At 40.1% G+C, this 72,089-nt stretch overlaps 3 protein-coding genes across 3 annotated transcripts; 2 read left to right on the forward strand and 1 right to left on the reverse strand.

Moving 5' to 3' along the window:
- Positions 1-4,603: 4,603 nt before the first annotated feature.
- On the forward strand, positions 4,604-5,083 carry LOC142180027 (secreted RxLR effector protein 161-like). The gene has a single exon (XM_075250944.1). It carries the CDS (start codon positions 4,604-4,606, stop codon positions 5,081-5,083), a length of 480 nt encoding a protein of 159 aa, XP_075107045.1.
- A 23,631-nt stretch (positions 5,084-28,714) lies between these two features.
- Positions 28,715-30,645, forward strand: LOC142180028 (uncharacterized). The gene is made up of 4 exons (XM_075250945.1): positions 28,715-29,335; positions 29,396-29,563; positions 29,624-29,980; positions 30,058-30,645. Exons 1-4 carry the CDS (start codon positions 28,715-28,717, stop codon positions 30,643-30,645), a joined length of 1,734 nt encoding a protein of 577 aa, XP_075107046.1.
- Positions 30,646-66,438: 35,793 nt separating this feature from the next.
- LOC107793794 (em protein H5-like) lies at positions 66,439-67,160 on the reverse strand. Its single transcript, XM_016616234.2, has 2 exons — positions 66,940-67,160; positions 66,439-66,845 (listed from the first exon to the last, which is right to left on the reverse strand). The coding sequence occupies exons 1-2, from the start codon at positions 67,052-67,054 to the stop codon at positions 66,682-66,684; spliced, it is 279 nt and encodes a 92-aa protein (XP_016471720.1). The 5' UTR covers positions 67,055-67,160; the 3' UTR covers positions 66,439-66,681.
- Positions 67,161-72,089: the final 4,929 nt, after the last annotated feature.

Here is a 72,089-nt window from a genome sequence, read left to right on the forward strand (position 1 = left end):
TTATACATCCTATAGGCATGCCGTCTAAATGCATAGTAATAATATGGAAATCAAGTATTGTAATTACTAACATGTTTGAGATAGTGTGCGAGTATTAGACAAATTAGGTGAGGTGTGTGCGATTCTTATAGACATGATTTCTACTAGCGTGCAGAAGTAGATCAAGTTCAACAATGTAGCAAATAAAGCACGTAGACCCTATAGGCATGTTCTCTAATAGTGTGTAAGAATAAAGCACACCCATTCCCCAGTTCCACTAACGCCCTAATTATTTGTTTAAAATCATTACAGGCCTAAATGAAGAGTACATGCTCGAATATTACAAGTTGAATGAGTACACGCTCAATAAGCAGAGCAGGCCTAAAAAGGAATAACCCAGCAACTTCAAGGTCTTCAGTGATCTCATTCTTCACACAAAAAATAGTAAACCCAGGTATAGGTACACCTTAGGACATTAGAGTGTATCAGGTGCATGACTCGAACCCAAACCCATACCAAGTCTGAAAGGGGGTATCAACTTACCCAACAATGCCAGACTTAACCACATGAGTAACAAGCTGTTCATAAATTAATCAGCCCACTCGAAGTCCACACACTTAATTCTTAGGACTGCAACTAACAGTAGTTTAAACCAGAGCAGGTATATGAGATCACACAGAGTTATACACATAAGATGCTAGAAGTTCAGAAGACAAAATGGAACATCCCAAACCAACAGACAACCCCAAATAGAGTTTCAGGATATAATATGATCTAAGGTTAACTTAAACACAATCTTGACAAAGGAATCTTGCAGAATCACGGACGAAAAAAAGTAAGATTTGTAGCATGAGGGTCTAGTACAAATATGATCAAAGACAGGCTAATGAACATAGTCTGTAATAATCCAATCAACTGGGCATGAAGACTTTAACATTATCAATCATACACGAAGGTTTAAATAGCACCAGGACTCACAATGGGCAAGGATATGTCAAATATAGGTTAACAAGACTAGCCTGCACTAGGCTTAATCACATATGGGGGAAGAGGCTAGACATGAGATTTTCCCTAAGGTCTCAAACAGGATTGCATAAGTCAAAGCATACATTAGAACTTAAATGACATGAAAGCAGGCCCTAGCTAATCAGTACAACATCAAAACTTAGCAGGTTGGACAAGAATGACTTAACAAGGTCTGAAACACATGCATGGATCATCACAAAGGTATATGACAAGGCAAGGAACGAGCATTGGTTCATAAGTAGCAGGGAAAGCATGGCCGAGCTAATAACATGATCAGTAGTTAATTCTTAGAAAAGTATCAAGTCGCGCATGAATGACTCAAGACTTAGAACATGTTTGGGGCATGACTCGACTCATCACAAGAGTACAAAACAAGGCAAGAAACCAAACTCAGAATAGGCAACATTAATGAGCATTCGAGCACATACATTATCAAGTGGGCTCAAGAAGGAAGAATCAAGGCAACAAATATGCAAGTTGGGCTACTAGAAGGTATAGAGCCTCAAGAAGAGTTTCAAAGCATATAATGGCATGTTGGTTCATAAATATTCTCAGAGACATAGATATGCAGAGCAGGAATTTAAATAAGAAGAAACAAAAATGAAATTGCAAGAGTCGTAGCTACATTACTAGTTACAGACGAACAAGTAAAGAAGGGGGGTAATTTCAGCAACTCTTCAATGTCAATAGCAAAACGAGCAGTATAACCCAAGAATCTCAGTGCGTCAGAGTTCCCAAGGGTTTCAAATGAACCCCCGGTAGTGCTCACACTGATAAAGGTTCGAGAATTGAATTCTGGTTGCCTTGGCTTTCAGCTGGCCAAATGATTGAGCCTCAAAATAGTATAGGACAAGAAAGAATAAAGGAACAATAGTAGTTTTCTTTTGCGATCCCGCATCCCCTAGGGGAGTTGGGTGATGATTTTATATAGTAATGGAATTGAACAAACAAACAATAAAATATAATCAATCAAACACAAATAAGGAAAGAAAAGCATGCAGAACCGATTTAGAACCAAATTAGAAGAAAAATCAGGCAAACCCTAGTTCTGCCCAGAATCTCAGATTGGCCGAAGAATCTTGGTAAATCAGGCCCATATAATCTTGCCATGAGTGTATATAGACAAAAAATCATGTGAATCTTGAGGAGTGAGTTTGATTTCTCTTGATTCGGAAGATTGGTGCTTGCCAAAAATGGGGTAAGTACTATGTTATACCATAATCTTGTAAAGAACAACGAGATAATCCATAAAAGGTAAGTGAATCATGACAGGAATCCATGAATTAATCGAATTCGGAGAAGGTTGGTGAAGGCGGCTAGGGTTTCTGAAGGAGGAAGGAGGAGAGACGGGGGAAACGGGGGTGGCGGTCTGTAGGAGAATGAGGATTATGGTAGGGTAGTTGTGGGCAGTTGATCTTGAGAGATCAACGACCAAGATTAAAAATCAAGCGGGGCGGGTTGGTTTAACGGGTCGCGACCAGGTTGGATCAAAAGAGTCGTTTGGTTTGGGCTAAAGGGATTGAGCCAGGGATTTGGGTCTGTTTGGTCCGAAAATTAGCCCTTCATTGGGATATAAAAATTAAATATACAAAATTTATGAAACAATAATTTATAAAATACTATTTATGCAGTAAAATGCTGGAAAGTAATAGTTTAACATTATAAAAATATAAAAAATGTTATTCTAACATAAATAATATAATAAATATAATTATGTATAGAATGTAGGTTGTTCTTGCAAAAATTGTATAAATAGGTAAAAATGCAAATGTAATCATATTCAATGAAGTAAAAATGTTGTGAAACATATATGTGAGTGTTAATGATAAATTTGGATGATTAAGTCATCATAAAATAATTTAAGGGGTAATTAATGCATATTCAAGTAATTAAAATGCAAGAAAATTATTTTTAAAGCTTTAAAAATTATAACAATTATAGAAAATACTTGTATAACTCTTGTAAATTAAGTAATGATGCGAAATGATATTTTGAAAGTATATATACTATTAAAAATATATGAGGGCAAAGTTGGGTATCAATAATGCTGATCGACAGTGGTGTGCCAAAGAGTTTTTAGGTTGTAGCATTCAACACTACCTGCTATTTGATTAACAGGTGCATGATCAAGCCCTACTTGACAAGACTTCTTATGAACTGCTTAATGGGAGAAAACAAAAGGTAACTTACCTAAGAGCATTTGGATGCAAATATTTTGTTCTCAACCATGGTAAGGATGCATTGAAAAAATTTGATGCAAAAAGTAATGAGGGTATTTTCCTTGGTTACTCCTCTCAAAGAAAGGCATACAAAGTCTACAACAAAAGGACATAATGCGTAGAGGAAAGTGTGCATGTAATCATGATAAATCTCACCGCTAAAGTGTAAGGGGTCACATGATAAAGATGATCAAGATGAAGATTTTTCAAAGGTTCCTGGAGAAGTAATAGATATGGCAAATGGAAAAACTGATCTGATGAGTCAAGTGAAGTAGAGTGATGAAGAAGATGTAGTAGAACCTCCAGCTGAAACAGAGGAACCTGGTTCTCCTATCACCACAACTGAAGTTGAGCATAGGGTTGCTAATGTTGTATCAGATACTCCTGATGCAGGAAAAAAGAGTGGAATTCATACTTCTGTTGATGCTAATGATGGTTCAAATATGGAGGAACCGGATCCCTCACAGTCTAAAGTTCAAGTATATAAATGGAAGCACATGAGTTTACATCCTCTTCAAAATGTGATCTCACCCCTGGACTCTGGTATTCAAGCTAGATTTAAGGCAAGAAGTATGTTTGCCTTCTCAGTTTTCTTATCTCAAATTGAGCCTAAAAATATCAAGGAAGCATTAAAAGATGCTGACTGGATTGATTTCATGCAAGAAGAGCTCATCGGTTCAAGAAAAATAAAGTGTGGCACTTGGTTCCTCGGCCCTCATACAGAACAGTGATTGGAACCATGTGGGTGTTTAGAAACAACTTGATGAGTTTGGAAATACAACAAGAAATAAAGTTAGGCTGGTGGTGCAGAGTTAAAATCAAGAAGAAGTGATTGACTATGATGAAATATTTGCTCCTATTGCTCGAATGTAAGCCATTAGAATTCTCATAGCATTTGCATCTCATATGGAATTCAAATTGATCCAAATGGATGTTAAAAGTGCATTTGTGAAAGGATATTTGAAGGAGGAAATTTTTGTCAAGAAACCACCTGGCTTTGAATGTCATGAACATCTTGAACATGTCTTCAAGCTTGATAAAGCATTATATGGTTTGAAGCGCCCCCTCATGCATTGTATGAGAGATTGTCCAAGTTCCTTCTTGAGAATGGCTTCACTAGAGAAAAAATTGACAATACCCTATTCCTGAAGAAAAGAGGGAGAAATTTGTTGATTGTGCAAGTCTATGTTGATGATATCATATTTGGTGCAACAAATGATTTCCTTTGATAGGAGTTTGCAAAACTCATGGGAAGTGAATTTGAGATGAGTATGATGGGGGAGTTAAACTTCTTCCTTGGGCTGCAAGTAAAGCAAACCTCAAAAGGGACCATGATAAGTCAATAGAAGTGCATCAAGGAGCTGCCGAAATGATTTGAGATGGAAAATTCCAAGACCATTAATACTCCCATCGCTATTGCCATTGACCTGGACATGGATGAACCTGGTTCTCCTATCAATGAAACTATGTATAGGGGTATTATTGGATCTCTTCTGTATCTAAAAACTAGTAGACCTGACATTGTTTTTAGTGTTGGACTGTGTGCTAGATTTCAATCAAGCCCAAGAGAATCTCATTTGATGGCTGCCAAGAGAATCTTGAAGTATCTCAAGGGAACACAAGACCTGGTCCTCTTCTATCCCTCAGGAGATATTTTTGACCTAGTTGGATATGATGATACTGATTATGCTGGATATCTGGTGGATAGAAAGAATACATCTAGAATGGCATATTTTATGGGGTCATGCCTAATCTTATGGGGTACAAAGAAACAAAACCCTATGGCTCTTTCTACTATTGAAGATGAGTATGTGGCTGCTTCCTCTTGTTATGCTCAACTGCTATGGATCAAGCAATAACTAGAATATTTTGGTATGTTTACAGATTGTGTGCCATTGTTGTGTGATAACATAAGTTCTCTCAACATGACAAAGAACCCGATGCAGCATAAGAGGACAAAGCACATTGATGTGCGACATCACTTCTTGAGGGACAATGTTGAAAAATGGGCTTATTTGTATGAAGTTCTGCACAATGGAGGACCATGTAGCAAATATCTTTACCAAAGCACTGAGGAGAGAACACTTTGAAAGAAATCGTCTAGAGCTAGGGTTAATCAAGATCAACTGAGAACCTGGTCGCTCAATGATTGGCTAGGAAAGAATGGAAAGGTACAATGCTAAAAAATATTTTCTGGCATCATCTAATTCAACCCTATATTATTACAGGTAGTCACGCATGGCAGATTCAGGATAAACAAGTGACAAATGACATTGCACATATCTAGAAGTTATTGCTCACATTTTCAAAAATGTCAAGGAACCTGGTTCCTATGACTCAAGTTAGTAGTTTCTTTTACACTTATATGCATTTTGAACTTCTAGGGTGCCATGTCATTATTATTTTCCCGCCTCTTATGCTGCCCTTTAAGACCAAACATTACAACCCTTCCAAATCGACCCATCTCCCCTCTCAAACCTGTTTGTAACCAGTCTCTATTTTACTTTATATACTTGAAAGTCAGTCTCTTTCCTCACTTCAAACATCAAACATAACTTCTTCTCTCTATCAAACCCTCTTTTTCTTGTCTTCTTGCTTCCAAAATCGCCCATGTCTCAACAAGAAACTTCATCTCCTAAAATGACTTAAGCCAATCCTGCATCATCTCCATCTAAAGAGGCACCTCTATTTGGGTCTGATCCAGACACTTCACCATACAAAAGCCCAATTTCCAATAAACCAAACCCCACATTCAGTTCTCCCAAACTATCGGGATTTGGTCCCCAGCGAAGCCGTAAAAATCAAACTCCCAAACGTTTGTTTCTTCTTTATCTCCATCTACTCCTACCGAGAGAGTGGAATCCAACCAAAGAATATCCATTTCTCAATTTCTTCAAATCACAAAAGAAATAGTAGAAGGCGATGAAGGTGTTGAAGTCTCGAGTCAGCGTGTTGTGACAGAGGAAATGAGGTTGAACGTAGAGTTAGGTTCCTGTATTGCCGAGGGCTCACATGCATCTGAAATTTCTGAGGCTCAAGGTGTTGAAGGGATTATTTCGAGTATCTTGTCTGTGTCAATCCTCTATCCTCCTCTAATGATAAAGAGATTTTTGGTACGGAGGTTGAGAAAAATGTGAGTGATAGCAATAAATGGGGCTCTACTTCTATTGAAAAGGAGCCTGATGTTATAAAGAACGTGGTTGAGAGATTCATGATTGGTAGTGTTAGTAAAGAGACTCAGGAGGAACTACTGAGTCAGGGGGAAATACAGAGTGAGGGGGAACAAATGAGTGCAGAGGAACATGAGCCTGTCAGCACTATATGGGAACCTTCAAAGGGACCTCGTCCTTCTGACCACAGAGAGTTTTCTGCTCCTACTTGGAATGAAACACTAGGTTTCACAAGATCGCCATGGACAGTGCTGACTCACCCCTTATAATTCCCCTATTATTGTTACTTTGCAAATTGAGTATCCTGAAATAAGGCCTGTATCTGTGCAAAATTCTACTTAGAGTGAGGAGACTGACTCTGATAATCAAGTTGTGCTAAGCTCTTTGACTACTAGGGTGGGGGAAAAGCCAAAAATAATACTGTTCTCAAATGCCCTACCACTAGACAACAGAGAAAGGCTGAGCTTGATAATGCATTAAATGCGAGTAAGGGGAAAAAGAAGAAAAGGAAACTAGTGAAGAGCAGGTTGATTGATGAGGAGGATGTGCCTCCTGCAGATATAGTTGAGGTGGATGATGAGGAGTCTGTTAAGGAAGTCGCTCCCCTTGTCAGGAAAAACTCAAAGAAAACCATTGCTACTAAACGGAAGAAGCCAGTATCATACAAAGAACTTGTGAGTGACAAGGATGATGAAATAGAGCAGGAAGAAGGAGTGGAGAAAGAGAAAAGCATCTGAGGAAGAGGCATAGTACTAGTGAGGAACCTGGTTCCTCATAAAGGCCAAGGTAAGGGTTATCCGAGTTGGAAAGAAGGGCAAATATCAAGAAACAAAGGTTCTATGGGGTCGAGTCTTTGACCCTGAGATCATTGTACAACCTGAAATGAAACAGCTTGTGGAAAGATTTGGATTCCAGAAGTGGACCCATCTCTTTGAAATCAACCGTCCAAAAGTGTATGAAGATGAGTGAGAAGTTTCTATGCTGGACTGTTTGTGGCGGATGGGGACACACTCTGTCTAAAGGTGAATGGAAAAGACTTTGTTATGGATGAGGAAACACTTGGTGAGATCCTTGATGTACCCACCGTTGGGTTGAAAACTGTAGAGGGAACTGGTTCCCCTGATTTTAAGAAATTGATCATCAAGAAGCAAGCAGTTCTGTTGGGGGAAATTGTATACAAGAAAGCTCTTTAGCCAGGAAACCAGCTGCTGTTTGAGCAGGTGAACAAGGTGCTACTGCCTAGCGCTAAGAGAAGATCTATCACCTCCATTATGAACCTGGTTCTCCTAGAAGTACTGACATCCTTCTCATCTATTAGTCTGCCTGGAATTATGATTGAACACATGCTAAAGGTGGCAAACTTTAGGATGGTAATCATGGTCTTCCTTATGGGTTCCTCCTTACCAAGGTCTTTGAACACTTTGAGGTTCCATTGGGAAAAACGTCTGTGGCGACTAGAAAACAGATGTTCATTATGACCTTGGAAGAGTGTGAGTGTGTAGTGAAGAATGGAGGTGTGGGAAGCAACTCAACTATCTCTAAACTGATTGATGCTCAGGAGGCGACAAATGAAGAGATCAAGCGCCTTAAAGCTCAAAATGCCATTTTGCAGTCCAAGCTCACTCAGGCCAGCAAGGAACTTGGTTCCAACAGCTCTTAGGGAGAAGAGATTTCCTGTTTGATGGCTGAGAATGACGAGTTGAGGAAACAAGTTGAGAACCTAAAGGAGCAGCTGATCACTGATCAAAGAGCCGCTAATGCAAGTATGGATAGTCTTATCAAGGCGCTTGTTCCCTAATATTTCTTGTCCCCTATCTAGTATCTCCTATTTTTGCACCCGTTCCTAGTCCTCTACTAATCGTGTCCTTTTGTTGATGTTATCTTATGACTGTGGTACTTTAGTTGTTTTGATGTGTAATATTTGTGTGACTGGTACTGATATACCTATGTTTTTCTCTTATAATTAACGGGCATGACTATCTATTTTGTGTAATGTTAATCGTTTGTGTTATAGTTTAGCCATGTTGTGTGCACACAAGTGGCATGAGTTATTGTTGCTGGACTTCTTTTTGCGTATGCCTGTTTTATCTTCTTTTCAATGATGCCAAAAGGGGGAAGACAATCAAAGGGAGGTAACAAAAATAGGGTAACATAAAAACTGGCTCTCAGGGGGAAGGCGTCTGATTCGTAGGGGGAACATGAGGGAATCTGATTCTTAATAGGAATATCAATTCTGAGTTTTTCATCATCAAAAAGGGGAAAATTGATAAGTTATGCCAGTATGGTTTTGATGATTTGTCAAACTTTATGAAAGAACCAGATAGGAATCTGATACAATCAGTTCTCTTGTCCTTATTGTAACGTACTCAGTTGTCTGGTTTAATTCTCAAGGAAACCAGATAAAGGAACTGCAAAGGGAACAAATAGGATTAGGCCCTCAAGTTGTCGTACAAGTCAACTCTACAATTTTTAAAGCTGCTGTACTGTACTTGCAACAGTACAACAACATAGCTGCAGTTTGCTAGAGACCGGAAATGCCCTTGTATCTTCTCTCATGATCTCATATATATAAAAAACATGATACAAGGTTTTGACCTATCACTTGCAAACCCAAAAACATATATTCTCTCAAGTGGTGCAACTGCCTCTGTTTTCCTCGGGTGCATTGAAGAACAAAGCTGCTACTAACCAAGGACCAGATCCTAATATTGAATATGTCTTGAGTTTTTTAGTTTGTTGTGTCTTTGTCTTTTGTTATTTACTTGTATTCCTACACTGCTTTTTAGAAGCATTTAGTAGGACATCATGTATTCTACCTTAACAGCTCAAAAAATGCCAAGTGACAATATCAAATAAATAAGGATTACCATATAGAATGCCGGGCATCAGCGGAAAGATTATCTCGTGAATATTCGGACTACTAGCGATATAACGCACGATTCTGCCGAGGTAGTTCGGCCCGATCCAAAATAATGTGCACCCCGGCGAGGGTCGAGCGACTTGAACCATAGATGCATCTATTATACTGCCGAGGCGTTCGGCCCGCTCCACAAGAAAGGAAGGAAGTTACCAAATTATGAGACACGTGCTTATGATACAGTACATGAGCACAAAAGGAATATAATCTTTACCGTTTCTCAAATAACTCGCCCACAACTCAAAGTGTTAAGGCTCGGCCTAGTATACATATATTTATTTCTAAATTAAATTTAGTTATAACTTTAATTAATTAAGCTAGTAGAATAAGTTCAAATAATTCAATCATTACATGATAAAGTCCTAAGTCTACTCGGACACAAACATGCTTTAGCTACGTACGGACTCTCATCACCTCGTGCGTACGTAGCACCCACAACTAGTTGCATATAACAATAAATATCACCTAGGGGGTAGTTTCCCCCTCACAAGATTAGACAGGAGAATTACCTCGCTCCGAAGATCCATAACCGGCTCCAACGCCTCTCTAACACCTCAACTCAAAGCCAAACGTCTCGAAACTAGTCAAACAACGTGTAATTCAATCAAAATATACTGCAATGCTTAAATTTATCAATTTATAAAAATTCTCAACTCCGCTCGAAAAGTCAATAAAATCAACCCTCAGGTCTGCATGCCCGGATTCCGAAAGTTTTCGAAGACAAACTTTACCCATAACTCCACGAAGTCAAATATATAATTTATTCCAAATTTCATGTCCAATTTCGTGATAAAAATTCAAAAATACCAATTTCTAGGTTTTCTACCAAAATCCCAAATTCTTACTCATTTCCATGATCAAATCCACATATAAACCATGTATTTAACTCACTATGTGAATAAATCACTTACCCCATAATAGATGATGAAGATGGCACTCTAAAATTGCTGTAAAATCGACTCCCATGAACGAAACGAAGTGGAATTGAGCCAAACCCCCGATTTAAAAGAACCACACTACCCAACCCGACCATCGCACATGTGGAACAGTAACTGCTTCTGCGGCTCCGCTTCTGCGGAAGTTTCCTCGCAGGTGCGGTTTCCCCCAAGGCCAACGTTTTTCGCTTCTGCGGCCATCCGACCACAGGTGCGCATCCGCTTTTGTGGAAAACCTCTGCACCTGCGGACTCCCCAGCTCGAGCACCACTCTGCACCTGCACGCCCTTCACCGCACCTGCGGCTCCGCAGGTGCGCTACAACACCCGCACCTGCGATCATCCAACCCCATACCACTTCCGCTTCTGCGCTTCTCCGCCCGCATCTGAGAGCCCGCAAGTGCGGCAATTTCCTCGCACCTACGAATCCCATCCAGCCTCACTCCCTACAGCTTCTGCGACCCCTGGGTCCCTTCTGCGGTCTTGCACCTGCATTCATAACCTCGCAAGTGCGATCGCACCAGAAGCCTTCAGCTTCAACACTTCTTCCAAGTCCAAACTCGATCTGTTTCCAATCCGATTAGCACCCGAGGCCTCCCGGGATCCCGTCCAAATATACCAACACATCCCACAACACGATACGGACTTAGTCGAAACCTCGAATCACGTCAAATAATACCAAAATTATAAATCGATGACCAAAACCTTTCTTTTAACTCTCCAACCTTTAAACTTTGTCGAACGCGTCCGAATTACACTCAAACATCTCGGAATGATGCCAAACTTTATGTGCAAGTCACAATTCACGATACGAACCTATTTCAAGGCCCGGTACTCCTAACGGACATCGATAACACCAAAATTCATTTCAAATCAAACATAAGAATTTCTTAAACTTTTAAAATGCCAACCTTCCATAATAGGCACCGAAATACTCCCTGGTGGTCCGATACACAACTCGAACATACACCCAAGTCCAAAATCATCATACGAACCTATTGGAACCTAGTGTGTTTCTTGTGTGTTCTTCCATGGGCAAAGGATGTCCTATTTATAGTATACAAGATACACCCAAGACTCACTAGATACATCCTAGGAATTAACTGGTACATCTATCCAAGTAGCACATTATATAGAATGTATGGATGGATTAAATGAACAACCATATACATTCACTTTATTTATAACAAAAACGTAATTTTAACCAACTTTATTTACATCTCTCATGTATTTTACCTACTAGTAAGTTTGACGCACTTCACAAAAGGTACTTACAAGTAAATTAAAGAAAAAAAAAATTCTTAATGAATTTAGCTGTAAATTATCATGTATATACACACATTATTTTATTTTATTGATGAAATCACAAAAGATAATACTTTATTTATTAGAATTAGAGTTTAAACGGAGTTCATTTTTTATCATCAAATTTCTTTAAAAATAGAAAAAGAAAATGACTTTTAATATATAAGGGCATTAACTTGAGAGGAGTAGTCTCATCTTCGTAATTTCTAATAATGGGCTAAAAGGAAACAGTCTCATTATGATTAACATTTTGCTAATTGCAGTGGCTATGAATTGGTAATTTAGTAGGTAACTCATCGAAAATCAGTTCTAAAGGTAAATAATTAGTTGATTATGGGATTGATCATGAATTAAAATATGAGTACTCAAGATTTAGAGAGATTTTTGTCATTAGTTTCTAATAAGTTATGCGGGTATGATTTTGATGATTTGTCAAACTTCATAAAGGAACCAGATAGGAATATGATATAATCAGTTCCTTGTGCTTATTGTAACGTACACAGTTGTCTAGTTTAATTCTCAAGGAAACCAAATAAAGAAGCGACAAAGGGAACATATAGGATTAGGTCCTCAAGTCGTCATACAAGTCAACTCTACAACTGTTAAAGCTATTGCACTGTACATGCAATAGTACAACAGCACAACTGCAGTGTGCTAGAGACCGGAAATGCCCTTGTATCTTTTCTCATGATATCACATATATTAACAACATGATACAAGGTTTTGACCTAACACTTGCAAACCCAAAAATATATATTCTCTCAAGTGTGCAACTGCCTCTGTTTTCTTCGGGTGCATTGAAGAACAAAGCCGCTACAAACCAAGAACCAGATCCCAACATTAAATATGTCTTGAGTTCTTTATTTTGTTGTGTCTTTGTCTTTTATTATTTATTTGTATTCCTATGCGGCTTTTTAGAAGCATTTAGTAGGACATCATTTAATCATCATTTGTTTTGGTTGGTTAACTAGAGTTAGTCAAGAGTGTGGTTTTATAAAAGAGTTATTACAAAGAGCTTGCAATAGAGTTATTGTAAGAGGTGAGGGATTAAGAATTAATTCCTAGATTACAATAGGTTGTAATATGAAATTTGATTAGTTAGTGGAGTTGAAATCCTACTGGGATATGTCGTGATTTTTAATCTCGTGAGGAGGAAGTTTTTCACGTAAATATCGTGTGTTCTTTACTTTCTGTTCATTTACTGTGAAAACATATAGAGAACCTGATTCTCTATATTGTTTGGTGAATCTTTAGTTTCTATCAACTTTCGGAACCAAAAATAAAAGAGAAAGAAAAAAAGTCCAACAACACTAAGTGTGTATATTACATACACTCAAGTCTTCCACATAAGCCTACTGAAGATAGAACTCCACAGTAAGCAAAAAGGTGTTCAATTATCCACAGTAAAAAAAATGCCTATCGTGATAGATGCATTAGTACACATTCTCAAATCAGTCCAAAGGCTTTTTAGCTAAGGGATAAAAAAAACTCAATTAATGTAGTATAACATCTTTCTGAATCATCCGTGGCCTCACGGAACAAAAAAAATGAAATAATGGAAAGCTATTTCTGTTAACCATGCATTTACAAACATTATATTCTAATAATTATCATGGTTAAATGTTAAAGTGGGAGATTGTTGGGATATATACTATTAATTATAGATTTAGATATAGTATTTATTATGGAATAATTGTTTGTTCAATTTTAAAGCTTTAAATAGATCATATATTAATTTGTGTCATTCACTTATATAGTAGATAATTTAGTATATAGAGTTTGGCTGCCCACACGCCAAAGGCTACTCACAATTATTCGGAGTTCACTAACAAGAAATTTTCTTAAATTTACCACCATTCACACCGTGATTTCGCTAGTTACAGCTCGTCACTGGCCCATTAGATAAATTGATATATCCATGCTTTCTTGCACGGTTATCTGGAAGATGATCTACATGGAGAAACCCACTGGCTTTGTGCACTCTGCCTATCCAGACTACTATTTAAGCCGAAAAACAATTTTTAATGTCAAAGATATTAATTTTATATGACACATCACAAGCAGCTGATTCGATCCGAAAGATATACATTTTTGTTAATACAACGTGATAGAGAAGGTGAAAAATAAATTCAATGATAGATAATATAATAAAAATAAAACAGAGAAAAAATAATTCTTATTGGATGATCCTTGATAGGATGATGAGCCGAACAGAGCTTGAAGAGCCGAACTATGGTAACTTGGGAGAAAGTTATATGAATTACAATGTATAGAACAATAGAGAAGAAAATTAGATGATTACAATGGTGGTAAAATGTCTATATTAATAGAACTAGATCTAGGTAACCGTTCTCCTTGAATTATGTGTAACGACCCGATCAGTTATTTTGCTTTCTAGATTCCCGTTGCCCTTATTATGACTCACTGTATGCGCTCTTACTGTTTTATGACTTGCGGGGATGGTTGGTTCAGGTTTGGAAGGGTTCAGGTTGGAAGCGGAACACTTAGTTCCTTAAAAGTGGCCTAAGATTACAAAGTTTGACTTAAGTCAACGTTTACCTTGGAACCGGAGTTTGATGGTTCCAATAGGTTCGTATGATGATTTTAGACTTGGGCGTGTATTCGGATCGGGTTTAAAGTGATCCGGGAGCGTTTCAACGCTTAATGTTGAAAGTTAGCTCATGGAAGATTTTCTAGTTCTTTAAATTTTGTTTGGAGTAGACTTTGGTTCTACCGAGGCCCGTTTGGGATTTCGAGCCTCAGAAGAGATCCGTATGGTGATTTATAACTTGTATGCAAACTTTGGTGTTATTCCGAGTTGTCTAAGTATGGTTCGATGCGTTCGGAGCTAATTGAAAAGTTTGAAGTTCATAAGTTGATTCAAGTTGGTTTTGGGGTGCGATTCTTGGTTTTGATGTTTATTTACATGTTTCGAGGGTTCGAACAAGGTCCGTATTAATTTTATGGACTTGTTAGTATGATTGGTCGGGGTCCCAGGTGGATCGGGTGAATTTCGGACTACCTAGAGCTAAGTCTGAAAATCTGATATTGGTGGTTTAGTTTTATTCTACGCTTTCGCGGAGAAGGGATTGGGGGACTAGGTATTTTTTCCTTCGCGTTCGCGTTCAATAGGTTGTGTTCGCAAAGGTCTGGGAACGGTAGCTTTCGCGTTCGCGAACACAGGCATTCGCGTAGAATAAAGGGCCTGGGGTGGGTCAGCCGCCTTTGCTCTTCACGTTCGCGAAGGGCTGACCGCATTCGTGAAGCTCAGGTTAGGCAAGCCTTCGCGATCGCGTGACTGCCCTCGCGTTCGCGAAGAAGGTCTCAGGGCCTGGGCCAGCTATACCTTCGCGATCCCGAGGCTTCTTCCGCGATCGCGAAGAAGGGCCAACTGGGCAGTGTTTTGATTTAAAGAGGAGACTTAGGCTTAGTTTTCCCATTTCTCTTTTGTGTGGTCCGAATTTGGAGCTTCTTGGAGAGGGGTTTTCATCAAGCATTGTAAGGTGAGTAATTTTTACCTAATGTAAGTTAAATACATAGATTATGGGTAGATTTTAACGGGTAAAATGTGAAAATTTTAGGAATTTGTTGAAAAATCTAGGTTTTGATAAAAATGATGTTTGACCATGAAATTGATTCTGGAATTGAGAATAAAGTATATATTTGAGTTCGTGAAGTCATGAGTAACATTTATCTTCGGAAGTTTTCGGAATCCGGGCACGTGGGCCCGGGGGTGATTTTATGGACTTCCTAGATTTGGTTGGGAAATTAGTTTAATAGCTAAATTTGGAACTTTTGAGCACTTATTAATTAGTTTATGCGAATTTTGATTAGCTTCGGATAGCTCGGCTTCGTTTGGGGAATTCTAGTGAGGTTAAAGAGCCGGTTAGTGGACTTGAAAGCGAGGTAAGTCTCTTGCCTAACCTTGTAAGAGGGAATTTATCCCCTTAGGTGCATTAATTATTGTGTGCTACTTGTTGTGGGGAGCTACGTACGTATGAAGTGACGAGAGTCCGTACGTAGCTATATCATGATATGTCCGGGTAAACTTAGATTCACAGCATGCCTTTAATTGTGCTATTTGTACCCGTCATGTGTAGTAATTTTCTTGATTATGACTGCGATTGAGGATTTTAATAAAACTACTAACTTAGCCTCTTACTTTAGAAAATTGGAAAATATTTGATAAACTATGGATCCGCGTCTTCTCGACTCGTATGTGCTTTCACAAGCGAGGTAAATTTCTCTACTCTTATGGGATCGGGCCGTTCGCCTCGACAGTGAAATAAATTACTCTTATGGGATCGAGCCGTTCGCCTCAGCAGTACTGAGTACCATTATTCCTATGGGATCGAGCCGTTCGCCTCGACAACCTCATGCTTATTATTTGAGACTGGATTTGGTTTGGTAACCGTTGAATTAGCGCCTTAAAGGTCGGTTATGACATGTTTAGTGATTTGATATAGACTCATGTATGGAATTATCGTAATTATTTTTATTTGCTTTGTTTACTTGTTGTACATTTACCATGTCTACTTTATGTATTTCTATTGCTGTTTGACCTCTAACAAGTGTCTAGTCGATCCCACGTCACTACTTCTTCGAAGTTAGACTAGATACTTACTGGGTACGTGTTATTTTCCTTACTCACGCTATACTTCTGCACTGAATGGGCATGTACTGAGACAGATACTACCAGTGGTCGCACAGGCGCGTAGCCGCACTTCTACGGAGACTTAGTGGTGAGCTGCTTGCCTTGCTACGATCTGCAGCACCGAAGTCTCTCTACCTTGTTTATTATTTCTGTCTATTACCTTTCAGACAGTAGTTGTATTAGTTTTGTATATTCTCTAGATTGCTCATGCAGTTCTGGCACCGAGTTTTGGGGGCTTTTAGCATTTATGTACTGTTGTACTTATCATTACTGTCACTATAATTAATGTATTTCTCACGTTGGTATTTGTTGAGAAAAGAGTATGTACGGTTGCATGAGATCTTACTTATTTCGTTCTTTTAAAAAGAAAAGAGGAAACTTTTGTTTTAAAAGTTAAAAAGGGGTAACTAAATTATAGGTTCACTTGTGGGCTTGCCTAACGGTGATGTTAGGTGCCATCACAACCTATCACGGGTTTTGGGTTGTGAGAGATTGGTATCAGAGCATTAGGTTCACATAGGTCTCATGAGTCATGAGCATGCCTAGTAGAGCCTTGCGGATCGGTGTAGAGACGTCCGTACTTATCTTCGAGAGGCTACAGGGTGTTAGGAAACCTCTCTTCCTTTATCTACCATCGTGCATTTGATTTTGTGCCTAATATCTTTATATTGATCTCTCATAGATGGTGAGAACGCGCGCGGCAGATGTACCAAGCGGTAGAGGAGATGCTCCCCCGGTTGCTAGAGGCTGAGGTAGAGGCCGGGGGAGGGCCCCAGCTCCTGTCAGAGGATGAAGGCGTCCTAGAGTTGCTCCCATTGTACCACTAGTGAATCCTGTAGAGGATCCTGTTGTTGAAGAGCAAGACGAGGCACCTGTAGCTGAGCCAACCCTAACAGATTTCATGACTGCACCGGGATTTTAGGAGGTCATGGGATGTATGATGTGGTTTATAGACTCTATGATGTAGACTGGTTTATTTCCAGAGGACCCAGCCACATCTCAGGTGGGAGGGGGAGCATATACCCCTACAGCTTAGGCTCCAGGGCACGCTGGTGCCGTATATCAGACCCCAGGTGCACTACCTGCGGGTAGGCCCCAGCTAGTTGCACCGTCTATGCCAGAGTCTGTACCAATCGCGACCGTTGATTAGCAGAAGCGGCTGGATAGATGAACTAGACTTCACCCCTAACTTTGGGGATGAGAGGTGAGGGGACCCCCAGGATTTCATTGACCGGTGCAAGGAAATGCTCCGGAACATGGGGATATTAGAGTCCAACAGGGTGGATTTCTCTGCCTTTCAGCTTGAGGGCAAGGCCCCCAGATGGTGGTAGGCTTACCTCTTAGCAGGCCAGCAGGTTCACCTCCATTGACTTGGGATCAATTTACACATTTGTTCTTGGAGAAGTACAAACCACCTTCGGAGAGAGAGGAGCTTCGGGGTCAGTTTGAGCGACTCCGTCAGGGTCATATATTTGTGATCGACTATGAGGCAAGATTCACTGACTTGTTTCGCCATGCAGCTACTACACTCCCCACAGACGCAGAGAGGGTACGAAGGTTCATTGCAGGTTTGCACCCTGAGATTCACGTTTCTATGGACCGTGAGGCATAGATGGGGACTCCCTTTCATCAGGTTGTGGATATAGCTCGAAGGATCGAGCGTATTCGCAACTGCAATAGAGAGTTTACGCCGAGGGACAAGCGACCCCGATAGTTTGGAGAATTCAGTGGTGCCCTACCTCGGGGCAGAGGTCAGTTAACGAGGGGTCAGTCTAGCAGTCCCGTGTAATCAGCACCACCACCTGCTTGAAGTGCTCCAGCACGACCCTACTTCAGTGCCATTCCAGAGAGTACTTACTGTCCGCCGGCTATTCAGGGTTCCACCAGTGGGTATTCAGGCCATCAGGGTCAGACTTCAAGTCAGCAGTCCACTGATCCGAGGGGTTGTTTCGAGTGCGGGGATCTTGGCCACGTGAAGAGGTTTTATCCCAAACTTCGGGGCAAGGCCGAGCAACAGGACCATCGGCCCACGCTTATCGCACCAGCTACCACACTGCCCACCAGGCCGGCCAGAGGAGGAGGGCAGGTGGGTAGGGGTCGCCCTACGAGTGGAGGCCACTCAGGTGGCACTCTGTCTAGATTCTATGCTTTCCTCGCCAGGCTAGAGGCAGTTGCCTCCGATGCAGTGATCACATGTACTATTTCTGTCTTCCATAGGGATGCCTCGGTATTATTTGATCCAGGACCAACTTGTTCCTATGTTTCATCTCTATTTGCTCCTTATCTAGATGTATCTCACAAGTCCTTGGGCATTCCTGTATATGTGTCCATGACAATGGGTGATTCTATTATTATGGATCGGGTCTACCGATCCTGTATGGTGACTTTTTGTGGGTATGAGACCAGAGCGGGTCTTCTATTGCTCGATATGGTTGAATTCGAGGTTATCCTGGGTATGTACTGGTTGTCTCCATACCATGCCATTCTTCATTGCTATGCCAAGACTGTTACCTTAGCGATGCCTGAGTTTCCCAAATTAGAGTAGAGGGGTTCGTCTGTTGGTACTTCCAGTCGGGTTATTTCTTTCTTGAAGGCTTGACATATGATCCAGTAGGGTTGTTTGGCCTATTTGGCCTTTGTTCGGGATACTACTGCAGAGACTCCCGCGTTAGATTTAGTGTCAGTAGTGCGAGAGTTTTTCGATGTATTTCCTGTTGATCTACCAAGTATGCAGCAGGATTGGGATATTGATTTTCGCATTGATTTGGTGCCAGACACCCAACCTATTTCAACTTTGCCTTATCTCATGTCTCCCAAGGTGCTGAGAGAGTTAAAGGAGAAACTTCAGGAGTTGCTTGACAAGGGTTCATTAGACCCAGTGTGTCGCCTTGGGGCGAGCCAATGTTGTTTGTGAAGAAGAAGGATGGGAGTATGCTGATGTGCATTGATTTCCACCAGTTGAACAAAGTCATCATCAAGAATAAGTACCCGTTGTCGCGCATTGATGACCTATTTGACCAGTAGGATATCGGGGTATTCTCTAAGATCAACTTAAGATCTAGGTATCATCAACTGAAGATTCGTGATTCGGATGTACCAAAGACGGCTTTCCGAACCAGGTATGGGCATTATGAGTTTTTAGTGTTGTCCTTCGGCTTGACCAATGCCTCGACAATATTTATGGATTTGATGAATCGGGTGTTCATGCCATATCTTGACTCATTTGTCATTGTCTTCATTTATGACATATTGATCTACTCGTGTAGTATGGAGGAGCACGAGCAACACTTGAGGTTAGTGCTTCAGACCTTGCAGGAACAAAAGCTATACGTTAAGTTATCCAAGTGAGAGTTCTGGTTAGATTCTGTGGCTTTCTTGTGGCATGTTGTATTGGGTGAGGGTATTAAGGTGGATCTAGGAAGATCGAGGCTATCCAGAGTTGACCTCGTCCTACCACAACGACCGAGATCAGGAGTTTCTTGGGGTTAGCAGGTTATTATCGTCGGTTCGTGGAGGGCTTCTCATATATTACAGCACCTTTGAATAGATTGACCCAGAAGGGTGCTCCGTTCAGATGGTCCGATGATTGCGAGGTGAGCTTTCAGAAGTTCAAGACTGCTTTGACTACAACACTAGCATTAGTGTTTCCCTCCGGTTCATGGATGTATACCGTATATTGTGATGCTTTGTGTGTTTGCTTGGGTTGTGTATTGATGCAAGAGGGGCGAGTTATTGCATATGCTTCACGTCAGCTGAAGTCCCATGAGAAGAATTAATCCGTACATAATTTGGAGTTGGCCGCGATAGTTCATGCTCTCAAGATTTGGAGGCATTATCTCTATGGGGTGACCTGTGAGGTTTACACCGATCATCACAACTTGCAGCATTTGTTTAAGCAGAGGGACCTTAATTTGAGGCAGCGCAGGTGCCTTGAGTTACTAAAGTATTATGATATTACCATCCTTTACCATCCGGGCAAGGCGAATATGGTTGCAGATGCCTTGAGCAGAAAGGCCGAGAGTATGGGTAGTTTGGCATTCATTTCGGCAGAGGAGAGGCCATTGGCTTTTGACATTCAGTCCTTAGCTAACATACTTGTGAGGTTGGATATTTCAGAGCCCGGTCGACTTCTTGCATGTGTTGTGGCTTAGTCTTCATTACTTGAGCGGATTAAGGCTCATCAGTACGATGATTCTCACTTGTTGGTCCTTAGAGAGACGGTACTACAAGGTGGTGCCAAGGAGGTTACTATCGGTGAGGATAGTGTACTGCTACTCCAGGGTCGCCTATGTGTTCCTAATGTGGATGGATTGAGGGAGAATATTCTAGAGGAGGCACATAGTTCTCGGTATTCTATTCATCCAGGTTCTACGAAGATGTATTTCAACATGAGGCGACATTATTGGTGGCGGCTGATGAAGAAAGACATAGCTGAGTATGTAGCGAAATGTCTAAATTACCAGCAAGTTAAGTATGAGCACTATAGGCCAGGTGGCCTACTCTAGCAGATGGTTATACTAGAGTGGAGGTGGGAACGCATCACTATAGACTTTGTAGTTGGGTTGCCGCGGACGTTGAGGAAGTTTGATGCCGTTTGGGTCATTGTCGACAGGATGACCAAGTCGGCACATTTTATTCCAGTGGTGACTACTTACTCTTCAGAGAGGTTAGCCCAGATTTACATTCAGGAGATTGTCCAGTTCCATGGTATGCCTGTTTCCATCATATCAGATAGAGGCCCTTAGTTTACTTCGTATTTTTGGAGAGCACTATAGAGCGAGTTGGGTACCCGAGTAGAGCTCAGCACAACCTTTCATCCGCAGATCGACGGACAGTCGGAGCGAACAGTTCAAATTCTAAAGGATATGCTCAGAGCATGTGTTATTGACTTCGGAGGGCAGTGGGACAGATTCTTGCCCTTGGCCGAGTTTGCTTATAACAATAGTTACCAGTTCAGCATCGAGATGGCTCCATTTAAGGCCTTATATGATCGGCGATGTCGTTTGCCTATTGGATGGTTTGAGACCGTTAGGCTAGGTTATATGGCACAAATTTAGTAAAGGATGCCTTAGAGAAGGTAAAGTTGATCCAGGAGCAACTTCGCACAGCACAGTCCAGACAAAAGAGTTACGCGGATCAGAAGGCACGTGATTTATCATTTATGGTGGGCGAGAAGGTTCTCTTGAAAGTCTCACCGATGAAGGGTATCATGAGGTTCAGAAAGAAGGGCAAACTAATTCCGAGGTTTATTGGCCCATTTGAGGTGTTGAGTCGAGTTGGGGAGGTTGCTTATGAGCTTGCCTTGCCTCCAAGTCTACCGGGAGTTCATCCGGTCTTCCATGTGTCTATGATCTGGAAGTACCATGCCGACAGATCGCATGTTTTAGATTACAACACAATTCAGCTAGATGAGAGTTTGGGTTAAGAGGAGGAGCCGGTTGCCATTGTTGACAGGCAGGTTCTCAGTTGAGGTCCAATAAGATTTCTGCATTAAAGGTCTAGTGGAGGGGCCAACCAGCCGAGGAGGCAACTTTGGAGGCCGAGGAGGGCATGCGAAGCAGATATCCACACTTGTTCAGCACTCCAAGTATGATTCTAGACCCGTTCGAGGACGAACGTTTGTTTAAGAGGTAGAGAATGTAACGAACCGACCGGTTGTTTTACTTTCTAGATCCGTGTTCCCCTAATTAAAACTATCTGTATGTGCTCTTACTGTTCTATGACTTTCGGGGATGGTTGGTTCAGGTTTGGAAGGGTTCGGGTTGGAATCGGAACACATAGTTCCTTAAAAGTGCCCTAAGATGACCAAGTTTGATTTAAGTCAACGTTTTGAGTAAACAAACTTAAAATCCGAGTTTGATGGTTCCAATAGGTTCGTATGATAATTTTGGACTTAGGAGTGTGTTCGGATCGGGTATCGGGTGATCCAGGAGCATTTCAGCGCTTAATGTTGAAAATTAGCTCATGGAAAGTTTTCTAGTTCTTTAAATTTGGTTTGGAGTAGACTTTGGTGCTATCGAGGTCCGTTTGGGATTCCGAGCCTATGAATAGATTTGTATGGTGATTTATGACTTATATGCAAAATTTGGTGTCATTCCGAGTTGTCTATGTATGATTCGACGCGTTCGGAGGTAATTGAAAAGTTTGATGTTCATTAGTTGATTCAAGTTGGTTTTGGGATGCAATTCTTGATTTTGATGTTGTTTTACATGTTTCGAGAATTCAAGAAGGTCCGTATTATGTTAAGGAACTACTTGGTGCGATTGGTCGGGGTCCCGGGTGGTTCAGGTGAATTTCGGATCACCCGGAGCTAAGTGTGAAAATCTGATATTGCTGGTTCTAGTTTCCTTCTCTGCGAACACAAAGGTGGAGTCGTGTTCGCAGAGAAGGAATTGGGAGATTGAGGATTTTGGCCTTCACGTTCGCGTTTAAGAGGTTGCGTTCGTGAAGGGCTGGGATCGGTTTGCTTCACGTTCGCGAATGCAGACCCGTGTTTGCATAGAATAAAGGGCCTGGGGTGGGTCAGCCGCCTTGCTCTTCGCGTTCGCGAAGGGCTGACCGCGTTCGCGAAGCTCAGGCTGGGAAAGCCTTCGCGATCACATGACTGACCTCGCGTTCGTGAATAAGGTCTCAAGGCCTGGGACAACTATGCCTTCACGATCGCGAAGAATGGTCAACTAGGTAGTGAATTGATTTAAAGACGGGACTTAAGCTTATTTTTCCCATTTCTCTTTTGTGTGGTCCGAATTTGGAGCTTCTTGGAGAGGGGTTTTCATCAAGCATTGTAAGGTGAGTAATTTCTACCTAATGTAAGTTAAATATATAGATTATGGGTAGATATTAACGGGTAAAATGTGGAAATTTTAGGAATTTGTTGAAAAGCCTAGGTTTTGATTAAAATGATATTTGACCACGAAATTGATTATGGAATTGGGAATAAATTATATATTTGAGTTCGTGAATTCATGGGTAACATTTATCTTCGGAAGTTTTCAGAATCCGGGCACATGAGCCCGAGGGTGATTTTATGGACTTCCCAGATTTGGTTGGAAAATTAGTTTAATAGCTAAATTTGGAACTTTTGAGCACTTATTGATTAGTTTATGCAAATTTTGATTAGCTTCGGAATTCTCGGCTTCGTTTGGGGAATTCTAGTGAGGTTAAAGAGCCGATTAATAGACTTGAAAGCGAGGTAAGTGTCACGACCCCAAACTGGAGGGTCATGACTGATAACCGGCCATACTTGTCGAGCACCGACATACATTTTATCTAACGTTTCTTATTATCTGTAAAGTCCAACGAGGTCAACATAAATGGTAGACATGAATCACAAACAACCAACAATGATAGATAACGACATAAACACATATAACATGGGCCGACAAGGCTATCGTAAAGCTATATACAACAAAACCGACTGACAAGGCTATCCAAAATTATACATGAGACGACATCTGTCTATGAGACTCTAAAGAAATATAAGTGCTAGAACATTGTCAGAACAAGGCCCCGACCTAATCATAACGTCTATAACAAAAATGCATACCAAGACCATGACAAGTCCAGAGAAGGGGTCTCGCCAATAACGCTGAACTGAGCAGTCTACCATGGTGGGGGAGCTTCGTCTACTTTTCTATCAGGACCTACAACACGACATGCAGCGTACACAAATAAAAGAGACATCAGTACGAACAAAGTACTGAGTATGTAAGGCAGGATAACATAAGTAAGAACAATAATGTAAAGAGAGATAGAGAAAATACCACCCGTAACATCTGAGTGCCTCTGAGGGCGACTGACATGAAATGCATGATATATATATATATATATATATATATATATATATATATATATATATATATATATATATATATATATATAATGCATCCCGGCCACATGGAGCTCGGTAAAACCCAACTGATCAGTGGTAGCACAATAGGTGCCATACCCGGCCGACTATAGCACAAATCGGTAGAGTAAAATAGGTACATACATATAATGCATGTTGGACTTATGGAATTAGATTAAGAACCTTTAGGAGTGACGTAAGGTCGGTAACCTTCGTATACGTTATTAGAGGATCTAACTCGCCATCATACATATTATAGGATTCAGGGAATACTAACAATATTTGGTACATAAAAATAAGAGAAGCAACATCAACATGAATCTTTCCATAAGAAGGGAAACAATGAAAGTACTGCTAGCTTCTATAAGTAGAGTATCTTTGGAAGCTCGTCCGTTTATGTTACATACAATCAAAGCCGTGCAAAAGAAAGAAAAGGATAGCCTCACATACCTTGTATATACTGCCCAACCTCAAGCTATGCAAAGGTCACGACTCCTTAGTCTACAATAAGAGAAACGATACTATCGTTATCTTTTAAGCAACATAACTATTATATGTCAACCATGACCTATTTTATAATAAAACGGGCAGCACCTCCTTTATTTATATGACTTCCCACAAGCAATTATAGCCAACAACAACCAATATACGCTCGAATATAATAGCTTTATACACTTTCTTCTTTCAAATTCACAAAGCATAATAATAACAACACAACCCCAACATCAACTAAAAACTACCGCTATGCCAACACTATCGTCAAGCAATCAAAGAGCGACAAGCTCCCGAGGCTCTATACAATGGTGTACTCCACACCCGACCTCCTTTTAACAACAACCAAGCTCTACACAAGCTACCACATCACCACCAACACCAATCTCCATACCATACGAAAGGAGCCCATAACCTATTTATACAATTACTATGACTTGAACTCACGACTTCCGATCACCGTCCCATGAGTTCTCAACAATTACGTGCCTTAAAATAAAACTTACCTTAACTAGATATATGCACATATGGAGAAGTTGTACGTAGAAGGAAACTTTGAGCACTTCACTACTTTAGGGAAAAAGGGATGAGCAAGATAGAGTTTCTCCCCATGTAGTTGCTGGAGTATAAATATATGTATCTAACAATTCCCCCTTTCCCAATGATAAAGTGTCTTAAACACTATATAGAGGATATGTTCGGTTGAAATACATCCCATCACCAAACTATTGCAAAAGTCTATTTCTTAGTGTAGAAGAAGTCAAAGTATTTAGAATATATATATATATATATATATATATATATATATATATATATATATATATTGAAATGATTTGTCCTACCAACTCCACTACTTTCTAATTGAGTAAAATATCATCACCTGTCACGTAGCACTAGGAAATCTCTTAAACAGATTACTATAACTACTTTGATAAAATAATTTATTCCAAAAAAAGTTAATACTTATCTAGTAAAATAAGTAGCTAATATTATTTACAAACTTATCTATTAATTGGTAATTATTATACTTGGTAACAAAATTCTGCCGTGTCACTGTAGCGGTGAATAGTGCGCGAACATCCGCTACAGTGCAAAACAGTACAGTGAATAGTGCCAAACAGTGCGCGCGAACAGTGATTTTGCTACTGTTTCACTGCTACAGTGTAGTGAACAGTAGCATCGCTTTGCTGTTCATCCAATGAAACAGTGATTTGATACTGTTCATGGCGAAAAGATGTGAGTTTGAGCTTCAATGGCCGCGATGGCCGGCGACCAACCATCTTTTTCGGCTGGTCTGCCCTCCTCCAATATCGCCCAACCACAAACAATACCAACTATCAATCCACAAACTCTAGATTACTCAAAGATTTTGACACCCAACTCAACCAATCCTCCTGCAATGACTGCTGCCCAATCTTTAGTACAGCCCATCGCCCAGTCATCTACGACAACAAACAACAATCCCCAATCCATGGATTATTCAAAACTTTTAAAACCTACTGCTATTAATGCCCCTATGTAAACCTTCGCTACGCTACCATTGAAACCAGTTGAGTTCCTTCACAGAGAACCCGTTGTGAAGTGGAAGAAACAAGAAGTGAAGCAATCTATCGTACAACAAGGACTTCTACTTGCATTTCTTGGGAAATTTTCGTATGGGAAGCATGTTATTAGTGAATTACGTAAAGTGATTCCAATTTAATGTGAGATTAAAGGCCATTGCTCAGTTGGTTTAATTGAAGATAATCATGTGTTGATTAGGCTGTCTTTATTGGAGGACTATGTTCATCTTCTTTCAAAGCCAGCTTTTTATTTAAAAGCTCAGTCAGACATGTGGCAGATGTGTTGTACAAAATGGAATCCATGGTGGACACCTGATAAAGAGACTCCCATTGCCATTGCTTGGATTAGCTTTCCAGAACTGCCTCCTAATTTCTTTGGGAAGGAATGTGTATTTTCCTTAGCTCGTGTAGTTGGTAATCCATTACATGTAGACCTAGCCACTCAAAATGGGACTAGACCTAGTTGTGCCAAGGTGAATGTGGAAGTTAACTTGTTAAGTAAGTTCCCTCATCATATTAAGATTGTGGAAGAAGCTGATGAATATGGACCAGAAGAGTTCAAGTGGATTAGGATTAAGTATGATTATACGCTAAAATATTGCAAACCTTGCAAAAAACAGGGGCATAGTGAGGTAGAATGCTGGGTAATTCATCCTGAATTACACAAGAGATTTGAAGAAGGTATTGAGGAACAAAGTAAGGAGAAGGAAGTTGTGGTGAGTTCTGATGTAATTGGGACTGCTGCAAATTCAACAAAGGTCCTAACTAGTGGAAATGTGGTTGGTAAGCCTATTACTAATCATGCCAAGCAGGAATGGATGCAAGCAAGGAAGAACAAATACCAACGAGATAATAGGGGTCACATTGTTGATAACAAACAAGGAAAGGAAGCTGACAAGGGTAAAGGGAAGGCCAAAGTTGAACAAGTTTAATGCACTAGAGGTTGAGGAAGTTCATCAGCCTACTCTATAAATTACTGAAGGCAAAGGTGAGGATCATGGCAATGGTAAGAAGAAGGAACACGGGGAAAAGCAAGCTAAGAAGGGCCAGGAGAAGGAAAAGAAAGTCAATACTCAAGAGGAACATAAGCGTGTGAATAAGGAAGCAGTCGAGAAGGTGGTGGAAAATGAGCATAATGGTAACCCTATTCCTTTTGGGATTCAGTCTTCAGCTCCTAAAGATGATCAAGAATTAGCTAAGGCTAATTCTAGTGTTCCTAGTGATCAACGTACTGATGAAAGGTCTAATAAGGAATCCACAATCGACTGGGTTCATAGAAGGTTTGGGACTAGCAATGAGGAGCTAAAACAACTCAATGTGACCACAAACCAATCTTGTCATGAGATTCCATCTCAAACATTTAATGATTCTGGGCAGATTGAGGTTCTTGATGAGGTAAACTCTACAAAGGTCTTATGGAGTGATGCAGTTGAGGTTAAGGATGATCAGCTGGGCACAACAAAGACAACAGAAGTCAAGGTGAAGAAGGACAACAAGCCAAGCTTCACCTGGCGATAGGCTGGCGACGCCAGGCCTAAAGCCAAGCTCACCAGGCGTTAGGCTGGCGACGCCAGGCCTAAAGCCAGGCTCATCAGGTGTTAGGCTAGTGACGCCAGGCCTAAAGCCAGGCTCCCCAAGCGTTAGGCTGGCGATGCCAGGCCTAAAGCCAGGTTCACCTGATGAGGCAGCTATAGTAAACCCCAACCTTAGTGTAACTTGAGAGATATTGGCCTATGTAGATGGTGTTCCGGTGTATACATTTTAGAACAAAGTTGATGGAGAGATTAATGTGAAGATTAGGGATGATATAGTGGGTTTAGACCAAATTTCAGGCAATGGTAAGGGTGGTGATCTCAGTAGAACAGTGCATTCAGAGCAGACTGCTACAGTAACTCCTAGGCTAGGTAGTGTCTATGAGCTACAATTCAAGGAGTATGAACGGGCTGATGAGCGGGTAATTGTTCCAAGAGCATCTGGGGAAATAGAGGAAGTGCCTTTGGAATCTGGCACTAACCAAATTATGCAGCTACATCTTAATGTTCCGCTTAAGACTCCTCTATAACATTTACATGATTTAGTCACACACAATGTGACACCAATTGATGAAGACTTATTGAGACAAAATCCAATGGAGAATGAAGGAGATGATTAATCAACTGCACAAAACTTCAAACAAGTGGCTAGGGAAGGGGATTTATCACCCACAACTAGTGCTAAAGGAGGTAAGAAAACTAAGAAGAATCAGAGTAAATATCCACCACAACCTTCAAGAATAATGTTCAGGAGGGAAGCTTCTCTATTTAAATGATGATGATCAAAACATTAATATGGAACATAAGGTCTGTGAATACACAACAGGCCTTTTCTAGGGTGATCAACATGAATAGGGAGCATAATTTTTGTGTAGTTGCATTGATGGAGCCTTTTCAAAAGAAGGGACTCATTGATAGATATAGAAGGAGGTTGAATATGGAGACTGCTTATGCAAATATTAATGGGCAAATATGGTTGTTCTTCGATGCAGTGGTGTAATGGGAATTAGTGGATGATACTGAGCAACAAGTGACTGTGAGAGTTTTTCACCATGACCTAGGGCAGCACATGATGATGACACTTGTTTATACAAAATGTTCAACAATAAAGAGGTTGGAATTGTGGGATCACTTGTATTACTTGGCAAGTGATATGGAATTACCATGGTTGGTAGGAGGGGATTTCAATGTGGTATTGCATGAAGATGAGAAAATAGGGGGACTTCCAGTACACCCTCCTGAATATGAGGATTTTGCATTTTGTGTAAACTCTTGTGGTTTGTTTGAGCAAGGGTACAAAGGAAGTCCATTTACATGGTGGAATGAGAGATCCAATGCTGAGTGTATATTCAAGAGATTGGATAGGATTTTTGTGAATTTGCCATTTCAGAACATGTTGCCAACTATTGAAGTTGAGCATCTAATCAGAACTGGATCAGATCATGCACCATTGCTAATGACATGTGGGGTGCAGACAACCAATTTTGTCAAGCCTTTCAGATTCTTGAACTTTTGGACAAAGCATGCTACATTTATGGATGTGGTGAGGCAGAATTGGGAAGCTGATTTCATAGGGGATCCGATTTTGATGTTCAAGCAGAATATCAAGAGGGTGAAGGCAACACTCTCAAAATGGAGTAGGGAAACATTTGGTGATATCTTCAAGCAATTGGCTATTTTTGAGGACATTGTTAGGGTGAAGGAGATGTTATTTTAAGAAGAGCCTACAACTGAGAATAAGATTGTGCTTCAAAAGGCTCAATCTAAATTGAAGAAATACTTGAGTATTGAGGAGCAAAATTGGAAGCAAAAAGCTGGGATGACTTGGTTTGCTGAAGGAGATAGGAATACAAGTTTCTTTCACAATCATGTCAATGGCAAAAGAAAGAAATTGCAACTGAAGAGGATCAAAAGTGGCAGTGGGGTATGGATTGAATACCAGGAGCAATTGGCTACAACTGTAGTGGACTTCTATCAAAAATAGTTCACAAATGAAGGTGATGCTTCTGAATTTTCCTTGATCAATAATGTACCTTCAATGGTCACTATGGATCAGAATTTGGAACTTAGCAGATTGTTAACAATTGAAGAAGTAAGGGCAACAGTTTTTGAGCTTAGTGGGGAGAGTGCTAGTGGTCCTGATGGATTCACTGGCCTGCTTTATCAGACATGCTGGGATGTTATTGGTGCTGATATACACAACATAGTGCTACACTTCTATGGAGGAGTTGCATTGCCTAAATCCATCACTCACACCAATCTAGTGTTACTGCCCAAGAAACCTAGAGCTGAGACCTTCTCTGACTTAAGACCTATTAGTTTGAGCAACTTCATTAACAAGGTCTTGTCTAGGGTGTTACATGACAGATTTGAGAGTTTTTTGCCATCTCTAATATCTCCTAATCAAGATTTGTAAAGGGTAGGAGTATATTTGAGAACATCTTATTGACTCAAGAAATTGTCACTGACCAAAGGTTAAGGGGAAAGCCAGCTAATGTGGTGATCAAGCTTGATATGGCTAAGGCCTATGATAGGGTTTCATGGAAGTACTTATTGCATGTGCTAAGGAAGCTGGTATTTTCTGAACACTTCATCAACATGGTGTGGAACTTGATGTCAAATAACCGGTATTCAGTATTGGTGAATGGGCAATCCTCAGGGTTCTTTAAGTCTACAAGGGGTGTGAAACAAGGGGATCCCCTATCTCCAGCATTGTTCATTCTGTCAGCTGAGGTACTTTCCAGGTCTTTGAATAAGCTCTTTGAAGACAAGTCATTTGTGGGATTTGGAATGCCTACGTGGTCTGATCCTTTAAACCACTTGGCATATGCTGATGATACGATAATCTTTGCATCTGCTCATCCTCCCTCCTTGAGCAAGATTATGGCAGTGTTGGGGAACTATGAGGAGATATCAGGTCAGATGATCAACAAAGATAAGAATTCATGCTACATGCATTCAAAGGTTGCTAATGGATTGTTTCAGGCAGATGGATCTATTACATGATTTGCAAGAGGTAAATTCCCCTTCACATATCTAGGGTGTCCTATGTTTTACACTAGAAGGAGGAAGGACTATTATGAGGATCTTATCAAGAAGGTGAAGGCTAAATTGCATTCATGGAAAGGAAAGCTGCTGTCATTTGGAGGAAAGGCAACATTCATTTCTAGTGTGTTGCAAAGTATACCAGTTCACATGTTATCAGTCCTTGATCCACCAAACAACATCCTGTAGCATCTATATAAGACTTTTGCTAGGTTCTTTTGGAGCACAAAGGAAGGGAGAAGTAGACACTGGGCTTCATGGCAAAATCTTTGCCTTCCTAAAGAGGAAGGGGGCCTAGGTTTTAGGTCCTTACATGATGTCTCAAGGGCACTGTTTGCTAAACTATGGTGGAGGTTTAGGACCACAAAATCTTTGTGGTCTAATTTCATGTGGAATAAGTATTGCAAGAAGGAGCTACCAACAGTGGTGCATTTTAGGGGAGGGTCTCATGTTTGGAGACAAATGCTGAATGCTAGGGAAGAAGTAGAACATGAGATCGTATGGGAATTGAAGAGTGGACCAATAATATTTGGCATGAAAATTGGACTAGATTGGGTGCACTTTATCACGTATTACCTGAAGACTTTCCAATCAATGAAGATCTTCAGGAGGTGGCAGAACTGCGGTAAGGGGAAGCATGGGATGATCAGCTGCTAGATCAAACTTTCAATGAGGAAATTGCAGAACATATAAGGCTAAATGTGCATTATGAAGGCAGTGAGGGATATTGGGATAGGCCATACTGGATGCCAACTCCTTTAGTCAAGTTCATTGTTAGCAGTGCTTGGCAAATATTAAGGCATATGGCTGATCCTAATCAGGAATTCAAGTTAATATGGATTAAAGGTTTGCCATTCAAGATATCCTTCTTCTTATGGAGATTGTGGAGGCAGAAAATAGCCAGTGATGACATGTGGAGGAGGCAAGGGCAAATGGTGATGTCTAGTTCTTGGTGTTGTCAGCAGCCCCGAGAGGAATCCATTGAGCATATATTTGTCACAAGTCCTACTACCTCTAAGGTATGGAACTTGTTCATGGGGGCTGCTAGAATTACTGTGCAATTGATTTAATTAAAGCAGATTATAAGGCATTGGTGGTATGCTCAGTGTTGTCCAAAATTAAAGCCACTATTTCAAGCAGTACTAGCTATCATCACTTGGGAGCTTTGGAAGAGAAGAAATGCAGGTAAACATGGGGGTTCAGTGTCCACAAATAGGGTAATTCATGAGATAAATAGGACATTGCATCAACGGGCAAGGGTGTGGTATGCTTGGATGTCTAATATTCCATTTTTATGGCCAGACATGATTCAATACTTTGAAGGATATAAACCTATATTGATCACTACAAGAGTAACATGGCCGCTTCCTTTTCATGGTTGGTACAAATGTAATACTGATGGAGCTTCAAAGGGCAATCCTGGACCTAACTCCCTAGGCTTTTGTGTAAGGGATGATGGAGGTGATGTGGTGTATGCTAGGGCAGTAGACCTGGGAGTGACAACTAATGTGGTAGCTGAAGCTAAGGCTATTCTTCAAGGGTTGGAATACTGTGTGGAGCATGATCTTCACCCTCTCATATTGGAGACTGATTCATTGGTGATGAAGAAGGTGATAGAAGGGGAATGGGATCCTCCTTGGGTAATTGCACAGGATGTGAAGAAAATTATAGAGATGAAGGACAACTTCAATGTGATCTTTCAACATGTGTTCAGAGAAGGCAACTCAGTGGCGGATTTTATAGCTAACATTGTGTTCTCTTTTGCAGGTACATCTGAGTTTCATTTATTCTATGAACTACCTAGTACAGGGAGGAGGTTGATCAATCTAGACAAATCTCAATCACCTAACCTTAGGGTTAGGATAGCAAAGAGAAGAACCCTAGACTGATGGCTTCACAGGATTGGACTCTGCACAAACCTGTATGTTTCTTTGTCTCATTCAGTATGCTATTAAGGTACTTTCCAATGGTATTAGCATGGTCACATGCTCATTCTGGGGGTGCTTTGATAGTGTACAAAAAAAATGCGATAAGCAGGTGTGGGATGGTACAATTTATCCTACTTCTGATATGTCCAAATGCTAAGAAAAATGCTGAACCCATCATATGGTATTTTTAGAGATTGTTGAATTATTTCTTAGTGGTATTAGAATGCTTTCATGCTCAATATGAGGATGGTTTAGCAATGTTTAGAATGATGTCTACAATAAAGGTTCTAGTAGGGAAGGATCTGAGCTTATAAGATCACAAAAAGGCACAGTTTCAAAGCCTGGCCTTTGCCTTGCAAAGCCCGCTTAAAGCCAGCTCATTCCTGGCTTTTGCCTTGCAAAGCCGGCCTAAAGCCAGGTCATGCCTGGCTTTTTCCTTGCAAAGCCTGGCTAAAGCCAGCTCATGCCTGGCTTTTGCCTTGCAAAGCCTGCCTAAAGCCAGCTCAAGCCTGGCTTTTGCCCTGTAAAGCCTGCCTAAAGCTAGCTCAAGCCTGGATTTTTCCTTGCAAAGCCTGCCTAAAGCCAGGCTCCTCTTCTACACATTAATTTTGATGAGTGAACACATGATTAATACTTGGACAAAATCAGTCCAATACATATGGAGATCATATAGTAGCTATACTTGGAAGACTATGCTGGCTTCAACTCTGTGGTGGAGATGTTTGGAATTCATTTTAGCCTATGGACAGTATACCCTGGTGCCTAGTGAGAGCTTGATAGGTGCTGCTTGGTATTTGCCAATGACAATTGGATTTACATACACTGGTAGGAGAAGGAAGCATTCAACTTATTATGTTGTAATTGCTAGTTCATTAGATTTTAGCTTTTCTATCTTTTTAATAGCTAGTAGCTTCATGAAACTTCTATTTTGGTTTGGACATCTTGTAAGCTTTGGACCCATTTTGGAATTTTATTTATATATTAGCCACTAGGCAAGTGCTGCCGAGTGGTATAGCTGCTTAAACAAAAGTAGCTAATTGTAACGACCCGGCCAGTCGTTTTGAGAGTTAGAGCCCCGAACCCCTATTAACAGTTTTTCCCATATCTATTTCTGCTATTGTGACTTGCCGGGATGATTGGTTTTGAGTTTCAGAGTATTTTGGGACACTTAGTCCCTAAATGAGAGCTTAAGTCTTAGAATTTGGATTGTAGTAGGAACTGTGTGAAGACGGTTCCAGAATGAAATTCCATCGATTCCGTTAGCTCCGTTGGGTGATTTTGGGATTAGGGGTGTGTCCGGAATGTGTTTTTGGGGCCCGTAGCTCATTTAGGCTTGAAATGGCGAAAGTCAAAATTTTGGAGTTTTGGACCGGTAGTGGAAATTTTGATATCGGGGTCGGAATTCGATTCCAGAAGTTGGAGTAGGTCCATAGTATTGAATATGACTTGGCAAAATTTGGGGTCAATCGGACGTGGTTTGGTTAGTTTCGGCATTGGTTGTTGAATTTGAAAGTTTCAAGTTTTTTAAGTTTGAGTCGGAGGATGATTTATGATTTTAGCATTGTTTGATATGATTTGTGGGTTCGACTAAGTTCATATGGTGTTTTAGGACTTGTTGGTATGTCTGGTTGAGATCCCGGGGCCTCGGGTGTGTTTCGGATGCTCAACGGGTCATTTTTGGACTTAGAGAAGTAGCAGATTTTTCTGGTTTTTGTTGCAAAAGTTTGTTCTTCGCGTTCGCGAAGAAGAGCTCGCGTTCGCGAAAGTGTGGACAGTGGAAGCATCGCGAACGCGAGGAGTAGGATGCTTTCGCGAAGAGTATTTTCTGAGTGTGAGGTTTTGTTCTTCGCTTTCTCAAAGGTGAGGACACAAACGCGAAAGTATTGTCTGTGTGTGCATCGCGAACGCGTGAGTAGTGTCGCGTTCGCGAAGAGGAGTGAGGCTATTGGGTACCCCAGGTCCTTGTTCTACGCGTTCGCGAGGTGGTGGTCGCATTCGCAAAGGTCTGGGCTGGTAAATCTTTGCGTTCGCGAAGGGTTAACTTTGTGAGCAGTCGAGTTGTGCTTCGCGAACGCGAGGGACCTGTCGCGTTCGCGAAGAAGAGAGGTCTGGACAGAAAGTTTAAGTTCAAAAAATGGGACTTCGTCCCATTTTCCATTTTTAACGATTTGGAGCTCGGATTGAGGCGTTTGTTGGGAGATTTTCAGAGAAAACAACGGGGTAAGTGTTCTTAACTCAATATTGGTTAAATTACCCGAATCCATGGTTGTTTTTATCATTTAATTGGTGAATTAATTTGGAAAAGTTTGAAAACCCTCTTGGATAAGTTTGAGGATTTGAGGGCTGAATTGTTATCGGAATTTAGTAATTTTGGTATGGTTAGACTCGTGGTGGAATGAGCGTTCCTATTTTATAACTTTTACCCGATTTCGAGACGTGGGTCCAACGAAAAATTTTTGAGTTAATTTCGGAATTTTTGTTAAAGTGTTGATTTCATTAATTAGATGAGTCTATTTTGGTTGTATTTATGATATGTAATTGCTTTTGACTAGATTTGGGCCATTCAGAGCCGGATATTCGTGGGAAAGGCATTGTGACCGATTGATTGAGTTTGGTTCGAGGTAAGTGGCTTGCCTAACTTTCTACTATAAGTTCTTAAAACGATAAAAAAATAACTTTCTCGCTTTATGAGAAAATAATTTCTAATTTTCTAATAAAGAAAAATCTCATTTATAAACTTCCGCATGTCATGTACTTAATTTAATGCACATCCGAAAAGTAAAAATAACAATAACTACATAAAAGCAAACTTATCAAATCTTTATTAAAATGTTGTGAAAATTATGGGGTCTTTGTTAACACTGTCATAAATCCCCTATAACCACATGAGTAACCTTAATCCCTTCAAGTTTATAAGGAGTTCTAGTGAGGTTGAAGAGCCAGATAGGGACTTGGAATCAAGGTAAGTCTCTTGCCTAACCTTGTAAGAGGGAACTTATCCCCTTAGGTGTATTAATTATTGTGTGCTACTTGTTGTGGGGAGTTACGTAGCACGAGGTGACGAAACTCCATACGTGGCTATATTCATAATATGTCCAGGTAGACTTAGATTCATAGCATACCTTTAATTGTGCTATTTGTACCCATCCTGTGTATTAATTTTCTTGATTATGACTGAGATTGAGGATTTTAATAAAGATACCGACTTAGCCTCTTACTTTGAAAAATTGGGAATTATTTGATAAACTATGGATCTGTGTCTTCTCGACTCGCATGTTCTTCCGTGAGCGAGGTAAATTTCTCTACTCTTATGGGATCGGGCCATTCGCCTCAGCAATGAAATAAATTACTCTTATGGGATTGGGCGGTTCGCCTCGGTAGTACTTAGTACACTATTCCTATGGGATCAAGCCGTTCGCCTCGGCAGCCTTGTGCTTAATATTTGAGACTGGATTTGGTTTGGTAACAATTGAGTTAATGCCTTCAAGGCCAGTTATGGCACGTTTAATGATTTGATATAGACTCATGTGTGGAATTACTGTAATTACTTTTATTTGCTTCGTTGCTACTTGTTGTACACTCACCATGTCTACTTTATGTATTTCTATTACTGTTTGACCTCTAGTAAGTGTCAAGTCGACCCCTCGTCACTACTTCTTCGAGGTTAGACTAGATACTTACTGGGTACGCATTATTTTCCATACTCACGCTATACTTCTGCACCGAATGTGCATGTACTGAGACAGGTACTACCAATGGTCATACGGGCACGTAGCCACACTTCTACGAAGACTTAGTGGTGAGCTGCTTGCCTTGCTACGATCTGCATCACCGGAGTCTCCCTCTACCTTGTTTTTTATTTCTGTCTATTTTTATTTCTGTCTATTACCTTTCAGACAATAGTTGTATTAGTTTTGTATATTCTCTAGATTGCTCATTAGTTTTGTATATTCTGTAAATTGCTCATGTACTTGTGGCACCAGGTTTTGGGGGCTTTTAGCATTTATGTACTGTTGTACTTATCATTACTGTCACTATAGTTGATGTATTTCTCATGTTGGTATTTGTTGAGAAAAGAGTATGTACGATTTCATGAGATCTTTACTTATTTTGTTTTTTTTTAAAAAGGAAACTTTTGTTTTAAAAGTGAAAAAAGGGTAACTAAATTGTAGGTTCACTTGGGCTTCTAGCTTTATTAAAGTCCAAGAAATTAATGCATCTGGTTAACTTTACGATTGGGAAACAAAGCATCCGATCGTTAGCTATTTGATTGGATAACTTTAGAAGAAGAGTACTATGGGTACTGATCCGGAGAATGTGCTTGCACGTCCTCTGAAGAAAAGATCTGACAAGAGAAGGAAAGAGCTTTCTGAGGATAGTCAGAGGAATCCCCGAACCAATCCCCATCCTACTTAGTTTCTTCTCCGAGACAGATGATGTTTCCATTATCGTGGCTGTAATGACCCAACCGGTCATTTTGACTTTTAGAACCCCGTTCCCCTAAATAAAACTCCCTGTATGTGCTTTTATTAATTTATGACTTGCAGGGATGGCTGGTTCGGGATTTGAAAGTGTTCGGGTTGAAATCGGAACACTTGGTTCCTTAAGTTGGCCTTAAAATGCTAAGTTTGACTTCGGTCAACATTTTTAGAAATTGACACTAGAATAGAATTTTGATGATTCCAACAGCTCCGTATGGTGAATTTGAACTTAGGAGCGTGTTCGGAATTTTGTTTGGAAGTCCGTAGTTAAATTAGGCTTGAAATGGCTAAAATAGGAATTTAAGTTTGGAAGTTTGACCGGAGAGTTGACTTTTTGATATCGGAGTCGGAACCCAGTTCCGAAAATTTTCATAGCTCCGTTATGTCATTTATGACTTGTGTGCAAAATTTGAGGTCAATCGGACTTGATTTGATATGTTTCAACATCGAATGTAGTAGTTGGAAATTTTAAGTTTCATTAAGCTTGAATTGGAGTATGATTCGTGGTTTTAGTGTTGTTTGATATGATTTGAGGTTTTGACTAAGTTCGTATGATGTTTTAGGACTTGTTGGTGTACTTGGTTGAAGTCCCGAGGGACTCGAGTGAGTTTCGGACGGCTAAGGGATCAATTTTTTTGATTTGGAGTTTGCTGAAATTTGGTGTCTGGTTTCCTTCTACGTGATCGCATAGGCTTAATTAGGCAGCTGGAAATTTGTTCTATGCAATCGCGTGGGAACATCCGCGATCGCGTAGGTTGGGCGAGCTGTGCTATGCGAACGCGTGGATAAGGCCGCATTCGCGAAAAGAAACAGAAGGAGGAGTTGGGCCACGCGCTTAATGCTTTGCGATCGCGTGAGAAGGTTCGCGATCGCGTAGGTTTGTGGAGTCAGTGCTTCGCGATCGCGTAGGGTATTGTTTTGGGCAATAAAAATTTGTGCTATGCGATCATGTGAGAAGGTTCGCGATCGCGTAGAAGAAATCACTGGGCAGAGAGTTTAAGTTCTGAAAATTTGTCCCATTTTCCATTTTTACCGATTTAGAGGTCGGATTAAGGCGATATTTGGGAGATTTTCAGATAAAACAACGGGGTAAGTGTTCTTAACTCAATATTGGTTAAATTACCCGAATCCATCACTATTTTTATCATTTGATTGGTGAATTAAGTTGGAAAAGTTTGAAAACCCTCTTGGTTAAATTTGAGGATTTGAGGGCCGAATTGTTATCGGAATTTAGTAATTTTGGTATGGGTAGACTCGTGGTTGAATGGGCGTTCATATTTTGTTACCTTCGCCGGATTTCGAGACGTGGGATCCACAGACGATTTTTGAGTTAATTTTGGATTTTTATTGAAAAATATGTATTTTCTTATGAAATTGATTCCTATAATTTTGGTGACTGTGTCGAATTATTTTTGGCTAGATTCGAGCCTTTTAGAGTTGGATAATCGAGGAAAGGGCCTACTAGTAGATTAAATTGGAGCAAGTCGAGGTAAGTCTCTTGCCTAACCTTGTAAGGGGGAAATTACCCCATAGGTGATTTAAATTAATAATTATTGCTAATTGTGGGGGCTACGTACGCACGAAGTGATGAGAGTCCATACGTAGCTACTATTTATGCTAATGTCCGGGTAGTTTAGGACTCAAATCATGAATTACGTGTGTTAATTGTATCCTTTATTTAATTAAAGTATTTGAACTATACTGTGAATTGTTAGGAAAAATAGTAAAAGATTGAAATCTCATATACTTGAATTTTTGTATAAATTAATTAATTGTTAAAAGAAATTGTACACCCTCTTGCATTAATCTCATCATATATATATCCTCATTCCGGAGGTACATAAGAAAATGTCCTCTTTTCTTGTGGAGCGGGCCGAACGCCTCGGCAGTATAGATGCATCTATGGATCGCGCCGCACGTCACTCGGCAAAACTTGTGCCTAATAATAATTACATGATACCTTGATATTTTAATTGCAGCTTGTGAAGTTAAATAAATGGGGAATTGTCGTATTTGAAGAAATTTAATTATTTCTGCTGGTTTAGGAAAATCATTATAAATTCTATAAATTATATTGATTTAAATATTTCTATTGTTATTTTATTTATTATATTTGACCCTTAGTGAGTGTCAAAGTCGACCTCTCGTCACTACCTCTTCGAGATTAGGCTTGATACTTACTGGGTTCACGTTGTTTACATACTCATGCTACACTTGCTGCACTTTTGTGCAGGACCTGAGACATGTGATATAGTTGGACCTATCGACGCGCATTCACGTTATCCAGAGGCTAAGTGGTGAGATGCCTTTCTGAGTCGTTCTGCAGCAACTAGTGCCTCTTCTTGAAATTTTATTCTGTCTATTTTATTTCAGACAATATTTGAAATTTTTGTGTAATCTACTAGATGCTCATACACTTGTGACACTAGGTCTTGGCACACACTAGTAGAAATTTTGGATTTAATTCTGTTCCTGTATTTTTTTCTAATTTACCAGATCTTTTTATATTGTCTTAATTGTTGTAAGTTGTAAGAGTTTAATTACTCGGTTAATTTTTAAAGAGTTGAATATGTGTTTAAATCACTAGTTGGCTTGCCTAGCTGTAGTGTTGGGCGCCATCACGACCTATAGGTGAAATTGGGTCTTGACAACATGGTATCAGAGCACTAGGTTCACGTAGGTCTCACAAGTTATGAGCAGACCTAATAGAGTCTTGTGGACCGATTTCAGAGACGTCTGTACTTATCTTCGAGAAGCTATAGGGTGTTAGGATACTACCTTTCTTCATCTTCCATCGTGCAATTTATGTAGAACAAAATATCTTTCTTTTATTCTCTCACAGATGGTGAGAACACGCTCTAATGAGGTTCTAGATCAGGGAAGAGCTACTCCCCTGTTGTTAGAGGTCAAGGCAGAGGCCGGGGGAGGGCTCCAGCCTGTGGTAGGGGATGAGGACGTCCCAGGATTATTCCAGTTATGCCACTAGTGGGTCCAACAAAGGATCCCATTATTGAGGAACAGGGCGAGGTGCCCATGACAGAGCCAGCTCCGGTAGATTTCACGTCTGCACCGGGATTCTAGGAGGCCATGGGCCGTATGCTGCGGTTCATGGACACTATGACTCAGGACGGTTTATTTCCCGCAGACCCAGCCACATCTCAAGCGGGCGGGGGAGCACAGACCCCTACCGCACATGCTCATGGGCAGACAACTGCTGTATATCAGACCTAGGGTGCACTACCCCGTGTGTGGAACCCAGCTAGTAGCAGCGACTACACCTGAGCCCAGACCAGCTACGATCGCCGAGCCGCAAAATCTATTGGATAGATGGACTAGACTGCATCCTCCTGTCTTTGGGGGTGAGCGACATGAGGATCCCCAGGATTTTATTGATCGGTGCAGAGACAGACTGGATATTGGAGTCTCATGGGGTAGACTTTGCTACTTTTTAGCTAGAGGGTAGAGCCTGTAGATGGTGGAAGTCTTATCTTCTTGGCAGACCAACAGATTCTCCTCCCATGACTTGGGACAGATTCACCCATATTTTCTTGGACATGTATATTCCACCCTCCCAAAGGGAAGAGTTGCGGTTTCAGTTTTAGTAGCTCCAGCAGGGTCAGATGTCAGTGACCGATTATGAGGCGAGGTTTTCTGAGTTATCTCGCCATGTACTTATGATACTCCCTACTGAGGCAGAGAGAGTGCGAAGGTTTGTTACGGGTTTACATACTGGCATTCAGGCCAGTATGGCCCGAGAGGTTGAGATGGGGACTTCTTATGAGTTGGTTGTGGAGATAGCCCGGAGGATTAAGGGTGTGCATCAGCGGAGTCGAGAGCAGTTTATGAGAGATAAGCGGTTTAGATATTCTAGAGAGTTCAGAGGTGCTCCGTCTGCAGGTAGAGGTCAGTTCGTGAGAGGGCAATCTACAGGCCCCTATATCCAGCACCACCGCCTCCTCGGGGTGCTCTAGTACGACCTTATATCAGTGCTATGCCAGAGAGTTCTTATCGCCCACCAGCTATTCAGGGTTCTTCCAGTGGGTATTCAGGTCACCAGGGTCAGACTTTTAGTCAACAACCCATTTCACCAAAAAGTTGTTACGAGTGTGGGGATCCCAGTCACATGCAAAAATTCTGCCCCAGGCTTCGGTGTAGACAGTGCAGCAGGGTCAGCAACCTATGATTACTGCACCAGTTGCTCCACCAGCCATCCGACCACCAAGAGGTGGAGGACAGGTGGGTAGGGGCCGTTCTAAAGGTGGAGGTCAGCCAGGTGGAGGCCAGCCACTTGGCGCTCCAGCCCTGTTCTATGCTTTTCCGGCCAGACCAGATGTAAAGGCCAGACCAGATGCAGTGATTACAGGTATTATTTCTGTTTGCGGCAAAGATGCCTCCATATTATTTGATGTAGGGTCTACATATTCCTATGTGTCATCTCTATTTGCTCATTTCCTGGGTGTTTCTCGTGAGTCCTTGAGTACTCCTATTTATGTGTCCATTCCTGTAAGCGATTCTGTTGTTGTGGATCGGATCTACTTGTCCTGCATTATTACATTCTATGGTTATGAAACTAGAGCAGATCTTCTTATTGCTTGAGATGACCGATTTTGAAATCATCCTGGGCATGGACTGGTTATCTCCATATCATGCCATCCTAGATTGCCATGCCAAGACTGGAGTGGAAGGGTTCGTCTGTTAGTGCAACTAATCGGGTTATTTCTTTTATGAAGGCTCAACACATGGTTGAGAAGGGTTGTTTGGCTTATCTAGACTATGTTCAGGATACTACTGCAGAGACTCCGCCTATTAATTCAGTGCCTGTAGTTCGAGAGTTCTCCGATGTATTTTCTTCAGATCTTCCAGGCATGCCACCAAATCGTGATATTGATTTCTGTATTGACTTGGCTCCAGATACCCAACCTATATCTATCCCACCATATCGCATGGCTCCGAAAGAATTGAAAGAACAACTTGAGGAGTTACTAGCCAAAGGGTTCGTCAGACCGAGTGTATCGCCTTGGGGTGCACCGGTGTTATTTGTGAAGAAGAAGGATGGAACGATGCGAATGTGTATTGATTATCGCCAATTGAACAAAATCACTATTAAGAACAAGTACCCGTTGCCGCGTATTGATGAGCTATTTGACCAGTTGTAGGGTGCTAGGGTGTTCTCTAAGATCGACTTGAGCTTAGGGTACCACCAATTGAATATTCGGGATTTGGATATTACGAAGACTGCTTTCCGGACTAGATACGGTCATTATGAATTTGTGGTGATGTCCTTTGGTTTGATGAACGCCCAGAGGCATTTATGAATTTGATGAACAGGGTATTCAGGCCATATATTGATTCGTTTGTTATTGTCTTCATTGATGATATTTTGATTTACTCACGCAGTAAGGAAGAGCACGAGCAACATATGAGAGTGGTTCTTCAGACACTACGGGAACATAAGCTATATGCTAAGTTTTCCAAATGTGAGTCTTGGCTAAATTCCGTAGCATTCTTGGGGCATATTGTATCGGGCGAGGGCATTAAAGTTGATCCTAAAAAGATCGAGGCAGTTCAGAGTTGGCATCGTCCCACTTCGGCGACTGAGATCAGGAGTTTCCTGGTTTTAGCAGGTTATTATTGTTGGTTTGTAGAGGGCTTTTCATCTATTGCAGCGCCTTTGACCAAATCGACCCAAAAGGGTACTCCGTTTCGATGGTCTGATGATTGTGTGGTGAGCTTTCAGAAGCTCAAAACAACATTGACTACAACACTAGTGTTAGTATTGCCTTACGGTTCATGGATGTATACAGTGTATTATGACGCTTCACGCGTTGGTTTGGGTTGTGTATTAATGCAGGAGGGGCGAGTAATTGCATATGCTTCACGTCAGCTGAAACCCCACGAGAAGAATTACCTGGTACATGATTTGGAGTTAGCTGAAATTGTTCACGCTCTTAAGATTTGGAGGCATTATCTTTATGGGGTGTCTTGTGAAGTTTACACTAATCATCGTAGTTTACAACATTTGTTCAAGCAGAGGGACCTAAATTTGAGGCAGCACAGATGGCTTGAGTTACTAAAAGATTATGATATTGCTATCTTGTATCATCCGGGCAAAGCAAATGTAATTGCAGACGCCTTGAGTAGAAAGGCGGAGAGTATGAGTAGTTTGGCTTTCATTTCAGAGGAGGAAAGGCCATTAGCTTCGGATATTCAGTCCTTGGCTAACAAACTTGTGAGGTTGGATATTTCAAAACCCAGCCGAGTTCAAGCATGTGTAGTGGCCCAGTCTTCATTAATTAAGCAGATCAAGGCTCGCCAATATGATGATCTACACTTAATGGTTCTTCGAGAAACGGCACTACGGGATGGTGCCAAGGAAGTTACTATTGGCGCGGATGGTGTTCTGCGACTCCAGGATCGTCTATGTGTTCCTAATGTGGATGGACTGAGGAAAAAGATCCTAGAGGAGGCACACAGTTCTCAGTATTCTATTCATCTAGGTGCTACGAAGATGTATCGTGACCTGAGGCAGCATTATTGGTGGCGGCGAATGAAAAAGGACATAGTTAAGTATGTAGCTAGGTGTCTAAATTACCAGCAAGTTAAATATGAGCACCAAAGGCCAGGTGGCCTACTTCACTGGATGACTATACCGGAGTGGAAATGGGAACGCATTACTATGTACTTTGTAGTTGGGTTGCCGCGGACCTTGCGTAAGTTTTATGCAGTTTGGGTCATTGTCGACAGATTGACCAAGTTGGCACACTTTATTCCGGTTGTGACTACGTATACTTCAGAGAGGTTGGCCCAGATTTATATTCAGGAGATAGTTCGGTTGCACGGTGTACCAATTTCCATCATATCAGATAGAGGCCCTCAGTTTACTTCACATTTCTGGAGGTCAGTACAAAGTGGATTAACCTTTCATCCGCAGGCCGACGGGCAGTCAGAGCGGACAATTCAGATTTTGGAGGATATGCTCAGGGCACGTGTGATCGACTTTGGATGTCAGTGGGATCGTTTCTTGCCTTTAGCCGAGTTTGCTTATAACAACAGTTACCAATCTAGCATCAATATAGCTCCATTTGAGGCTTTATATGGTCGGCGATGTCGTTCGCCCATCGGATGGTTTGAGCCCGGTGAGGCTAAGTTATATGGTACTGATTTGGTGAAAGATGCCTTGGAAAAGGTAAAGTTAACTCAGGAGCAACTTCGTACAGCACAGTCCAGACAGAAGAGTTATGCGGATCAGAAAGCGCGTGATTTATCATTTATGGTGGGTGAATAAGTCCTCTTGAAGGTTTCACCGATGAAGGGAATCATGAGATTTGGGAAAAAAAGCAAGTTGAGCCCAAGGTTTATAGGTCTATTTGAGGTGTTGAGACGAGTTGGGGAGGTTGCTTACGAGCTTGCTTTGCCTCCCAGTCTATCAGGAGTTCATCCGATTTTTCATGTATCTATGCTCCGGAAGTATCATGCCGACATGTCACATGTGTTAGACTTCAGTACTGTTCAGTTAGATAAAAGTTTGGGTTATGAAGAGGAGCCAGTTGCCATTGTTGATAAACAGGTTCGCCAGTTTAGGTCCAAGAAGATTTCTGCAGTAAAAGTCCAGTGGAGGGGCCAAACGGTCGAGGAAGCGACTTGGGAGGCCGAGGAAGACATGCAGAGCAGATATCCATGCTTATTCAGCACTCTAGGTACAATTATAAACCCGTTCGAGGACGAACGTTTGTTTAAGAGGTGGAGAATGTAATGACCCAACTGGTCATTTTGACTTTTAGAACCCCGTTCCCCTAAATAAAACTCCCTGTATGTGACTTTTATTAATTTATGACTTACGGGGATGGTTGTTTCGGGATTTGAAAGTGTTCGGGTTGAAATCGGAACACTTGGTTCCTTAAGTTGGCCTTAAAATGCTAAGTTTGACTTCGGTCAACATTTTTAGAAAATGACACCGGAATAGAATTTTGATGATTCCAACAGCTCAGTATGGTGATTTTTAACTTAGGAGCATGTTTGGAATTTTTTTTGGAAGTCCATAGTTAAATTGGGCTTGAAATGGCTAAAATAGGAATTTAAGTTTTGAAGTTTGACCGGGGAGTTGACTTTTTAATATCGGAGTCGGAACCCATTTTCGAAAATTTTCATAGCTCCGTTATGTCATTTATGACTAGTGTGCAAAATTTGAGGTCAATCAGACTTGATTTGATAGGTTTCGGCATCGAATGTAGAAGTTGGAAATTTTAAGTTTCATTAAGCTTGAATTGGAGTATGATTCGTGGTTTAATGTTGCTTGATATGATTTGAGTTTTGACTAAGTTCGTATGATATTTTAGGACTTGTTGGTGTATTTGGTTGAGGTCCCGAAGGACTCGGGTGAGTTTCGGACGGCTAACGGATCAATTTTTTTGATTTGGAGTTTGCTGAAATCTGGTGTCTGGTTTCCTTCTACGCGATCGCGTGAGAAGGTTCGCGATCGTGTAGGCTTAATTGGGCAGCTGGAAATTTGTTCTATGCAATCGCGTGGGAACGTCCGCGATCGCGTAGGTTGGGCGAGCTATGCTATGCGAACGTGTGGCTAAGGCCGCGTTCGCGAAGAGGAACGGAGGGAGGAACTGGGCCACGCGCTTAATGCTTCGCGATCGCGTGAGAAGGTTCGCGATCGCGTAGAAGAAATCACTGGGCAGAGAGTTTAAGTTCTGAAAATGAGATTTCGTCCCATTTTTCATTTTTACCGATTTGGAGCTCGGATTGAGGTGAGTTTTGGGAGATTTTCAGAGAAAATAACAGGGTAAGTGTTCTTAACTCAATATTGGTTAAATTACCTGAATTCATCAATGTTTTTATCATTTGATTGGTGAATTAAGTTGGAAAAGTTTGAAAACTCTTTTGGTTAAATTTGAGGATTTGAGGGCCGAATTTTTATCGGAATTAAGTAATTTTGGTATGGGTAGACTCGTAGTTGAATGGGCGTTCATATTTTGTAACTTTCACCGGATTCCGAGATGTGGGCCCCAGAGACGATTTTTGAGTTAATTTCGGATTTTAATTGAAAAATATAGTATTTTCTTATGAAATTGATTCCTATAATTTTGGTGACTGTATCGAATTATTTTTGACTAGATTCGAGCCATTCAGAGTTGGATAATCGAGGAAAGGGTCTACTAGTAGATTAAATTGGAGCAAGTCGAGGTAAGTCTCTTGCCTAACCTTGTAAGGGAAAAATTACCGCATACGTGATTTAAATTAATAATTATTGCTAATTGTGAGGGCTACGTACGCACAAAGTGACGAAAGTCCGTACGTAGCTACTATTTATGCTAAAGTTCGGGTAGTTTAGGACTCAAATCATGAATTACGTATGTTAATTATATCATTTATTTAATTAAAGTATTTGAACTATACTATGAATTGTTAGGGAAAATAGTAAAAGATTGAAATCTCATATACTTGAATTTTTGTATAAATTAATTAATTGTTAAAAGAAATTGTACACCCTCTTGCATTAATCTCATCATATATATATCCTCATTCCGGAGGTACATAAGAAAATGTTGTCTTTTCTTGTGGAGCAGGCCGAACGCCTCGGCAGGATAGATGCATCTATGAATCGCGCCGCGCGTCCCTCGGCAGTGTACACGACACTCTGGATCGGGCCGTACGACCTCGGCAGAAATCATGCCTAATAATAATAATTACACGATACCTTGATATTTTAATTACAGCTTGTGAAGTTAAATAAATGGGGAATAATTAAAAACCTTACTAGCCGGAAATACCAAACTAAGGAGAGTGTCAAAAAAACAATGGCACTCCCATATCTTTATTCGGGCTAGTGAGTACCTATATGTTGACGTGCTTAATGAAAAATGGCGTAATTGTGTATGGTTTCTTGGCAAAATATTGAGTTGGTCATGACAAGAATGTGCTTAAAAACGTGGTGTATTAAAGTGCTTAAGAGGGTTGGTCACTATTTTCCTACATATATATATAGTATCATACCCGTCCCTTAGCTTACATTACAACCTATAAAGTCCTACTTGATCCTAGATTTTACAAGCTTAAATTAGTCGAGTCTTACACTACGGGCAAGCCTATGGTATGAACATGGGTGGCATATGAGTTTCATTGCGAGAGTGAGTGAATTCTTTCAATATTTGAATCCTTAGATTACACTTGAATTTATATTTGAGTGTGTGGACTATTTCTCTCTGTGGTTTGTTGGTAAGGGCATATTTTATTTCAAACAATATTTGAAATTTTTGTGTAATCTACTAGATGCTCATACACTTGTGACACCAGGTTTTGGCACACACTAGTAGAATTTTTGGATTTAATTATGTTCATGTATTTTTTTCTAATTTACCAGATTTTTTATATTGTCTTAATTCTTGCAAGTTGTAAGAGTTTAATTACTCGGTTAATTGTTAAAGAGCTGAATATGTGTTTAAATCACTAGTTGACTTGCCTAGCTGTAGTGGTGTGCGCCATTACGACCTGTAGGTAAAATTGGGTCGTGACAGTAGGGAATGATAGAGAGAATTCTCTGATTTGAGAAAGATATAAGTACTGCAAATATAAGTACTGCAATCACGCTTGTCTAGATATTATTTGGTATTGTAGGGAATTTATCCGAGTATTAATTTTTATTAGTACATTAAGAATTTATTTGAGTGCTCATATTTAGTCTTATAGTCTTGAAATATATATATTTGGATGCATTTTTTCGTGTGCGATGTCTTAAAGTTGCACCTTTGAGTGTCTAACTTTTAAATTAAAGAAGTCCCTTTTTATTTTTAACGCTATGAAAGGACATCTCCTTTCATTAAGGCGTAAAATAGGATCGATTGATCCGAGTAGACTTTTAGTCTGAGAGAATATTGATCCCTAATAAATGTATATCTTAGTAGATTTGTCCCAAAGAGACATTTAGTCGGATTGGATGTTGAACCCGATTTAGAGTATATGAACATACTTCTAAGTAGAGGGAGACACATGTCCGAATAAGAGATATAATACAATGTGCCGTTAAGAAAGGCTTATATGTTTAGCCTAACTAGTCGTTGCTGGACCGAATATAATTCGGGTGTTTGTTCAAAGCGAACTTTATTCTAATGGCATATTTGCGTATATTGATCTTACAAAAGTTTCATTCTCGACTTGGACATAAAACTCTAGGTTTTTTTTTTCGTGGGATTCTTGACTCTGACATGGAGTTCTCGATCCTTTTTGTGCACATGTAGTATATGTATTTTTGAAGAACTGGTTCAACACTATTTGAAGTGTATGCGCTTGATATGAACAAGGAAACTGACTGAATTGAGATGGTGGTAAATGATGTCGGAATATTCTTAGGAATTTTATCTCCCAAGGCAATTGATTGTTTGTATCACTTCTTATAATGTCAGGTCAAATTGACTAATCTTCAAGTACAAGTAATCCCCCTAGTGTTTGAGTTTTGAGATATGAGAACTCAAACACTGGAATCATAATATGACAGTCCCCAGTTTAATAGTCCCCGATAGGATAGCTAGTTGTGATGTTGATAGACCTTCAAATGGCCCAGTTCCAAAATAGGGACAGTACCGGAGCTCTTTCTATCAAATATTTTTTACTCTAGCCGGAAACTATGGAGGTTCCAAAATATTGTCGAGGATCATGCCATATCTTGATTTGAGTTAGTCATACTGGCTTTGTTGAGTTTTTGATTTAAATCCTTATTATCGGAGTAATTTTCACTGCTCTCTTTAAGCATTTCTCGCATCATTTATTCTGCTTGTCTGGGTCCTTGTACTTTTAGCTTTGAGACCCTAGAATATTCTCAAATATAATTCTCCTTCAAAAAGGCAGTACAAGATGAGACGTACTCAGAGTTGTCAAAATACGTACTTGTCTTTGGGTAAAGTACCATTATGCAAGTAATCAATGAATTTATTATGCCAATTCCATAAGAGCCCGATCCCGAGACTGTATTTGGGAATGCTATGATCCCGAAACTGTTTGACTCGCAAACGATATTTCTCAATAAGAGCCTAAAGTTGTTTTCGAAGTCAATGATATCAGTATCAGATCTGATATTAGCACATTTGGCTTGATTTTCTCGGGCTTGATAGTTTTCTTGGATTTGATCAATCGTTAAATAAATTTTTTTGCTATGAGTCCCCAGCTAATTCAATCCCTGTAAATATGCTTCATACTCGGCTTCGTTGTTAGTAGTAATATAACTTTTGTGAATTGTTTAACTATTTTTTCGATAGGTGCATTTAGCATTATCCCAAAACGAGCACTTTTAACACTTGTGGACCTAATTGTGTAGAAGGTCTAGATCCCTAGAATTATTTCAGAAATAACATGTACTTCCTTTTCAGCTTCAGATAATATGTTCGAGCTAAGATTAACCATGAAATATGCTAAACTTGTGATTTTATAGCCATACGTGGTTGATAAATAATATCATATTCACTAAGTTTGACTATCCATTTAGCTAGCCTTCTTGACAGTTCGTGTTTGTGCGAAATATTGCGTAATGAAAATATAGTAATCACGAAAATTGGATGACATTGAAAATAAAGCCTTAGGTTTAGGGCAACTACTATTAATGCCGACTTCTCAAAATGTGGATACTTAGTTTTCGTGTCTAAGAGTATTTTATAATAGATAGAAGATTATGTACCTTTGTCTTCTTGAACTAAGAATATGCTTATTGAGATCTCCGAGACAACTTGGTGTACCAACAATCATCTTCCTCCTCGAAATTGGTAAAGTAATGGTGGGTTGATGTTAGCTAGAGAGTCCAGATAATTTAATTTTATGGACCGACCTTTCGAAGTTTTGTAATTTTATCTTTTATTATTTGACTATGATTTCTTCTTTTGCTTGACCGGATTATAACAAGGGTCAATATTGAGTATATAAGCCATTACCTCCGGTGGTATACCTGTTATGTTAGCATGGGGACACGCAAAGCAACTTGCGTTAACACGTAAAAATTCAATCAACTTACCTTTAAGTTCGGGGTCGAGTCTCGACCAACCTAAACCTTCCTATTTGTAAAGTCAATGATAGTTTCTAGTTCTTCAACATTTGATCTCGTGGCTTATGATTCTTTCGATTTAGTAATTGTTTCCGAAAATATTTGTGTAATTGTCCATCTACGTTCGAGCTTCCTTCAATTGAGGGCCCTATGGAATTTTACAATTTAGCAAGCTGATTCCTTACCTGTTCAGGAAGGTCCGGATCTTTTTCAGCATATGAAAGAAATCCCGTATCTCTTTGCTCGGACCTGTTTTTAGATTTTTGCGTTTAGATTCTGATCTCCCAATCACCACTTCTGTTTGTTCTCCAAACTTGTTTTTGACTTTTGATTTAACCTCCGTACCTTCCTCTATTCGGAGCTTCATATTATACTGGTTGTAAATTTTATTCCTCAATTCCGGGAAGGTCCGACATTATTCTTCTAACTCCTTCAATGAGATCCGTAATCATCTTTGTTTGGACCTTCTATCGGTGTCGATTTGACTTACTATGCCTTCTTCTATTTGAAGTCCGGTGTTTTAACGATTATGCATATCATTCTCCCAAGACAGTTGGGAATTTCCGGAGGTGTTCTATCCGCTCGTTCTGTTCCTTGATCTATTTCTTTCATTATCATGGTTGTTCTTCAATTTTTATTTTGCATGGTAAAGCCATCACCAACTCGGTTATTCTCAATTGTGTTCACTTGCACATTTCGGCCATGATAAAGGTTTAAACTGAAAACAAGTGAAGATTAACAAAATTTTTAGTATCTTTGGATGAATAAAAAATTTGCTTGAGTTCCCGGTAACGGAACCAAACTATTTAACCCAAAAATAATTTTCAAGGTCAAAGCAATTGACGGGTCACAAGCAACTGATTTGATCCGAAAGATATAAATTTTTGTTAATACCACGTGATATAGAAGTGAAAAATAAATTCAATGATAGATAATATAATAAAAATAAAATAGAGAAGAAATAATTCTTATTGGATGATCCTTGATAGGATGATGAGCCGAACAGAGCTTGAAGAGTCGAACTATGGCTAACTTGGGAGTAAGTTATATGAATTACAATGTATAGAACTGCAGAGAAAAATATTAGATGATTACAATGATGGTAAAATGTCTCTATTTATAGAACTAGATCTAGGTAACCATTCTCCTTGAATTATAGGTCCATTATGAATATTTACTTAATCCATCTGTTACTTTTGGAAGAGTTGTAACGACTGAATAAATTCTGGAATTCCGTAACTGATGAGTTAATTCCGTAATCGATGAGTCAATCCCGTGCCTGTTGAGTCAATTTCGTAATTAATTGCCTTGTTCTGCCCATTACAATCATTTATTGCACATTACATAATTGATTTATAACTGATGGCCTAATGATCGTGAATCCCATGTAATCCGGGGTTAATTGATTCTTTCCTCATTTGTAATTATGAGCTATTCTTCCGTACCTGATCCGAGGCTATTCTTTGATAATCAGTTTCGAGACTAACAGACACGGTACGAATATGATCGGCCCATTGAAGATTTCACATATCATCTTTACATGTCATTCTCCACTTTTCTCACAACTTTGTCTATTTTTCACTAATACAGCTATGTTTGCAAATTGCACCAATCACATCACCCTATGGCCTCAAACACGCTCCACGAGCCTGGTTCCATCGCTTATTAACCTTTCTGATAAAATTAGGCTTCACTCTATAAAAAGCTGACAGCTTCCTCGTCTATGTTGAATATTGATGATATTCTGTTAACACGTTCAGATTATAACAAGTTGGACTGCTTCATTGACTACGTACAAGATATTATCTATTTGTACGTGGTTATCTTAATTAGTTCTTAGTTATCTAGGTTTATCATGTCTCATTGTATCTTGTGAAGCTAGACATTATGAATACCTCAGCTGTGACCACGAATAATACATGAAACAAAGAGCAACAGTTTCTTCTAATATCTTCCAACTCCCTTAATTTTACACCCTGGACGCATGCGAGCCTGCATTTTCTATAACCGTGCAATTTTGATTTTCTTGATTTGATCCGAACGAATTGTTTTGGACTCTGATAAATGACTAAAAATGCATATTTTTTAGTATAGTTTCATATCATTTTGTATGTGAGTTGTGGGAAATCACATGTTTATAAACGTGAAATATACTCATTATGTGTGTATCATGTGTAGGAGTAAATTTGCATGGAAGTTGGTAAGAATTAGATGATTTGATCCAAAAAGATCGAGTTGCAAGAGCTGGTAGCGTGCCACAATTAGTGTATTGCGTGAAAGTAGGCGCGAAATGGCTTAAAAAATAAATTAAAAAAACAGCGAAGTATGGAGGTTGGCACTGGACCTGGCACGCAAAAGAACAAAGGAAAAGAAGAAATAACTGGGAGCGTGCCAGAAGTCGCGCATTGCACCAACTCTGGCACGTGACTCAGCGTATTATTTTGTGAATTAAGGGAGATCAAGGATGCCCCACATCAACCCTATTCGGTATAAATACAACTTCAAGCCGTTTTTGAAGGGTACACAATATTTTGAGAGGCAAGAACATACAAGGTGCAAAACGGAGAATTCTTCTACGAGTTTTCACCTTCTTCTTTTTATTTTCATTGTTGGTTATGACTTTCTATATTGTAATCTTACATAGTAGTATGAGTAGCTAAACCCGTCATCTAGGATTGATGGAACCAATTGTTGGATGAGGTCTTGATTGCGTTTTGATATAATTAAGCCGTTTTATTCTTTAAGTGTTCAACTATGTGTTTCTTGTGGTTAGTTGAAGGGCCCTTGATTAATCGTGTCTAGTTATCTTGTGTTGCTTGAGAGAGAACACTTGAGTAGATTGTTATTGAACAACGTCACTTTTGAGTAAGTTAAGAGATTAGTTACTTGAATTTAAAAGCGGGATTAGAGATAACGAAGCTTTGGCGTGTTATTTATGAGTTGTACGAATTGTCAGCTAGAGTAGTTCGAGAGAATACTTTAGTAAATAACGTAATTGATCGAGAGATAGATACGGTAAATAAGAACTCATCATCTTTAGAGAATATTACGGTGAGATTATAGTTAACGTGTCAGGAATTAATCCGACAATTGGGAAAATCATAAACCCTAGATCTTTTAATCCTTGAATTCAACTTCATTCTTGCTCATTGATAGATTTTATTGTCATTTGTCCTTAGTTAAATAATTTCTGTTAATTCTCAAATCAAACCTTGAACTCTGAAAGTTGTCTGAGCTTATCATTAGCAATACTAAAAGTTGTAGCAAATAGGTTAGTTCCCTGTGGGATTCGACTCCGGACTCTTGAACCGGATTATTTTTACAGCGACCGCTTAGTCCTTTTATAAGGTATAGTTGGGAGTGACCAAATTTTAGTGTCGTTGCCGGAGAACTAACGGTGTTATTCATTATAACTTGGAAGAATTGCTAGGATTTTTAGTTTAGATCAATTTTCTGTGGTGCTACTAATATTTCCATTGAAATTCTCACCTTTGAACTCTTTTGTGACTTAGATGCATACCTAGAAGCTCCTTGAGAACTGGTGAACTTTTTGATGGACTCTCCGATCCCGAGAAAGCATTAAGGACATTGAATCGGGCTAACAAGAAGGGCAAACAACTAAAACAAAACGAACAACTCGAAATTGAAATGGACGACGTCGAGAACGTCAACGGGAACAATAGGAATAATCAAGTTGACCCAAACATCAGAGTGGTAGCACCTCTTGTGCCGGAAGCTGCTCTATATGATTGGGCGCAACCAACTGCTGATAATCTGGCCACTGCAATTGTAGTCCCTCCGATACAAGCGGAGACATTTCAGATTACCAACAACATGCTGCACTTGCTGCAGAATAAAGGGTTGTTCTTCGGGTCGTACATCGAAGACCCACAACAATATCTGAAGAATTTTCTATCAATTTGTGTCATTCAAAGACAGCCGAATGTGACTCCTGAAGCAATCGGATTATTACTGTTTCCATTCTCAGTGACTGGGGAGGCTCAAACATTGCTGAATTCGCTCCCAATAAACTCCATTTCTACTTGGGAGGAGCTAGTCAAGCAGTTCTTAAACAAGTTCTATCCACCCAATAAGACTGCGAGGCAAATTGATGATATATTGCAATTCAGGCAGAAACCGACTGAAACTTTGCAGGAAACCTGGGAGAGGTTTAAGGGCATGTTGGTGATGTGTCCACACCATGGCATCCCGGATCAGATGCTAGGACAGAGATTCTATATGGGTTTGGCTGACAGTCTGAAGGCCAATGTAGATGCTTCAGCCGGGGGTGCATTCTTGAGCAAATCATTCATAGAGTGTAAGATTATTCTAGACAAGATGGCTCAAAATTCAGGCTGGATGACGAGAGAGACAACACTCACTCCAATAGTGCATTCTGTTGCTCTTGACCTAAACAATACAAATGCAGAAAATATATCCACTCTCATGACCCAGATGAGCTTGTTGACAAAGAAAATTGATGATATGGGCACGATACAGGTTCACATTGTTGACAGAACAAATGGAGGCCTATGCACTCCCTGCATAAATCAGTCATATGTTTGCTCATGGAGTGGAGAGAATGATAACCAGGGCTTCAGAGAGGACATGAATTACGTCAATAATTTTAGGGGTCAGAGGCAAGGTGGACAGCAATGGGGATCTCAAAATAGCAGTACAGACCAACTCAGCAACAATACAATACCAATCCTGGGGGAGCACGACCACAAGCCAAGTCGTGCCCTATCAAAGGCAACAGGGCTACAATCAGCAGCACCAAGGACAGTTAGCTTACCAACAACTTCATCCCAAGTAGGTGACCAGACAAGATGACAGTAATATGATAGAAATCAAGGGCATGCTGCAACAAAGCATTGGGACAAATGGAAGGATGCAAGAAAAGTTAGCTGCATATGACTCGGCTATTAAAGGCATTGAAACTCAGTTAGGCCAACTATCCATGGCTTTGAACAATCGTCCACAAGGAACGTTGCCTGCAGACACAAACATCAACCCAAAAGAGCAGAACCCAAATCGGTTAATGGAAGTGAGTCCCAGGAATGGAAGGGACTTAGACAGAGAGCAAGAAGTTGCTCAATCTAGTAGAGACGCAATGCCAATTACTCTATTGCCAATCGGGATCGATGAGTCGACGGATCTCACAGAGGTTGTAATTGAGCAAGTACAAGTTGACAAAGGCAAAGAAAAGGAGATTGAACAGATCCCAGAACAGGTAGTGGAGAAGACCTCTAATCAGGAAAAGACACAGAGCAGTGGACAGAAGCTGATTCCAGCACCATTCCCTCAAAGATTGGCAAAGCAAAAGAAAGATGATCAATATAAGAAATTCATGGAAATGCTCAGACAAATTCAATTGAATATTCCACTGATGGATGCTTTGAGGGAAATGCCAGGCTATGCAAAAATGATGAAGGATCTGATGTCTCGAAAATTTAACTTCCAGGACCTGTCTACTGTAACTCTAACTCAAACTTATAGTGTGGTAGTGACAAGACCTATGGCTCAAAAATTATCTGATCCCGGTAGTTTCACTATCCCATGCACAATTGGAAGTTATGCTTTTGCTAAAGCATTGTGTGACTTGGGAGCCAGTATCAACTTGATGCCTTTGGAAATCTACACAAAATTAGGCATTGGCAGAGCTAGACCGACCTCAATGTTGCTGCAACTGGCTGATCGCACAGTGAAAAGGACAACAGGAATTCTGGATGATGTGCTCGTCTAAGTGGGAAAGTTTGTATTTCCTGCCGATTTCGTTATTCTTGACTGTCAAGTTGACGAAGAAAAACCAATATCTTTGGGGATGCCGTTCTTAGCCACTGGGAGAGCATTGATCGATTGTGAGACTGGAGAGTTAAAAATGAGGTTGAATAATGAATAAATAATATTCAATGTTCAACAATCTATGAGGAGGCCCAACGAATTTGTAAATTGTTCGCTAGTAGAGGCGGTAGATGTAATACTACAAGAGGAGGATGAGACCCTTAATGCTAGAGACCCATTAGAAGCTTGCTTAATGAATTTGGAAGATGTGGATGGTGAAGTGTTGGCAAATTGGGTCATGGCTCTCGAAGGTCAAGGGTTCTGGAAAAGGGAACCCTAGTTCGAGCCACTACACTTAGAATAAAGAGAAACACCACCTGCGAAGCCATCAATAGAGGAGCCACCACAGTTGGACTTGAAACCGCTTCCAACTTACCTCAGGTACGCTTTCTTAGGGCCTAACTCTACTTTACCTGTTATTATCTCATCCGGTTTGTTAGCTGTACAGGTAGAACAACTCCTACAGGTGTTACTAGAATGTAAGACTGCTATTAGTTGGACCATGGCAGATATAAAGGGTATCAGTCCGGCCTTTTGCATGCACAAGATTCTATTGGAAGAGGGGCACAAACCTTCCAGGGAACGTCAAAGAAGGCTGAACCCGAACATGAAGGAAGTAGTGAAGAAGGAAGTGATTAAGTGGCTGGATGCAGGCATCATTGTTCCGATCTCGGATAGCGTCTGGGTAAGCCCAGTCCAATGTGTTCCAAAGAAAGGTGGTATGACTGTTGTACAAAATGAGAATAAGGAGTTGATCTCGACTCGTACAGTCACGGGTTGGCGAATTTGCATGGATTACAGAAAACCGAACACGACCACCCGGAATGACCACTTTCCCCTGCCATTCATTGACCAAACGTTGGATAGATTGGCAGGAAGGTCTCACTTCTGCTTTTTGGATGGATATTCGGGGTACAATCAGATCACTATAGCCCATGAGGATAGAGAGAAAACGTCATTTACTTGTCCGTATGGAATCTTTGCCTTTCGGAGAATGCCGTTTGGCCTATGCAATGCACCGACCACCTTTCAGAGGTGTATGTTAGCCATTTTCACTTACATGGTTGAAGATATTATGGAAGTCTTTATGGATGATTTCTCAGTGGTGGGGAATTCATTCGAAGACTATCTTCACAATTTGAGAAGAGTTATGAAAAGGTGTGTAGGGACAAATCTGGTGCTGAACTAGGAGAAGTGCTATTTTATGGTACAAGAAAGAATAGTTTTGGGACATCGAGTGTCAAGTAAGGGTATTGAGGTCGACTATGCTAAGGTTGACGTGATTGAGAAGTTGCCACCACCCACTTCGGTCAAGGCAATAAGAAGTTTCCTTGGGCACGCCGGTTTCTACAAGCGATTTATAAAGGATTTTTCTAAAATTGCTAACCCCTTATGTAAACTGCTTGAAAAGGATCACCCCTTTGTGTTTTTTGATGACTGCAGGTTAGCATTTGAGGAGTTGAAGAAGAGACTGGTGACTGCACTAATCATCGTTGCACCCGACTGGGAGCAACCGTTTGAGCTCATGTATGATGCGAGTGACTATGCTATAGGAGCAGTTCTGGGGCAGCGAAAGGACAAAATGGTGCACCCAATTTGCTATGCAAGCAGAATGCTAAGCGGTGCACAACTCAATTATACCGTGGCTGAGAAAGAGATGTTGGATGTGGTGTTTGCATTCGACAAATTCAGGTCTTATTTGATTGGTTCAAAAGTGATTGTTTATACTGACCATGCAACACTTAGGTACTTGATAGCAAAGAAGGAGTCAAAGCCACGCTTGATACGTTGGGTTCTTTTGCTACAAGAATTCGATTTGGAAATCCGCGAAAGGAAAGGAACGGAGAACCAAGTGGCTGATCACCTTTCAAGGTTGGAGGGAGCTGAAAAGAAAGTAGAGGTTGAAGATATAATAGAGACATTCCCGGATGAACAATTACTAGCAGTGGCAATGGAGGAGACGCCTTGGTATGCTGATATTGTTAATTATTTGGCAAGCGGTATTGTACATTATGAACTCTCTTCGAATCAAAAGAAAAAGTTCTTTCGTGATTGTCGGTCTTATTACTAGGATGAACCTTTACTTTTTAAAATATGTGTGGATAAAATGATCCGGAGGTGTATCCCCGAGAAAGATCAATCTTCTGTTTTGTAGGCTTGCCACGCTTCACCATATGGTGGGCACTTTAGAGGAATTCAGACAGCTTCGAAGGTATTGGAGTCAGGTTTGTATTGTCCGAATTTGTTCAAGGATGCCCATGCCTGGGTGAAACGTTGTGATGAGTGCCAAAGAACTGGCAACATATCTCGCCGTCATGAGATGCCAATGACTACAATTCAAGAGGTAGAAGTGTTTGACATGTGGGGGATTGATTTTATGGGACCATTTGTTAGCTCGTATGGTAACAAGTACATATTGGTAGCAGTTGACTATGTCTCCAAATGGGTTGAAGCTGTGGCTCTTCCAACAAATGATGCCGAAGGAGTGATAGGATTTCTAAAAAAAATTATTTTCACACGTTTTGGCACTCCGAGAGCTATAATAAGTGATGGTGGAACCCATTTTTGCAATAGAGCATTCGCAAAGCTGTTAGGAAAGTGTGGAGTTCGCCATAAGGTTGCCACACCTTACCACCCACAAACAAGCGAGCAAGTGAAAGTGTCCAATAGGGAAATCAAAAGTGTCTTGACCAAGACAGTAAATGCGACTCGGACTGATTGGGCAAGGAAGTTAGATGATGCATTATGGGCGTACCGCACAACATTTAAAACTCCAATTGATATGTCTCCATACAAGTTGGTGTTTGGAAAAGCATGCCATCTTCCGGTGGAGCTTGAGCATAAAGCCTTATGGGCACTGCGGCTGTTGAATTTGGATATGGAAACTACAGGCACAAGTAGAGTTACAGAGCTACATGAACTCGAGGAATTCCGATTCCATGCATTCGAGAGTGCAAGATTGTACAAAGAAAGGATGAAGATGATGCATGATAAGCACATTCTAGATCGGAACTTCAACCCCGGAGATCTAGTATTGTTATACAACTCGAGATTAAGATTGTTTTCGGGTAAGCTGAAATCTAGTTGGTTAGGACCATTTAGAGTTTTGCAAGTGTTCCCAAGTGGAGCAGTAGAAATTGAGTTCGAAGATGGAACGAATAAGTTTAAAGTGAATGGGCAAAGGTTAAAACACTACCTTGGAATGATTGAAGAAAAAGGGGAGAAAGATGTGATGTACTTGGAAGAGCCCCAATATGTGAGCGAAGTGTAATCATAAAAGCCTGCATCGTACCGCGACGTTAAATCAGGTGCTTCCTGGGAGGCAACCCATGGTCTTGTTATAAATCGTCGTGCCGCGACGTTAAATTACGCGCTTTTTGGAAGGCAACCCAAAGTTCGTGATTTCTTTCATTCTTATCTTTGATTTTGATTTTGATTTTTGGGGTGTATGACATGTTTGTGAGTGTTGCAGGTATTAAAAAAAAAAAAGAAGTGCAAGTAAGCATCGCTCAAGAGGAAAAAATATTGTGACTGAGCGTGCTAGGTCCAGCGCATTGCACAAATGTTGGCACGCTAACAGGGGTACCAACTTCACAAAACAGTGAAGTATAGAGAGTTGCACTGGACCTGGCATGCTCCTAGGTAAGTTACATTAATAAAAAAAAGGAAAAAGGGAAATTAGAATAACCCAACTCCCCGTCTCTCTTTCTCACTTAAACCTCACGACCCTTTTCTCCCTCACGCCTGTCTCTCTCTCTCACGATCCCCCTCACTGCCCGCTCCTCTTTCCACCAGCAAAAACTCCCACCCCCCTCGTCGGCCAGTAGGTAAAAACGTTCCCCTCCCTATAATTTGTTTTCCTTTTCCTCTCTTTGGGGGTTGGGGGGGCATTCTAGCTTGCTATTGGTTGATTGTTTCTCATAGTGAGGTGGGTAACTATAATTCCCACCACCTCACTCTAATTGGGAGGGTTTTCAACTACAATTTGAACCACAAATAGCTTAGGAAGAGTAGGCACGTCACGTGTTCGATGAACTGCCCGAATGAATTGTTATGATAGGTTTAGCGAAGTCTGAGTAGCGAGCCTAATTCTAATGGCGACATAAGTATATTTTGAGTGTGGGGTGGCTGTTTGGAGGTCTTTGGACTTAAATTCTATTCGTGTTGAGCGAATGTACAACCACGACCAACTTAGGCACAAGTCGTGCACTGTTGCCCACTTGCTTTCCAATTGTGATAAATAATATTTGAATAGATTCTAGTGATTTCTAGTAGTAGCTCGTGACTCGTCTTGCAAGTGTACGTTCACGTGTTCAGTATGAGGTGCGATGCGCGCAACTTTGCTTTGAATTTGCAAGCCTTGCTAATCTAGTTTGGTGATTATTTCCCAAGTACTTTGACTACTTCTAAGAAGCCTGCCCATAGCCATGGCACAGGAGGACATGGAAAACTTATTTTGAAAAAGCTGCAGAATGAGGCACGCACGAAGAATGTGCATGACAGAGTTGTGCCAGAGAATGTTGCGGTGGTATCTGAGGCCACCACGGTGCATATGGAGCTGCCTGCCCCACCACCACTGAGGGCTCAGCGAGCACGGCAATCTAGGACTAAACAGGTCCCTGTCAAATTAGGGAAGGCAATTCACAACCACAACATGCTAAGAAGCGTAAAAGGACCGAGGTTCAAGGAAAAGGGAAAGCAAAGAAAGTAGTTGACTCCAGCTCTGAGGATGATGATTCTAAGGAGGATCATGAGTTCGAGGACGAGGTCCAGCAGCCAGAAGGGAAAGGTGAGCCAAGTGCTCCTGTTGATAAATCTGTTTGGGAGACGGACTTTGTAAGTGATCGTGCATGGCGGAAATGGGGTGCAATTAAGCAGAAGTAGGTAAATCCAAATTTGTTTGAACGCCCGTTGAACTTTGATGCTGCCAGGAGGAGTTGCCCGAATATTGTGTCTGAGATTGAAAAGAGAGGTTGGACGCGGTTTCCTCAAGGGCCTAAAGGTGAGGCCAACGTGACACTTGTGCGGGAAATATATGCAAATTGGAATTCAAAACAAGGTGATGACATGGTTTGGGTCCGTGGAAAGATGGCAGATATTTCTGCGGCTGCTATCAATAGATACTATCGCGTTCGCCCACAACTTATGTCTGGGTACTTGAGGAGCGCACAGAAGCCAAACACTAACCATATGCTTGCTATTCTAACTAATAACACAGGAAGAGCTAAATTTGATGCCAAAAACAGGTTGATAAAGACATACTTTAACAAAGATGCCCGATCATGGTTGAACTGGATCTCCTCGCGGTTGATGCCGGCCACTCATAAGTCCGTTGTGATTTGGCCACGGTTATTTCTTGTATATGCCATGATGATAGGGATACCAATCAACATTGGTGCAGTCATGTGAAGTCAAATGCAAAAGACTTGCACTAATATGCAGTGGACGCTCTACTTCGCCGACACTTTGACTGCATTATGTGAGAAGTTCAAGTTAGGTAAGGTGACTAATGAGTTGAGCAAGGGCATAGAGGATCAACTCCTTGACTACTGCCACGTCCAAGACCCGAATGAGAAATAGTTAAAGAAATTCGACCAGGGTGATGGAATAGAGACTATGGAGCGTGAGATCCACCAGTTGAGGTTGGATTTAGAGGCATAGGATCGTGCATTGCAGGATGCTCAGGATGTTAGGGATCGATGGATGCGAGAGCAGTTTTCTATGCTTCTTGATGCAGTTCGTGGGGTGAGACATATAAGGCATGCTAGCGTCTAGGCGGATTTTGACGCGACCTTGATGAGTGCTTCTGAGGAAACCCTTACTGATGAGCAGACCGAGGTTCGCGAGGAGGTTGTGATAGAGGTTTCCCCGACTAGGGAGGGCGAGCTGATAGCGGCGGTTGACACATCTGGTGTCGCACTACAGGATCCATCAACATCGAGGGATGAAGCTCACGACCGGTCCTCGCCACCGCCAGAGTGATAATGAGGGAGTTTCTGATACCCACTCTACTTTTGATCTTGCTTATTTGTATGTTTGTGATATTGTGCAACTGAGGACAGTGCACATTCTTGAGTGTGCGGTGGGGTGTCATATTGTGATATTTTTGCCATGTGCTTAATTGCTAGTGATATATTTTTAATTGCATGATCATACTAACGGCCATTGTAATTGTATAATTGTAGTAGTTTTTTCAGTGGCCCAATCCCGTATTTTCTTTAAACCACGGTTCTTTCCCGAGGATGCCATTTTCTTGAACCGGGTATTTTTAGGTAGATTTCTCAAACTTTGTAATTAAATTTGTGGACTTTTTCCGACGACGGATTTCCTAGACAATTTTCTTGAGGGACTAAAGTCTAAAAAAAATACAAAAAGATTTTTTTTTTGTTTTGTCTTCTTTCTTCTCTCCCCTATTCTTTTCTTGTTGAACTAATAATGGAACGGGAGAGCTTGAGTAATCTGTATTTTTGACATATTTTATATCGGGGCTTAGGTCCGGAGCATTTGCGCTGAGTACTTTCTTCTTAATTCTTGTGACTATATGCCTTGAGAGTAAATGTGACTTTCTTTTGACACTTGGGCTCGTCTATTGACTCTGCTGTTAATTCCTAGTGTTTGAATGATATGAGGACTGTGCTAGTTACTTTAACTTGATAGTCGGGTCTGAGCCGTCCTGAGTAAGTCATTTGCATTGTGTGAGGTGAGATTTTAGTTGTACTCTATGTCATCCCATGTTAGTATAGAACTTGCCCCGTATGTGAGTCGAAGCAAAATGATTAAGTCTTGTGAGTCTAGGAAATGATATAGGCATTTCTTTGATTGATCCTTCAGCCTATATGCCTACCACTGATAACATTATCCGTAGTCAGCCCTTTTGAGCCTGCAGACCTTTTTCTTTGGCACCCATAGTACGAGCCAACCCCTATTTTGTTCTAAATTATATATTGTTCACCCTTTACCTTCGAAAGCACTTAGTCGCTGAAAAAGTGAAGGAATAGATTGGGTAGCTTTTGAGTGGAACCATAAAAAGGCCGAAAAGGTACACTTCTAATTAAAAACCTTACTAGCCGGAAATACCAAACTAAGGAGAGTGTCAAAAAAACAATGGCACTCCCATATCTTTATTCGGGCTAGTGAGTACCTATATGTTGACGTGCTTAATGAAAAATGGCGTAATTGTGTATGGTTTCTTGGCAAAATATTGAGTTGGTCATGACAAGAATGTGCTTGAAAACGTGGTGTATTAAAGTACTTAGGAGGGTTGGTCACTATTTTCCTACATATATATATATATATAGTATCATACCCGTCCCTTAGCTTACATTACAACCTATAAAGTCCTACTTGATCCTAGATTTTACAAGCTTAAATTAGTCGAGTCTTACACTACGGGCAAGCCTATGGTATGAACATGGGTGGCATATGAGTTTCATTGCGAGAGTGAGTGAATTATTTCAATATTTGAATCCTTAGATTACACTTGAATTTATATTTGAGTGTGTGGACTATTTCTCTCTGTGGTTTGTTGGTAAGGGCACATGATTTGCGAAGGATTGGTAAAGTCCTTGATTTTTGAGTTAGCACAAGAAGCAAGTCATATAATAGAATGTATTAGAGTTAATTTTTGAGGTTAGGATGTGAGAAGAGTCACACAAATATTTTAAATAGTCGTGGCATTGGTCTAAAAATGTGAAAAGATGTCAATCTCTTATGCTGGGTTCTAAGCGTTGATATAAACCATTGTCATTGCTCTGATGCTTGAGTATGCTTTGGAATTGTGTTACTTGCCGATGTGCTTAATTTTGAGTTGCTCGAGGACGAGCAAGAATTTAAGTGGGGTGGTGATAAATGACTAAAAATGCATATTTTCTAGTATAGTTTCATATCATTTTGTATGTGAGTTGTGGGAAATCAAATGTTTATAAATGTGAAATATACTCATTATGTGTGTATCATGTGTAGGAGTAAATTTGCATGGAAGTTGGCAAGAATTAGATGATTTGATGCAAAAAGATAGAGTTGCAAGAGCTGGTTGCGTGCCACAATTAGTGCATTGCGTGAAAGTAGGCGCGAAATGGCTTAGAAAATAAATAAAAAAAACAGCGAAGTATGGAGGTTGGCACTGGACCTGGCACGCAAAAGAACAAAGGAAAAGAAGAAATAACTGGGAGCGTGCCAGAAGTCGCGCGTTGCACCAACTCTGGCACGTGACTCAGCGTATTATTTTGTGAATTAAGGGAGATCAAGGATGCCCCACATCAGCCCTATTCGGTATAAATACAACTTCAAGCTGTTTTTTAAGGGTACACAATATTTTGAGAGGCAAGAACATACAAGGAGCAAAACGGAGAATTCTTCTACAAGTTTTCACCTTCTTCTTCTTATTTCCATTGTTGGTTATGACTTTCTATATTGTAATCTTGCATAGTAATATGAGTAGCTAAACCCGTCATCTAGGGTTGATGGAACCAATTGTTGGATGAAGTCTTGATTGCGTTTTGATATAATTAAGCCGTTTTATTCTTTAAGTGTTCAACTATGTGTTTCTCGTGGTTAATTGAAGGGCCCTTGATTAATCGTGTCTAGTTATCTTGTGTTACTTGAGAGAGAATACTTGAGTAGATTGTTGTTGAACAACGCCACTTTTGAGTAAGTTAAGAGATTAGTTACTTGAATTTAAAAGCGGGATTAGAGATAACGAAGCTTTGGCGTGTTATTTATGAGTTGTACGAATTGTCAGCTAGAGTAGTTCGAGAGAATACTTTAGTAAATAACGTAATTGATCGAGAGATGATTGCGGTAAATAAGAACTCATTATCTTTAGAGAATATTGCGGCGAGATTATAGTTAGCGTGTAAGGAATTAATCCGACAATTGGGAAAATCATAAACCTTAGATCTTTTAATCCTTGAATTCAACTTCATTCTTGCTCATTGATAGATTTTATTGTCATTTGTCCTTAGTTAAATAATTTCTGTTAATTCTCAAATCAAACCTTGAACTCCGAAAGTTGTCTGAGCTTATCATTAACGATACTAAAAGTTGTAGCAAATAGGTTAGTTCCCTGTGAGATTCGACTCCGCACTCTTGAATCGGATTATTTTTGCAACGACCGCTTAATCCTTTTATAAGGCATAGTTGGGAGTGACCAGACTCCTTTTTGAGTTCATATGCCTTTAAAAAACTAAAGCAAGACAAAACTTACCAAATTAAATGATATAAAAATAACACAAGAACTAACGAGTTAAACCAAGATTGCAGGCATCAAAATTCATATAAAATTCAAACATATTAGTAGGTCTCTTCGATTCCTAGCTGACTTTTGAAACTCAGGCAAAGGACCAATTCCCAAGTGGTATTCAGCTTGGCGTTTTTACATAACGCATAACTCCAGTATGGGTTCAATACCTGACCCCATTTGGTTGCATGTGGGAGCATAAATTTCCTTAGACCCTTTAGGATAGCTCATACCCAATCAACCCGATACCACATAACACGGATAAACAAAACATAAAGAAGTAAAAATAAAAAAAAACAAAACGGTAACTCATGAGACGACTGGTCGAATTGCGGATCGTCACAGTATAAGTGCTAGAGTACAAAATGTCACAAACTCGATGGAACAATGTGAAGAAGAAAACTAAAGCAAATATGCAAAAGAAGCTTAAAATTATTACTGATTAAAATTCGTACAACATTCTATATCGAGACCATCCTATAACTTTGCCACTAGCCCTCGAGTCAAATGTATGCATATGTAGAGAGAGAACGTTGTACATGTACATCATATAACGTTGACATATAGTCCTCCAGATTTCCTTGTACATGTACGTTAAATGTATGCGCATGCAGAGAGAAAGGAAAGAGAGAGAGAGAGAGAGAACATTCTACAATAACCATATCACTCGGGCATTTACAAAAAAAAACACCATGCCTTTTCAGAAAAAGGACAACCTCCTAGAATAAAAGTCCATGACCTTTTAATACTCTTCTATTAGAGCGTCTCTATTTTAAGATTATATTTTTTTATGAATTTCAAAACAGATTGAACTAGCAGATGATCAACAGAAAATTTTATTGTCAGAAGTTCATTGTCAGAAGTGAACTTCTGACAAAACAATGAGATATCGTTTAATTTTAATTCTCAGCTTCAATAATATTCCAGTACCCATTACAAATTGCCTCCCGTTGATTTAGCCTTTTTCAGTTTCACACCCGGCTCCGCTAGAGGATGATACTTTTTTCTTGTGTTGCTTAATTCGCACTAAATGAAGTTGCATCCTGTTTTTGTTTGTATTACCACCTCATTTTCACGTGTCCCCCCAACGTGTACCATCACATTTTCACAATTTGTGTGTATAATGTGCCGCACAGATGCAGATTAAACATTTCCTTGAGAGGAAATGGCATGCACCATATCCGTTTCGGTAAACGGAAAGGGCAAACAATAATCATGTAGAGGAGATCATTAAACTAAAAAGACAACTAGACATTCAAGTTAGACGAACTGCACAACATATGAAACCAAAAGAGACAACATAACTACATGCATGGTCCCCATTACGATAGTACCTAGCTTAAGCTTATATAAACTAGAAAGCTGAAAACACATACATCCTAGAAACTAGACACATGAGAAAGAAAAAGACCCTTTTATTAACACAGGGAAGAGGACCAGAGGATTAAAAGACTATCGTCTTCATCAACTTGTTCAGCTCTTGGTCTTATACTTTGACTCGTCTATCTCTATTCCTTCTCGCTGCGCACGCTCCCCGCCGGCCTCTTCGCCGGTGCTCAAACCTCCCTTGCGTCCCATTTCCTGGTAGCCTTCACTTCCCAACTGCTCCTTTCTCGTCTGCCCTCCTCGGCTCCTCCCTATTAAAACAAAAATAGCAGTACATATGTAATAAAAAGAAAAGAAAATGAGTATGAAAGAGAAACAGTTGCTCAAGTAAAACCGTTGATATACCCTCAGCAAGGTGTTCCTGAGCTTCAAGACTTTTCCCACCGGTGCCACCTGGAACTACAGTTTCTCCTTCCTTTGCCCTACGGTTGAGTTCAGACTTTTCTTGCTGTGACGCCATTTCTTCTTCCTTTGTTGTTTAGAACTATGTCGTTGTGAACAGAAACAAAACAAAGTACGGTTTCTAGTACGATTCACTCACTGCAACACCTGATGACGAAACGGAGAATTTGGCTGCTCATTTATAAAAGGGGAGCAGGGGATAATGGTGTTGAGCAGTTGACGCGTGGAGGTTAACGCGGCGGTTCAGAGAGAAAAAACGAGAACAACTCAGCCTTGATGTAGTAGGAAGAATGACACGTGTCCGCAAGGGTGATAGTATGCTCACACGCTCTCGCTCCGAATACTTAGCTAAGCCTAAAAGCTGGAAAGCACGAGAAGGTTATCGATATCTGGAGACAGGAGATAATATCCAATAAAATCCAAACCGATCAAGGAACGCGGCGGTTATTGAAGTATAATGAATAATTTAATTTCTTTTCTTCATATTTTAAAAATGGATCACTTTTACTTGAACAGTGAATGGTACTTTTAAAATAACGAAAATACCCATTAATGTTTTAAGCTAAGGATGTATCGGAAACATCAATTCTACCTCAAACAAGATAGGGATAAGATCTGCGTATATCTTATTGTTTCTCCAAAATACACACACAAGTATATACGATCAACAAGTAATATAATGATGAGTAGAGTGTCGAATCCACAGAGACTTGTGTTTCACTACCTCCTAATTTCACTCAAATTGTTATACAGTCGAGTCAATCAAAGTTGAATTATGTGATTATAACTAAGAAGAGAATGTAACAATTAACTAATTTAGGAAGCAGGAAATGGTTGTCGAGAATTCAGTAGAAATAAACATTCGAGGGTTGTGATCGATTTACCAATCCCATTGTGTTATGATTAACTCTCCTTTTCATGCAATTCACTTATGATTGCTAATTAATCTAGTAATTTCTCTTATAGCATTCTCCCAAATCACTACTCACCTATTCAAAATAGATTAACGCCTATGTTCCTATAGAATCAATCAATCAAGAACGCATTAAGATCACGATATTAAAATAAGTATGGTGATTAGCTATATTCCTATCCTAGCCACAAGTTCGCACCTCACTTTAGAGTTAAGATCATGCCCTCTTCAGTTCTTCTCTAATCTAAACGTAGTTTTCCCAAGCATAATTAAGATAGTTGATAGAACTTGATCGTTGGCCAGACAATTGAGCAATTAAACACATGATTGAAGAAACAACCATATATTAGCGAATTATATTCAAGAAAAAATCAACTTCAAACAATAATATTCATGGCTAAATCACAACCCCAGAACTAATGGGTCTTAGCCACTCATGATAATGTTAAACAATTTCACAAGTGTTTGAATAATTAAAAATACTAAGAAAGATGAAGAAATAACTGAGAATTCTTGCTTCCGAGTGTTCCGTGCTTGTGTTTTTCTCTCAAAGTGGCGTCTCTTCCTTCAAAATAGGTTTAGACTTCTTTTTATATGAGTTGGGGCGTGTAGGGCCGAAAAAACTTGTCCTGAGCGAAGTGGGAAAAGTCCCCGCCACCCAGCGTACAGGGCAGCGCATCGCGCTAGCCTGGCACTAGGCTGTGTGCCAAAAATTAACGCGTCTGGTTTTAGCTTCAAATCGTGCACTTTCGTCCCATATTGAGTCCGGGTGATCCCTACATATAAAAATACCACGAATTAGCATAAATCATTACATTACACATATAATTTCTACGAAATATGAGTAAAATACGAGGCGACATGCATATAAATACACATACTTTAAGCCAAATATCAACACCCCATACTTAGACTCTTGCTCGCCCTCAATGTAACTTTTTACTACACTCCAACAACTTTAGACATTAACTATGGAGGAGCACTTCATTTTCAATCATACACTCTACCCTTGACTATGGTTGATACCGACATTTAAGCATAAGCATACAAAATCCACATTCTTCATGTTCTAAACATTCCAAAGTATAAGCGTTTCAATTGAACCAATTCAAACAACATACCCATAACCACATTGCCTCAAAAGCCAACTCGTTATCACTAAGCACCCTCAATTCGCGTACTCACCCAACGAGAGAAGTTAACAACATTACCAATTCGTCATGAGACCATGCGCCCTCACCAACCAACAAGAGAGAGAATATAAAAATAGTCCACACATTCACTTATAACTTTGAAAATAATTTAAGGGCATCACACAATCGAACAAAAGTCACTCACTCTCGCAAAGAAGTTCATGTGCATTGCGTGGTCGTACCATTAGCTTGCCCGTAGTGTATATCTCTACTAATCTAAGATAGCCAAGCCTAGGATCAATTAGGTCTTTTCGGGTTGTAATATAGACTAAGGGATGTGTAAGATAATTTTGGATATTAGTGGCTAACCATCCTAAGCACTTTAATACATTACACGCAACATTCAAGCACATATTCTTCTCAACCAATCCACCTTTCCACAAAATCATACTCACTTAGACCTTTTTTCATTTAAGCACTTCTATATCCCCACTAACATGAATTAGAAAAATTAAGAGGTGTATTTTCTTTCTCTTTTTGAATATCTGCATTATCCATATTTTTTTCCTTGTATTTTTTTTCTCTTTTTGTTTTTCTACACACACTCCTTATATTAAAGTTCATCGACTAAAGGCTGTTGATACCCAATTTTGCCCTCATATTTTTATAAATATTCTATATACTTTCCAAATATCATTTCTGCATCATCACCAATTTACAAGAGTCATATAAGTATTTTATGTAATTTCTCATAATTTTTGAGGTTTTAAAATTGAATTTACTTCCATTTAAATTACTCAAATAATTATTAATTACTCCTTCAAACTATTTTGCGATGACTTAATCATCCAAATTTATTGCTTACACCTATATATCTGCCTTACAATATTTCACTTTATTTTATATAATTACATCTGCATTTGTGAACTACTTACGCAATTTTGCAATAATAGCCTATATTCTATATATAACTGCATTATTTTCACAAAAACAACATTTTATATTTTTATTACGTTAAGCTATTATTTTTAATTATTTTATCGTATATGTAATATTTTTATTATTTATAAATTACTTTTATAAATTATTTTATATAGTTTTCGTGTATTTAATTGTATAGCCCAATATAGGGCTAATTTTGGACCAAAACTAGACCCATCTCTATTAAACCCCTTAACAACCCAAATCAAAGTGCCCCTTCATTTAACCCGGTCACGTCCCATTTTAAACAACCCACCCCACTAATTCTTCTATCTCAGCCGTTGATCTCAGAGATCAACGGCCCACAGACCCCCTCTCCTCTTTAATTAACCAACCCCAAACCCTAAAGACCCATTCCCCATCTCCGCCGCCCCTAAATCCCTTCTACTCTCGAATGTTCTCTCGTCTCTAAAAGAAACCGTAGTAGCCGCCTCTAATTCTCTCTGATTCCAACCTAAATATGGAATCAGTCCATAATTTACTTACCTATTTTGAGTTACTACTATGGTGTATACACGCTTTTGGCGTTACTTAGAGTTTTTGCCTTATTTTTGGCAAGAACTATCTTCCGATATTTGGTTTGGTCGACTCTGATTCGGTGGAGATTTGGACGTCATCTCGTCTATATACATCATACAAGGAAGGATCCTTGATTCCTGGTTCGATTCTCATACGCCTGGACCCAACTAGGGTTTGAGAATCTCCTTCTCCTTTGCCGATTTTGATTGCATGCAATATATTCTTTCCTTCTTTGTGTTTGATTGATAATTTTCCATGTTTGTCTGCTTAATTTGAACACTATATAAACTCCTCTCCTAATTCCCTTTAGACAGAGCTTAGTCACTGAAATTAACCATTAATACTCCCTTATTCTCCCATTCTATATTGTTCTGAACTTTGGCTCTTGGACGGCTGAAAGCCAAGGCCACCGAAATTTGACTAGTTGACCTTTCTTAGTGCGAGCACTGCCCGGGGTTCATCTGAAACCCCTGGGTACTCTGACGCACTAAGATCATTTTGGATTGTGATACTTTCTATTGACGTTTGAAGTACCGCCGAGACTGTTCTACCTGTTTATTTGTTCGTCAATTAATAACTGGTAAGTTCTTTAACCTTAGCAGTTCATCCTCTTTTGTTTGTGTTCATATTCAGTATATTCATGCCATTGAGACTTTTGTGAATCAATATGTTCCTATGTCATCTAATTTTGCAACCTTATTGACTCTGAAGTTGTTTTGTGACTCTGAACTCTTTTTCTAGCATTTGAACTTGCCTACAATTCCCAACTCTTATATCTGTCTATTACATGTGTTTAGTATGAATGATTGTTGACTCTCTTAAGCATGTTTACCCTAATATGTGTGTTTGAATGCTTATTACCTGCTACTCTCCCTGATTTTGTCCCCTACTTTGTTCTGCATCCTTATGATAGACCAACTCATGTGTTTAATGTATCTGATACTCTACTGCGACCAATTCTTAACTGTGATGTAAGCCAATTATGAGATTTACTGTGTTTTCCATGCTTAGTTCAATCCTGTGTTGTTTAAATATACTTATAGTCTATAGGGTGAAATGCAATATCCATCTTTATGTGACAATCTAGTTCTTAGTGTGTTTTTGCCTATTGATAATTCTGTGTCTACTAAACTCGTTTAGGCTGCTATGTTATGTTGATGTTTGTTGTCAATACTGAATTTGCTTTCCTACCCTGTCCTGGATTGTTAGGTCACCAAACTCATGCTTAGGAAGTAATTTAGTCCATGCCTAACTTGTTACTCTTCTGGTTATGCTGTTCATGAGGACCTGTTATTATGCACTTGCGATTCTATTATGCGTTTGCTGACTTGCTCAATCCTGCATTCCTTTGTACCAGTTAAGACCTTAGGAGTAAATCTTACAACTGACCTTCTTTCACCACATATGGCCAAATAGTATTAGAATTGATGCTTGCTTCTCCTACTGTGGAAGCTTGATATTGTCTTTTGTACGGTGATTAATGTTTAGCACGATAACTTTCTATTGTTAAGTAATTGCTCGACCATGAACCTATATTGTTAGTCTTT

This window comes from Nicotiana tabacum, chromosome 4 (assembly GCF_000715075.1).
Source record: "Nicotiana tabacum cultivar K326 chromosome 4, ASM71507v2, whole genome shotgun sequence".
In the NCBI taxonomy this organism is placed as follows: Eukaryota; Viridiplantae; Streptophyta; class Magnoliopsida; order Solanales; family Solanaceae; genus Nicotiana; species Nicotiana tabacum.

What these genes read in the sequence shown, in the direction of transcription:
- LOC142180027 (XM_075250944.1), top strand. Translation starts at nt 4,604, where the DNA reads ATGGAAAATTCCAAGACCATTAATACTCCCATCGCTATTGCCATTGAC.
- LOC142180028 (XM_075250945.1), top strand. Translation starts at nt 28,715, where the DNA reads ATGACACTTGTTTATACAAAATGTTCAACAATAAAGAGGTTGGAATTG. An exon ending in GGATCAAAAGTGGCAGTGGG is followed by an intron (nt 29,564 to 29,623) that starts GTATGGATTGAA and finishes TATCAAAAATAG; the next exon opens with TTCACAAATGAAGGTGATGC. An exon ending in TGAGCAACTTCATTAACAAG is followed by an intron (nt 29,981 to 30,057) that starts GTCTTGTCTAGG and finishes AGATTTGTAAAG; the next exon opens with GGTAGGAGTATATTTGAGAA.
- LOC107793794 (XM_016616234.2), bottom strand. Translation starts at nt 67,054, where the DNA reads ATGGCGTCACAGCAAGAAAAGTCTGAACTCAACCGTAGGGCAAAGGAA. An exon ending in TCAGGAACACCTTGCTGAGG is followed by an intron (nt 66,846 to 66,939) that starts GTATATCAACGG and finishes TTGTTTTAATAG; the next exon opens with GGAGGAGCCGAGGAGGGCAG.